General features: G+C 41.9%; 2 protein-coding genes across 2 annotated transcripts; both read right to left on the reverse strand.

The window, feature by feature from the left end:
• Positions 1–16,933: 16,933 nt before the first annotated feature.
• On the reverse strand, positions 16,934–39,256 carry LOC113939313 (myosin-1). Its single transcript, XM_035724543.1, has 38 exons — positions 39,053–39,256; positions 38,818–38,961; positions 38,544–38,700; positions 37,462–37,489; positions 36,582–36,696; positions 36,405–36,497; positions 36,207–36,270; positions 35,436–35,534; positions 35,240–35,343; positions 34,952–35,090; positions 34,653–34,771; positions 34,413–34,562; positions 34,127–34,297; positions 33,079–33,388; positions 32,912–32,982; positions 31,676–31,763; positions 31,478–31,595; positions 31,058–31,181; positions 30,833–30,969; positions 30,477–30,732; positions 28,126–28,368; positions 27,856–28,032; positions 26,877–27,022; positions 26,707–26,797; positions 26,231–26,620; positions 25,514–25,640; positions 24,001–24,119; positions 23,660–23,856; positions 22,006–22,189; positions 21,574–21,739; positions 21,360–21,484; positions 20,641–20,949; positions 20,350–20,553; positions 19,753–19,878; positions 19,501–19,671; positions 19,127–19,231; positions 18,909–19,004; positions 16,934–17,086 (listed from the first exon to the last, which is right to left on the reverse strand). Exons 1-38 carry the CDS (start codon positions 39,254–39,256, stop codon positions 16,934–16,936), a joined length of 5,820 nt encoding a protein of 1,939 aa, XP_035580436.1.
• A 4,477-nt stretch (positions 39,257–43,733) lies between these two features.
• LOC113939440 (myosin-2) lies at positions 43,734–69,556 on the reverse strand. The gene is made up of 40 exons (XM_035724572.1): positions 69,464–69,556; positions 69,171–69,213; positions 67,395–67,618; positions 67,160–67,303; positions 65,567–65,723; positions 64,443–64,470; positions 64,249–64,363; positions 64,072–64,164; positions 63,609–63,672; positions 63,390–63,488; positions 62,666–62,769; positions 62,074–62,212; positions 61,594–61,712; positions 61,357–61,506; positions 60,081–60,251; positions 59,670–59,979; positions 58,955–59,028; positions 58,031–58,118; positions 57,815–57,932; positions 56,639–56,762; positions 56,418–56,554; positions 54,779–55,034; positions 52,980–53,222; positions 52,712–52,888; positions 52,486–52,631; positions 52,310–52,400; positions 51,835–52,224; positions 50,856–50,982; positions 50,062–50,180; positions 49,724–49,920; positions 48,830–49,013; positions 48,587–48,752; positions 48,362–48,486; positions 47,881–48,189; positions 47,590–47,793; positions 46,911–47,036; positions 46,651–46,821; positions 46,463–46,567; positions 46,249–46,344; positions 43,734–44,020 (listed from the first exon to the last, which is right to left on the reverse strand). The coding sequence occupies exons 3-40, from the start codon at positions 67,596–67,598 to the stop codon at positions 43,868–43,870; spliced, it is 5,823 nt and encodes a 1,940-aa protein (XP_035580465.1). The 5' UTR covers positions 67,599–67,618; positions 69,171–69,213; positions 69,464–69,556; the 3' UTR covers positions 43,734–43,867.
• Between the last annotated feature and the right edge of the window lie 1,192 nt (positions 69,557–70,748).

The following is a 70,748-nucleotide window of genomic DNA, read 5'->3' on the forward strand; positions in this document are numbered from 1 at the left end:
AGACTGAGCTACACGGCTGTAGCTATTGAGGACCGTACCTAAAACTCAGAGCTTTGACCAGTTGCAGAGCCCGACTGATCATCAGATCTTGAAAGCTCTAAAACAGGGCATCAGTGTTCTGGTGGAGACTGGCATGGACCACTAGGAGTGGGTTAGAGAACCTTGCAGAGCTTGGACAGAAGAGCAGCAGTGCTGAATGAGGGAGAAGCATTTCCTTTACACCTGCTTCTCTAGGGACTGTCTGAATAGGAACTACAGGAAAGCAGCACTAAGCCTTCTTGTATTTGTGTGGTTCTTTATGATTTGGATGCTATATTTATGCAGTCTGGAGAAAAGCTTCTCTCTAGCACTTCCCCCCATTATCCTTGCAGATTTGGAAATGTTCTAGGCTTTGGTGATCTTGTACTTCATCTACTAAAAACATAATTTTGGTGAAAACCTGATATTCCCTTTACCTTGTACAGTTGAATGAATTAAATTAGGCTATACAAATAGTCTGTAGTATAAAATGCCTTTATAAGTCATAGATGTATTATAGATGACTATTGGGAGATTATGTATAATCACTTAATTCATGTATATATATAAATTACATATATGTACATATACATAAAATGCTTATAACAGTGTTACCAGGGGCTGCTGAAACAGACGTTTTGTAATTATAGGTAAAGTTCACAAAGGTACGCTGACACTTTTCCTGAATATACACTGGGTGTCAAAATGGTAGTAAGGGCTGCAAAGAAATGGTGGTTAAGAAATGTTAGCGAGCAAGATTATTATTATGTTTTTCTTTAAATTTTTTATTGTTATGTTAATCACCATACATTACATCATTAGTTTTTGATGTAGTGTTCCATGATTCATTGTTTGTGCATAACACCCAGTGCTCCACGCAGAACGTGCCCTCTTTAATACCCATCACCAGGCTGACCCATCCGCCCACCCCCCACCCCTCTAGAGCCCTCAGTGTGTTTTTCAGAGTCCATCGTCTCTCATGGTTCGTCTCCCCGTCCTATTTCCCCCCCTTCATTCTTCCCCTCCTGCTATCTTCTTCTTTTTTTTTCTTAACATATATTGCATTATTTGTTTCAGAGGTACAGATCTGTGATTCAACAGTCTGAGCAAGATTATTTTTATTGTTATGTCTTCTAAATTCTTTTTTTTTTAAAATTTTTTATTGTTATGTTAATCACCATATATTACATCATTAGTTTTTGGTGCAGTGTTCCATGATTCATTGTTTGTTCATAACACCCAGTGCTCCATGCAGAACGTGCCCTCCTCAATACCCATCACCAGGCTAACCCATCCCCCTACCCCCCTCCCCTCTAGAACCCTCAGTTTGTTTTTCAGAGTCCATCATCTCTCATGGTTCGTCTCCCCCTCTGACATACTCCCCTTTTCTTCCTCTCCTGTTATCTTCTTCTTTTTCTTTTTTCTTAAAATATGTTGCGTTATTTGTTTCAGAAGTACAGAACTGTGATTCAACAGTCTTGCACAATTCACAGCGCTCACCATAGCACATACCCTCCCCAATGTCTATCACCCAGCCACCCCATCCCTCCCACCCCCAACCACTTCAGTAACGCTCAGTTTCTTTCCTGAGATTAAGAATTCCTCATATCAGTGAGGTCATGTGATACATGTCTTTCTCTGATTGACTTATTTCACTCAGCATAACACCCTCCAGTTCCATCCACGTCGTTGCAAATGGCAAGATCTCATTCCTTTTGATGGCTGCATAATATTCCATTGTGTATATATACCACATCTTCTTTATCCATTCATCTGTCGATGGACATCTTGGCTCTTTCCACAGTTTGGCTATGGTGGACATTGCTGCTATAAACATTGGGGTACACGTACCCCTTCGGGTCCCTACATTTGTATCTTTGTGGTAAATACCCAGTAGTGCAATTGCTGGATCGAACGGTAGCTCTAATTTCAACTGTTTGAGGAACCTCCATACTGTTTTCCAGAGGGGTTGCACCAGCTTGCATTCCCACCAACAGTGTAGGAGGGTTCCCCTTTCTCCACATCCCCTCCAACATCTGTCGTTCCCTGACTTGTTAATTTTAGCCATTCTGATGGGTGTGAGGTGGTATCTCATTGAGATTTTGATTTGGATTTCCCTGATGCCGAGTGATGTTGAGCACTTTTTCATGTGCCTGTTGGCCATTTGGATGTCTTCTTTGGAAAAATGTCTGTTCATGTCTTTTGCCCATTTCTTGATTGGATTATTTGTTCTTTGGGTGTTGAGTTTGATAAGTTCTTTATAGATTTTGGATACTAGCCCTTTATCTGATATGTCATTTGCAAATATTTTCTCCCATTCTGTCGGTTGTCTTTTGGTTTTGTGGACTGTTTCTTTTGCTGTGCAAAAGCTTTTTATCTTGATGAAATCCCAATAGTTCATTTTTGCCCTGGCTTCCCGTGCCTTTGGCGATGTTTCTAGGAAGAAGTTGCTGCGGCTAAGGTCGAAAAGTTTGCTACCTGTGTTCTCCTTTAGGATTTTGATGGACTCCTGTCTCACGTTTAGGTCTTTCAACCATTTGGAGTCTATTTTTGTGTGTGGTGTAAGGAAATTGTCCAGTTTCATTCTTCTGCATGTGGCTGTCCAATTTTCCCAACACCATTAGTTGAAGAGACTGTCTCTTTTCCATTGGACATTCTTTCCTGCTTTGTCAAAGATAAATTGACCATAGAGTTGAGGGTCCATTTCTGGGCTCTCGATTCTGTTCCATTGATCGATGTGTCTGTTTTTGTGCCAGTACCATACTGTCTTGATGATGACAGCTTTGTAATAGAGCTGGAAGTCCGGAATTGTGATGCCGCCAGCTTTGCTTTTCTTTTTCAGTATTCCTCTGGCTATTCTGGGTCTCTTCTGGTTCCATACAAATTTTAGGATTATTTGTTCCATTTCTTTGAAAAAAGTGGATGGTATTTTGATGGGGATTGCATTGAATGTGTAGATTGCTCTAGGTAGCATTGACATCTTCACAATGTTGATTCTCCCAATCCATGAGCATGGAAAGTTTTTCCATTTCTTTGTGTCTTCTTCAATTTCTTTCATGAGTATTTTATAGTTTTCTGAGTACAGATCCTTTGCCTCTTTGGTTAGATTTATTCCTAGGTATCTAATGGTTTTGGGTGCAATTGTAAATGGGATCGACTCCTTGATTTGTCTCTCTTCTGTCTTGTTGTTGGTGTATAGGAATGCCACTGATTTCTGTGCATTGATTTTATATCCTGCTACTTTACTGAATTCCTCTATGAGTTCTAGCAGTTTTGGGGTGCAGTCTTTTGGGTTTTCCACATACAATATCATATCATCTGCAAAGAGTGAGAGTTTGACTTCCTCTTTGCCGATTTGGATGCCTTTGATTTCTTTTTGTTGTCTAATTGCTGTGGCTAGGACTTCTAATACTATGTTGAATAGCAGTGGTGAGAGTGGACATCCCTGCCGCATTCCTGACCTTAGGGGAAAAGCTCTCAGCCTTTCCCCATTGAGAATGATATTCGCTGTAGGTTTTTCATAGATGGCTTTTATGATATTGAGGTATGTACCCTCTATCCCTGTACTCTGGAGAGTTTTGATCAAGAAAGGATGCTGTACTTTGTCAAATGCTTTTTCTGCATCTATTGAGAAGATCATATGATTCTTGTTCTTTCTTTTGTTAATGTATTGTATCACGTTGATTGATTTGCGGATGTTGAACCAGCCTTGCAGCCCAGGGATAAATCCCACTTGGTCGTGGTGAATAATCCTTTTAATGTACTGTTGGATCCTATTGGCTAGTATTTTGGTGAAAATTTTTGCATCCATGTTCATCAAGGATATTGGTCTGTAATTCTCTTTTTTGATGGGGTCTTTGTCTGGTTTTGGGATCAAGGTAATGCTGGCCTCATAAAATGAGTTTGGAAGTTTCCCTTCCATTTCTATTTTTTGGAACAGTTTCAGGAGAATAGGTATTGATTCTTCTTGAAATGTCTGATAGAATTCCCCTGGGAAGCCATCTGGCCCTGGGCTTTTGTTTCTTGGGAGATTTTTGATGACTGTTTCAATTTCCTTAGTGGTTATAGGTCTGTTCAGGTTTTCTATTTCTTCCTGGTTCAATTTTGGTAGTTGATACATCTCTAGGAATGCACCCATTTCTTCCAGGTTATCTAATTTGCTGGCATAGAGTTGCTCATAATATGTTCTTATAATTGTTTGTATTTCTTTGGTGTTGGTTGTGATCTCTCCTCTTTCGTTCATGATTTTGTTGATTTGGGTCATTTCTCTTTTCTTTTTGATCAGTCTGGCCAGGGGTTTATCAATCTTGTTAATTCTTTCAAAGAACCAGCTCCTAGTTTCGTTGATCTGTTCTACTGTTCTTTTGGTTTCTAGTTCATTGATTTCTGCTCTGATCTTTATGATTTCTCTTCTCCTGCTGGGTTTAGGCTTTATTTGCTGTTCTTTCTCCAGCTCCTTTAGGTGTAGGGTTAGGTTGTGTATTTGAGACCTTTCTTGTTTCTTGAGAAAAGCTTGTATTGCTATATACTTTCCTCTCAGGACTGCCTTTGCTGTATCCCAAAGATTTTGAACAGTTGTGTTTTCATTTTCATTGGTTTCCATGAATTTTTTTAATTCTTCTTTAATTTCTTGGTTGACCCCTTCATTCTTTAGTAGGATGCTCTTTAGCCTCCATGTATTTGAGTTCTTTCCGACTTTCCTCTTGTGGTTGAGTTCTAGTTTCAAAGCATTGTGGGCTGAAAATATGCAGGGAATGATCCCAATCTTTTGGTACCGATTGAGACCTGATTTGTGACCTAGGATGTGATCAATTCTGGAGAATGTTCCATGGGCACTAGAGAAGAATGTATATTCTTTTGCTTTGGGATGGAATATTCTGAATATGTCTGTGAAGTCCATTTGGTCCAGTGTGTCATTTAAAGTCTTTATTTCCTTGTTGATCTTTTGCTTAGATGATCTGTCCATTTCAGTCAGAGGGGTGTTAAAGTCCCCCACTATTATTGTATTGTTGTCAATGTGTTTCTTTGCTTTTGTTATTAATTGCCTTATATAATTGGCTGCTCCCATGTTCGGGGCATAGATATTTACAATTGTTAGATCTTGTTGGATAGACCCTTTAAGTAGGATATAGTGTCCTTCCTCATCTCTTATTACAGTCTTTGTTTTAAAATCTAGTTTGTCTGATATAAGGATTGCCACCCCAGCTTTCTTTTGGTGTCCATTAGCATGGTAAATGGTTTTCCACCCCCTCACTTTCAATCTGGGGGTGTCTTTGGGTCTAAAATGAGTCTCTTGCAGACAGCATATAGATGGGTCTTGTTTTTTAATCCAATCTGATAGCCTGTGTCTTTTGATTGGGGCATTTAGCCCATTTACATTCAGGGTAACTATTGAAAGGTATGAATTTAGTGCCATTGTATTACCCGAAAGGTGACTGTTAACTGTCTGTTGTCTGTGTTTGTTTCTGCTTTTTGCTGCTTTTAGGTTCTCTCTTTGCTTAGAGGACCCCTCTCAATATTTCTTGGAGGGCTGGTTTCGTGTTTGCAAATTCCTTTAGTTTTTGTTTGTTCTGGAAGCTTTTTATCTCTCCTTCTATTTTCAATGATAGCCTAGCTGGATATAGTATTCTTGGCTGCATATTTTTCTCATTTAGTGCTCTGAAGATATCTTGCCAGTCCTTTCTGGCCTGCCAGGTCTCTGTGGATAGGTCTGTTGCCAATCTAATGTTTCTACCATTGTAGGTTACATATCTCTTCTCCCGAGCTGCTTTCAGGATTTTCTCTTTGTCTCTGAGACTCGTAAGTTTTACTATTAGATGTCGGGGTGTTGACCTATTATTATTGATTTTGAGAGGGGTTCTCTGTGCCTCCTGGATTTTAATGCCTGTTTCCTTCCTCACATTAGGGAAGTTCTCTGCTATAATTTGCTCCAATATACCTTCTACCCCTCTCTCTCTCTCTTCTTCTTCTGGGATCCCAATTATTCTAATGTTGTTTCGTCTTATCGTATCACTTATCTCTCGAATTCTGCCCTCGTGATCCTGTAGTTGTTTCTCTCTCTTTTTCTCAGCCTCTTTATTTTCCATCATTTGGTCTTCTATATCGCTGATTCTCTCTTCTGCCTCATTTATCCTAGCATTTAGTGCCCCCATTTTCGATTGCACCTCATCAATAGCCTTTTTGATTTCGACTTGGTTAGATTTTAGTTCTTTTATTTCTCCAGAAAGGGTTTCTCTAATAACTTCCACGCTTTTTTCAAGCCCAGCTAGTATCTTTAAAGTCATGATTCTGAACTCTAGGTCCGACATCGTACTAATGTCCGTATTGAGTAGGTCCCTGGCAGATGGTACTACCTCTTGTTCTTTTTGCTGAGGTGATTTCTTTCGTCTTGTCATTTTGTCCAGAGGAGAATAGATGAATGAGAGAACAAAATGCTAACAGGTTTACAACGTCCCCAGCAAATATACTGTATACAAATCAGAAAAGACCTGAAACCAGGGGAAAAGAAAGGGAAAGAAAGAAAAAAGAAAGAGAAAAAGAAAAAAAAAGATAAAAACAAAAACAAAACAATACAAAAAAGGCAGAATATGATCAAATATGATCAGGCTAGTGCATCGATCAGTGCCACACACTAGATTTTGGGTGTATTTTGGTCTGTTAGAAAAAAGTGCCTCCTAAAATTTTAAAGGAAGAAAGACATATATGTACAAAATAAGGGTTGATACAATGAAGGGATGGAAGATGACTGTAAAGATGAAAATTATAAAAGATTTTATAAAAGGACTTGGTAAGATAAGTTGTTTGAAAAAAGAAAGAAGATTTAAGAAAAAAAAAAAAGGAAAAAGGGAGAGAATGTGATCAGGCAGGAGACTAGAACAAAGCCATACACTAGTGATTTAGGGTATATTTTGATCTGTTAGAAGAAACTGTACCTCAAAATTTTAAAGAGAGAACAACTTATATATATATGCCAAAAATAAGGGTAACTACTATGAAGGGATAAAATATGACTCTAAAAATGAAAAATAAAAAATGTTTTTTTTTTTTTTTAAAAAGGGATTTATAAGATGTTGGTTGAAAAAGGGAAAAAGAAAAATAAAAAAAAAACAGTCAACAAAAATTAACTTTGATGAAATAATGAATCATGGTTAAAAAAAAAAAAAAAAAAGCCATGAATTTATGTGCAGTATTCCCCTAGCGCTGGAGTTCTCCTATTCTCCTTGATCGATCAACTTGGTCTTGGCTTGCTGGCTGTTGTGCTGATCTTCTGGGGGAGGGGCCTGTTGCTGTGGTTTCCAAATGTCTTTGCCGGAGGCGGAATTGCCCCGCCCTTGTGAGTCCGGGCTAAGGAAGCTGCTCCGGTTTGCTCTCAGGAGCTTTTGTTCCCTGCAAGCTCTCGGTACAGCTTTGGAGGACCAGGGCAGAAATGGTGGCCTCCCAGTCTTCACTCGGAGGAGCTGAGAACTCGGGGCCCCGCTCCTCAGTGCGCCCCCAGAGAAAAGCAGTCACTCCCGTGTCCCCGGTCTCCGGCCGCACTCCGTGCTCACCCGGCCTGTGACCGAGCGTTGCTATCTCTGGCACCCGACCCCGTGCGGAGTCTCCAAACCCAGCAGATCCCTGCAGTGCGTTCCCGCACCGCTCCTCCCCGGGAAGGAAGGGGAGTCTCCCCGGATCTGCTGCTTGTTGGGTCCCTGCTGGAGGAGCCGTGCCCCGACTGGGCCGCGGATCACAGTCTATGGCCACCCCGAGCTGAGAGCCCGCGCCTCGGCTCCGTCTCTGCAGCCGGCTTCCCCGCTCCGATACCTGGGAGCTCTGCCGCACTCAGGCACCCCCGGTCTTTCTGTGACCCCAAGGGTCCTGAGACCACACTGTCCCGGGAGGATTTCACCCCCCACTTAGCCACTGCAGCGACGTCCCTCCGCGGAGCCGGCTTCTAAAAGGTCCGATTTTGTGCTCCGCGGCTCTAGCACTTGCCAGAAGCGGCCGACGGAGGCCCCTCCCCCGCCGTCTATCCTCCCGAATATCGCCTCGGATTCACTTCTCCGCACGTCCTACCTTCCAGTAAGTGGTCGCTTCTTTGTTCAGAGAGTTGTTGCTACTCTCCTGTTCGATCTCCTGTTGAGTTCGTAGGTGTTCAGAATGGTTTGATCCCTATTCAGCTGAATTCCTGAGACCAGACGAAATCTAGGTCTCCTACTCCTCCGCCATCTTGCTCCGCCTCTCCTAAATTCTTTTTTAAGTAGGCTTCATGTTCAGCGTGGAGCCCACCATGGGGCTTGATCTCACAACCGTGAGAGTCGAGATCAAGAGTTGGACACTTAACTGACTGAGCCACCCAGGCACCCCTGTTGTGTTTTTATTAGATAAACTTTGTTCAAAAAAATATAGTTGGAACGCAGTTTGGAGTTGTTCATGTCCTAGCTTCTGTGGTGCCCAGCATAGCAACACAACCTCAATAAAATCCCTTGAGATGTGGCAAGTCAGATTGTTGTTGGTCTTTTTTTTTTAATTTCTCAGGGACAACAATGGGTCTTCACAAGTTGCATATTCATTTTAAGTCCGTTGCTTATTGCACTGCAGATTCTCATCCCAGTGTGTGGGTATATTCACTCACTAACTTTTCTAGTCTGTACATACTTATTAAATATCCCCTGTGTGTCAGCCACTGTGGTAGCTCCCCAAAACTGGCCAAGACAATACCCTAATGGCGATTTCAGTCAATGGGGGTGGACATACACAAACAGATAAACAAATCAGCATGTGATACACCAGATGATACTACATGCTTCGAAGAACAATGAAGCTGAGTAAGGGGGAGAGGGGGCATTGTAGCAAGGTGGGTGATCTCGGAAGACTTTCATAATAAGGTGACATTTGAGTAGAAGCTTGAGGGAAGTGTAGGAGCAAGCAATGTGGATACGTAGAAGAAGCGTATTTCAGAGAGTGGGAACAAAGAGTGTAAAGGTCCTGAGCCTGGAGTCCTCCTAAAGTGTTGACGAGCAGTAAAGAAGCCTGAAAGAGGAGCAAAATGGACAAGGGACAGAGTGGCAGGAGATGAGGTAGGGAGGGTCAGTTAATGTAGGGACTTGTGGGACAATGCAGGAACTTTGGTTTTTAATCTGAATGGGATGGAGAGCCAGAGGAGAATTTTAGGAAGGGGAGAAATGTAATCAGACTGAAGATTTAAAAGAACCATGGTGGGTTCCTGTGTTGAATATAGGTTGGAGGGCAGCAAGGGGAGGCCAAGCGGAGGCAGCAGGCCACTGCGACTGTGTAGATAGAATATTAAGGTGGCTTGGGCCATGTTCTAGTTGGTGTTGCTGATGTAGCATACTGCCCCAGACATAATGGCTTAAAACAACCATCTTATTATGCCCATGGGTTTTGAGAGTCAGGAATATAGATTCTGGAAGGGACATAGCAGTCTCTCTTCTGCAAAACCTGGGTCGTCTAAGAACAAAGCCTGGGGGGTGATTCAACAGCTAGGGGCAAGTATTATGTCTCATAATAAATGTCAGAGGAAAAAAGTATTGTTGAGAAGGGTAGCTAATAAATGAAGTGGTATCTGGAGGCAGATGGGTCAAGGGAAGGTTTGTTAAAAGAGGGGAGAGACTAAGCATATTTGTTTTGATGAGAAGGATTATGGAGAATTAAGACAAACTGATGACGCAAGAGAAGGAGGGGATTCCTGTGGGTGACAAGGCAAGAGGGGCTGGAGTCCAGAGGCCAAGTGGCAGGTTTGGACTCTGAAGGGGGAAAGGACACCTCCTAAATTAGGAAAGAAGACAGAGAGTGAGGGCAAGATGCAAGTTAGTTGATAGATTTGATGGTGAAAGATGAGAGAGTTCCTGTTCGCTTCTATTTTCTCAGTGAAGTATGAGGTGAAGTTATTGGTTGAGAGTGAGACCAGTGCAGGAGATGTAGCAGTTATACAGAGAGAAGGTGTGAAGGGTCCGTTTGGAGAGCGAGAGCCTTGGCCAGGCGTACTGAATTAAAGTCATATTGTTAAAGTGAGACCGGTTTAGCAGATCTGTTTTTCTCCAGCCAGTTAAGTTGCTTGGACGGGGACATAGAAAAGCCGAGTTGAACCAAGGTGAGACTTTGTCTGGCAAGAGAAATGTAGGGACAGGGCCAAAGGAGTGAAGAGTCTTTTCAAGTGAGTTATTATAATATTGGACCATGAAATTTAAGCTTGGACAAGGAAGAAAATGAGAGGACTTATCAGAACAATGAAAAAGTAGTGGTCAATGGAGAGGAGGTCTTGATGTCAAAGAGTTGCAGGGATGGAATGTCTAGAGCAGGTGAACTGGAAGAAGAGGAGGTATTGGATAGAGATTGGAATAAATCCCGCTTGGTGTGATGTGTCACTATTTTATATATGTGGTTGGATCTGATTTGCTAATATCTTGTTGGGAAGTTTTGCATCTATGTTCATAAGAAACATTAGTGTGTAGTTTTTCTTTTTCGTAATGTCTTTATCTGGTTTTGATATTAGGGTCATTCTGGCCCCATAGAGTGAGTTAGAAAATTTTCCCTCTGCTTTTTTCTTGAAGACATTGTGGAGAATTGCTGTTATTTTTCCTTAAATGTTTGGTAGCATTCACTAGTGAAATTATCTGGACCTGATGCTTTCGTTTTTGGAAGCTTATTAACTATTGATTTAACTTCTTTAATAGATGTAGGCCTATTCAGATTATCTGTTTCTCCTTGTATGCTTTGATTATTTGTGCAGAGACCGAATGGGGTTCTTGAGATTGCGATTTTTGTGAAAATCTTGATCATGGCAAGCTGTATGCTCAGCTACCTCAAACTACTTTCCAGGGGGTGATTTTCTACACATACAAGTATATAGTACATATAGTGGTATTCATTCATTTAATTGGTATTTGTTGGGTAGACATAAAAGAGTTTAAAAAAAGAAATCCCTGCTCTCTTGGAATTGACATTTTGATGGAAGGGGGTGGTGGAGACAATGAACTCATAAAAAAACATGGAAGATGTATTTCTTATTCTATGTGACGCGCTGTGGGAAGTATAAGTTAGAGTCACAAGGTAGTAATTACTGTAGGCAGGGGGCCACATTTGGTACGGCAAGCCCGACAGCCTTCTTTGAATAATGCAAAAGAATGACCTCTGCAGAAATCTGAATAAGGAACATTCTGTGCAGGGAAAACCGTGGGGAGGTGAGTGAGGGAAAAATAGGTCTGTATTTTGAGTGCCTACCAAGAGCCAGGTGTATTTGATTTACACTGCTTCATTTTGTCCTCATGCAAACCTAAAGGGTAGAAAATGTTAGTATTGCTGAATACTGAAAAGGAATTGAGTAACAGTCTGGTTAAATAAATTGCCCTGGATCACATGGCTGGTGTGTGTGGTAGAGCTGACACTCAGCTCAGGCAGGGCCACCTCAGCAGCCATCACCTAGCTCCTAGCTGTACAGTCTCCAGTGCCCCTTCCAACGCAGAGATTCTGTGTTTATCTAATGATGTGACTGACACGGTAAAAGCTATGCCAGAAGGAAACAGCTAACAGAATAATAAATGAGAGACCTCTCATCCAATGATTCACATTTTGTGAAAGCTGCCTTTTATGAGAGCAGCATGTAGTGTTACAGTGTCCTGTTGCTGGACACGCCATAATGCTTGCCCACCAGAAGCCAGCATATTGAAAACCAGGATGCCACAAACTACCCCCATGACACATAGAACTGTGTAAAGTACATGCTGCTAAAAAGACAGAGATATGTAGACGCTTACGTTTTCTGTGCTATAGAATATAGGTGGAACCTTGAAAATGTTTTTCAGAAATTCTGTCTTGGTAGCATATCAGTAATCTCTCCTTACTCACACGTAGCAGTTTTGCTCTCTCATGCCCTGCCCCTTCTACCTGTCTACACCTTTCCACTTGAATAGAGTGACTAGAGAAGCATCTGCTAGGTGTTATAATTAACCCAGAGGCACGTAGATTCCCGGGGAAGCAGGTCTACATGGGAAAAGACTAAGGAGACAGAATCATTCAGCTCTTTCTGGTTGTTCTATTTCATTCTTTAGGGCCTTCCTGATTCCTGGGGGTTGGTATGTGGTTGTTTGGCTCACTCTTATTTTCCCCTCGTGTTGTTATCTGACATTTCACCTCTTAGGTGTGAGAAGTCATGTGCTGTCACCACTACTCGGGCAACATTAATAGTTAATATTTGAGATTCTAATGTCCTATGTATTGATGAACTATATTAAAAATAAATCAGTGGACAAATTTAATTTTAACTTAAATCTTTGAAAATTCTTTTTCCTTCTTAGTTCCAGTTAGACAACAAGACACGCTTTTAGGATCTTTTTTCGAGTCAAGTTTTGGTATGGTGCTAAATTCCCTTTATTTCAGAAAAGAAGTAGCAATAAATTGCTGCCATCAGTGTTGACAGTTGGTATCTTCTACAGGATTGGAAGTAGAGGTAAGAAGAGAACATATTACATTCCGAGTGGCAGGATATCAATGAGAGGTAATTATTAAGAAGTAAGAGGCACTTGTGTAGGGGGAACAGGAGTAAATGTTCTAGTATTCCTATGCTGGTTGTTGGTGGATATTTTGCATTTCTGTAAAAGTCACTGTGTGTTTTGAAGGTTTTGAAAGTAAGAGAAAAGATTTACAAAATGATTTTTTTTCTTAAATACATGTTGTAGTTGGGGACAGTTCGGAAGTAAACTGTGAATAAATATAACTATTTCTTTAAACAAGTAAAATGGACCAAGCAATCTAAAGTCTGGGCTTTCCTTGAGTGCCAGGAGAGGTCAGACAGGACGCATTGACCAAGCAGGAGGCCTAAGTTGGGATAGAATACCGGAACAGAAGAGCTAAGACAGAGTGCAGGAATTGACGGGGAGAGACAGGGAAGCATGTAATTCCTGAGGAGGGGAGAGAAGACGGGATGCAAGAACCGAGTGGGAAAGATAAGGCAGGAAGGAATCATGGAACAGGAGAAGGTATAGGCAATTGCTCTAGAGAGGCTCTCCCTCCTACTAAGGAAGGTTGCTTGAGCCAGTGCCCTTGAAGGATGAGGAGGGTGGACTCACAAAGAGGAGGAAAGAGTATTATGGTCAGAGGCAGCAGGAGCAAGGAGAATATGACAGTGATATGAAAATACAGGAAAGGAACATGTAAGTCTACCTAGGTGTCCTAGAACATGTCAGAGTGGATGCTTTGACCCCTAAAGAAGGCATTAAAGCGAGCCATGTGTAAGCGGAGACGTGAGGAATGGGTAAACCTTTGCCAGGTGGGGAAGGGTTGGAGGGCACACAGGCAGCAAACTCAAAGGTATAGAAACATTCATCTATTTATACCTTTGGTGTTCATCATAGCTGCAGCTCTCCAGCCAGAGAAATATTTCTAAAAATCATAAACACATCACTGTCCAGCTTAAAATCACCCCCTCTGCTCTTAGCATAAAAACTAAAATTCTGAAGACGGCCCTTGCCTACGTTGCAGGCTCTCACCTTGTGATGCTTTCTTCCTCTCTCTGTGTGTCTTGGCCTCACTGACCTCCTTTCAGTTCCGGGAACCCACCGTGAGCCTTCTCATGTCAGGGACTTAGCACTGTTGCTGCCTCGGCTTCAAGGACTCTCATTTCTCATCTCTATGCTTAAGACTAGCTAAGGCCTATTCTTCCTCTAAATCTCAGCTTTAATTTCACTACTTTAAGAAAAAGACCTGGGCCCTCCAGAATAAGTCTGATTTCCCTGTTATATGTTCTCTTTACTTATCACTTACAAAACGGCAAGTAGTCTTTCTCCCTCATTAAAACGTAAGCTACATGAATATATATAGGTTTAGGGTCTCACTTGTTCATCCCTATATCCCTCCACTTGGCATCGTGCCTTGAATAGAGTGTACGCTCCATTATGACGTGGGCCCCATTGCACTGAACTCACAGAAACATCTGATGGTTAGGCAGAGGCAGATGAGCTGACGGAGGAGAAAGAGAGGCTGGGGAGCTGCTGCTATGATGAACACCAAAGCAGGTCAGAGTTTTGGAAACCAAGGGAAGAGAACATTTCCCCTAGAGAGAATGGTCAGATGTATAACATGCAGTTGGAAGGTCGAGTTGAATAAAGATTGAGAAGTGTCCTTTTGATTCAGCAATGAAGAAGTGACTGAGGATCACAGTGAGACCCATTTTGGCGGAGTAGAGGGAGCAGAAGCCACAGCCTGGAGCGAGCTGAGGAGTAGGTGGGAGGTGAGGAGATGGAGACAGTGTGTATATGCAACACCCGAGCAATTTTGTTGGAGAGGAAAGTGGAGAAGTGAGAAAGGAGCTGGAGGAAAGAAATAGGGTCAAGAGAGAGTTTTAAGAAAGGAAGTTTTAAGAAAGAATGGGAGATGCTGGGAATAAAGTGGGAGAAATGGAGAGTCCACTGTAAAACCATTCTAAGAAGAAGGGAGGGGATGAGATTTAGAGCCAGGCTGAGGAGGTGGCCCTGAAATTAAATTGGAAGAGCACCTCCACATTGGAAGGATGAATATGGCATGGCAGCCGGAATGGGACGGCATTTCCATCTGATGGCATCTAGTTTTTCTTTTAAGCAGGATGTGAAATCATCTTCTGGGGCCTAAGGCGGGGAATGGAGATTTGAGGAGAGCAGAGAATTTTAAATAGAGAGAAATAGAGGGAGTGAGCCAAGTTGACTGCGTAACTCCATCACCGAAGGCCCCGTGGGGTTCATGGTTGGAAATTAATAGTGGTACCATCTCCATGCAAATGTGGAGTGATGAATTGTTGGATTCATTCAGGTTTAGTTTCTTTCCATTCAAGGGTGACAAAGGATAGGAGATGGCAAAGGAGTTGGGGGTGTTGTTAAGAGAGTGGACAAAAAGATTATAAAATTTTTGCTTCCTTGGGAGAGAAATAGGGGCTGATGAATATGGAAGAAATAAAAGGTCAGAGTACTGGAGGTCCGGTATGGTTAAATAAGAACTGTTAGACTTGGGATGGTGCAATACGTGAAGTAGATCAGAAGGGAGTTGCTTGACTTGGTGAGTGAGTGTGAGGTTTGGGCATTTTCCAGAGTGAGGCCGTGGACAAGGTGGAAGGGAGGAGAAGGCATCGGAGGAGGGGAGTCTGTATTGGAGGCATCATCCATGCGGACGTTGACATCTCCCACGTATGTGGTACGGATTGGGTGGACAGGGAACAGGTGCCAGAATCATAATGAAGACAGCAGGGGGCATGGGGCATAGCAGAAGAGCGCGAATCTCAAAGAAGAGGAGCTTTCTACAAGAGGATAAGCAGCAGAACTTAAGTTCTGAAAGCCTTCGAGAGCAAGGGTCACCTCTCGAGAGCTTCCCAGGAAGCGCTGTGATCAGGGAGGGGTAGATTTCAATTTAAAGCGCAGGTCAAGATGTCGCGTTAGAATAAACTGTTGTCTCCAAGGATCCACAAAAGTTAAGTGGAGGCGCCTAACAACCCACAGGGATCCTCCCCAGCAGCCAAGGTCTTGGACGAGTGCAGCTGGATAATTTAACCCACCAGATAGTACAATTTAAAACATGTAGTCTTGTATTGTTCTTTTGAAATAGGTGTATGGTTCCTGTAAGATCTTTGTTACCTTGCTAGCTGACAAGAAACTTGTTATTTTACCTGTTCCCTGTCTATTAAAAATGAGGTAAGCGGGGGTGCCTGGGTGGCTCAGATGGTTAAGCGTCTGCCTTCGGCTCAGGTCATGAGCCCAGGGTCCTGGGATTGAGCCCCGCATCGGGCTCCCTGCTCAGCGGGAGCCTGCTTCTCCCTCTGCCTCTCTCTCTCTCTCTCTCTCTCTGTCTCTCATGAATAAGTAAATAAAATCTTAAAAAAAAAATGAGGTAAGCGGAAGGCCCAGGCTACCCTCAGCCATGATGCTCTGTGGTAGTGATACCAGTTATAATCATGACGGTGCTTTGCTGTAGTTCTGTAGAAAGGCACAGCATCGCAATCCAGAGACCAAATGATGAGAGCAGGGAACTGACGGGAAATCATTAGTTGGCCTCCCACTGCTGTCAGAAGCACTGGGAGAAAGCCTTGTAAGAGACACAGGACTTTCCAGAGAGAGCACAGGTACTTCAAATATATTCATTCTTAACTCCCTCCCGTTTGCTATTGTAATGTGACAGCAAGGGAGGACGCCCGGGAAAACCACTTAAACCTATTGCAGGGAGCAAAACACTAAAAATCTCTTATATTTAAAAAGGACTAGAAAATCCACAGAATGTATTTCCCTCTCAAGGGATCCTAATCCTGACTTAATAGTTCATGTATTTATAGCGGAGAGTTTGCTTTTGGAGTATTTTTGAGTGTCCAATCAAAATTTACAGTTTCATTTATCCTATGTAGGTAATTACTATTTTGATTTATTTTTATGCAATCTTGAGATCAAGAATTTCCTACCATCTTATGACGAAAATAAATTACTTCATTAACAGAAATTAGCTTTTTCTGATAACTAGCTGGTGTTTTGCCCAGTGACATTTATCATATTCTGTGTTCTGTAAGCCTAGCGCCCACCTCAAGGCTTCACCTGCTCCCCCCAGGGACAAGTGTGGCTGAGGGCATTTACTGTCGGGGATTTGCCTGGCTGTTCCCATCATGTTTTATTCTTGGTGACTAAATCCTGCTCTGTAAGATATAAGCCAAAATCTTTCTCTTTCTCTCTCTCTTCCTCCCTCCCTCCCTCCCTCTCTTCCTCCCTCCCTCCCTCCCTCTGCTTTCTTTCTTTCTTTCTTTTCCTGATGCAGAGAAAGATTAATTGACACAGTTGGGGGGTGGGAAAGAGACTCACAAGTTATTTGCGGATAAATTTTTTATCTGCAAAAAACCAAAGTAAGAAAACAGAGTGACAAAGAGGTTCACATTTTGTGCATTTCTTTGGTCACTTTTTAGCATTTGGTTGAATTACTCTTCACTTATGATTTTTGTGTGGACCTCCCGGCTCTTCACCCGCAGCTTGTTGACCTGGGACTCAGCAATGTCAGCCCGTTCCTCAGCCTCCTCCAGCTCGTGCTGAAGCTTGCGGAATTTGGAGAGGTTGATGTTGGATTGTTCCTCCTGAGAATGGAGATGCATTTAGGAGGGAAAAGAAGTCAGAATTTCTAGTTTCTTAGGTCATTTGGTCTCAAATTTCTTTTTACTTAAAAATGCTTCACTCTAGTAAACCTTAAAAAAAAAAAAACTAGAGAAACGCTCTTGAATTTTTTTTTTTTTGTATCAATTCCTCTCATGCTTCTTGAACTCATGGGTAACAAGGAGGGACAGGTGACATTTTTGCTACCAACATTCCTAAAAGTTCTTCTTTTTAACATATAAACATCTTAGAGCTACTACTAAATATGTCAGCTTTCCAACTTCTTTTTTTTCCCAGAGTTTGGCGAATGAACCAAACCTTCTTAAAAAAAAAAAAAACACACAACAAAAACCTTCTAAGAAAACCTATATTATATCAAGCTAATAACCTTGAATATAAATTATTGCCCCTTGAGTATTTGAGTATAAATTATCGCCAGTCAATACAATTTAGAAATGAAACAAAATTTGTTTCCAAGAATAGTCTTCAGTAGTCTCTGATGATGTTCGAACAGATAAGCAGTGAATCTGGGAAGGCCAGTTTGGGTTTAGTCTTTAGTAATTGTCCTTTTTTAAAAGGCTTGTTGACAACTATTCAAAATATGGCATTCAAATTTAGAAATTAATACAACTTAGAATTGCTAAATAATAGAGCGTGAATAAAACCTCAGATCTTCCTGTTACAGTTGAGGGAAGTAGGGGCTAGAGACACGTTAAGTCTCTCTCTCTCTCTCTCTCTCTCTGTCCCCCTTACCCCCGGCTTCCCATCCCAGACCTTAGAGGTCAGCAGAATAATGAAAACCACTAATGAACAGAGGAACTAATCTGTGATGAGTCGGTATATATATATCCATACTTAACATACTTAGAAAATTGGTATTTATTATTTCAAATAAATCATAGGCTGGGGAAATGAGATAAGGTAGAGTGCCAAGAATCTATTGGTCTGAACATGACCAAGACTGTCTGAGCTCCAGACTTAACTGTTTGTTTGTCACCTTCATTTATGTATATGATGGTATTTCAAACAGTGTTGCCAGAACAGAAATGCTGTTTCTTTATTGCCCTGTGAATCTGTTCCTCCCTTAGTTCCCCATTGTAGTCCTTGTTGCACCATCCAACTGGTTGCTCAAACCATGAACTTGATGAAGTACCTTTGATTTCATTTCTGTCACCTCCCCAGGGCAACCTATTAGCACATCCTATAGTTGCTCCCTCCAGAATGTATCTTCAATCTCTCTACTCTTCTCTATCTGCTCCACTACTGTCCGCAGGCAAGCCATGGGCCCGTTCAAAAAGTCTCCTAGAATGTTGCCCTGTATCTACCTGTGTTATTGGACAATCTGTTCTCTACAAAGTAACCAGAATATTCTTTTTAAAAAGTATAAACCAGGGCATGACTGAGCAGTTTAGAACCTCCTGTGGCTTTCTAGTGTCCCATTGTACTTAGAATGTGGTCCAGACTTTTTACCAAGGACTAGAAGACCATGTGATCTGCCTCCTCTCTTGCTCCTCAGCCCCCTCTCTACTGCTCTCTCTGTGATGCTTTCTTCTCCTTGAACCAGATTCTTGTCCACTCAAAAGCATTGTGTTCCTCTTCCCCTTCCCTGGAACAGTTTTCCCTGGCTCATCAAGTGGCTGGTTTCTTCTAATTCTTCAGAATGTTGTGGACCCATTTCCTTTGATCTTTCCTCATTGTACCCTCCTTTCCTTTCCTTTCATCCCTGTAACTAAGCTGGCTTGGCCCTGCCTAAGTCTGGGGCTGGTGGGGGGATTGCATGGTCGCTCCAAGGGCTTCAGAACTCACCGCTTCCTCAGCTTGTCTCTTGTAAGCTTTCACCTTCACTTGCAGTTTATCGACCAGATCTTGGAGTCTGAGCACATTCTTGCGGTCTTCCTCAGTCTGAAATAATATTTTGAAGAGTGAGTCTCTTGAAAGTACAAATACCATCAACATTTTGTTGTTCATTAGCTTTTTGAGCCCTTGCAGAGTAGGGTGGAAACCTAGACAGGCCTTTTCCTTACCTGGTAAGTGAGTTCCTTCACTCTCCTCTCATGTTTGCGTAGACTCTTGACAGTTTCAACGTTGTGCTTCTGTTCACTTTCAACTTCTCCTTCAAGTTCACGGACCTGCAAGAAGGTAGGTATTTTAAAAGATATTTACTGTGATCCATTCACTCAGTGGATTTCTGCTTCTTCGAATGACCTGCAGTGCTTCTTTTACTCTGCTTTATATGTAGTTTTGATGCCCTAGTCTAGTTGTGTCCTTTTAGCTCTTGGGCAGCAAGGAACATTTCTCATTTGTCTCTGTATGCCTGCAGTCATCCAACAGTACGAGGTACTCAAAACTGTGCACTGGATTGGAATGAGGTGGGAAATATGCTGATCTGAAGACCCACCCTGGCCTCCAGCTTCTGGATCTGCTTCTTCCCGCCCTTCAGGGCCAGCTGCTCAGCCTCGTCCAGACGGTGCTGCAGGTCCTTCACTGTCTGCTCCAGGTTCTTCTTCATGCGCTCCAGGTGGGCGCTGGTGTCCTGCTCCTTCTTCAGCTCCTCGGCCATCATGGCTGCCTGATGAGCAGTAAAACAAAACCAGTTGAGCTAGCACATCAGGATTCAAGTTTGACCAGGACCGTGTTGCCCTCTGCTCACATCAGTGATGGCCTTCTTGGCCTTCTCCTCTGCGTTGCGGGCTTCCTGGACAATTTCCTCCATCTCTCCCTGGATCTGGGAAATGTCTGTTTCCAACTTCTTCTTGGTGTTGATCAGGCTGGTGTTCTGGTTGAAATATCAAATTTAGAAATATTTAATACATGAGAGCAAAATTAAGATGCCAGATTTTTTTTATTATGTTAATCACCATACATTACATCATTAGTTTTTTTAAAATTTTTTATTGTTATGTTAATCACCATACATTACATCATTAGTTTTTGATGTAGTGTTCCATGATTCATTATTTGCGTATAACACCCAGTGCTCCATGCAAGATGCCAGATTTTTAATGAACTCACAAACTAGTTAATTAAGTAATTAGTATCCCTCCTTGTTCCATAAATTATCTGAGATGATAATATGTTTTTAATGTGACTGGATGTCACAGTATAGATATTGTTAACCCACAAATATTGAATGTTTTAAATTTTATCTTCCATAAAACACTATGAATGCATTTTTAGGTAATGCCAAGATATGAGCAGGAATTTCATTTTCATTCCTTTGTATTTTTCACTATTGTGTTATACTCACCTGGGTGTGCAGGAGCTGGACCCTCTCACTGGCATCCAGGAGCTCCTGTTCTGCGATTTTCCTGCTCCTCTCCGTCTGCTCCAGAGTGGCCCGCAGCTCCTCGATCTCAGCCTGCAGCAGGTTGGCTCTGCGCTCCACCATGGCCAGCTGCTCCTTCAGGTCCTCCTGGCCCCGGAGAGCGTCATCCAGGTGGATCTGGGTGTCCTGTGGAATGAACGATCATTGAGACACCTTGTTCTCAGGGCTGCAGTCACCCCAGCTACTTTGGGGCCGCCTTTTGAACCCACTTACTTTGAGGATGCCTTGGGTGTTCCTGTAGTTCCTCAGGGCCTCTGCGGCCATGCGGTTGGCATGGTTCAGCTGGATTTCCATCTCATTGAGGTCTCCCTCCATCTTCTTCTTGAGCCTGATGGCATCATTCCTGCTCCTGATCTCAGCATCCAGGGTGCTCTGCATCGACTCCACGATCCTGATGTGGTTTCTCTTCAGCTGGTCAATTTCCTCATCCTTCTCAGCAATTTTCCTGTCGACCTCAGACTTGACCTGGTTCAACTCCAGCTGGATGCGCAGGATCTTTCCCTCTTCATGTTCAAGAGAGGCCTTTAATGACAGCAAGGGGTGACATTAGCAGGGAATGGAAGTTTATAGTATTATAGAAATAGGAATTAGTTCTTGCTCTTGTGCTGCCATAACACATTTTTATTCCATTGTTCTGGGAATTTCTACAATGTGTTGTTGATTTTATATATTTCTGTCTCCCCAGCTAGATAGATAGTGCTCTTGAGGGCAGGGACCTTAACTTATTCATCTTTGTTTTTTTCAGTGTCTAGCACAGTTCCTGACGTACAGGTGTGTTAGTTGCACATATGGTCGATTCTCCATCCTCATACTAAGTACACAGTCAGAATTACTTTTCTTTTCTCTTAATTCAAGAATTTCCTCAATTCTTGCATGCAGTGGACTCTTAATTCCTCTTGTCATTGTTTTAGAATGTACAATAAAATGTTTACCTCTGCCTCCTCTAAAGCAGCCTGGATTTCAGATTTCTCTTGTTCCACTTGTTTCTTTATCTTTTCCAGTTCATGGATACGTTTCCCTCCTTCTGCAATCTGCTCAGTGAGATCAGAAATCTCCTCTGTTGGTGAGCAAAAATATAAAAATTTGTTCAGTAACGGAAAACATTTTTTCAAATCTTTTGTTAAAGAAAAGGTGAGATGTACTCACGTTGCAAATTCTTATTTTCCCGCTTCAAGGTTTCAAGTTGGTCTAAAGATTCCTCATAAGCATTCTTAATCTTGAACAGCTCTGTGCTAAGGGAGCGGGACTCCTTTTGGGAAGCTTCAAGTTCAGCATGAGTTTCTTCATACTTCTGTTTCCATTCTGCCAGGATCTGAGGGGCAAAGAATGGTCCAAATAAAGTTGATGGGATGGACACCGTCTGTCCTGGAATGTGTCAGAGTTAAGATGATCTGGGACTGACAAATCGTATGAATGAGAAGAGTAGAAACCACAGGCATTGTCCCCCTCCACTGCTTACCGTGGAGCAGGAAGCTACTGAGAACAGCCCTCAGGTAGTTTGAATACTGCACACTGAAGGTAGCAGGCTGGCTTTCATCCTGTGTTGAATACTGAGGCAGAGGCTACTACACAAGTTACCTTGTCGAAGTTCCTCTGCTTCTTGTCCAGGGCGGCACAGGCCGCGTTGGTTCTCTCCACATCAATCATGAGGTCCTCCACCTCATTCTGGAGCCGCTGCTTTGTCTTTTCAAGGGAAGCGCATTTGGCGTTCACGGCTTCTACGTGCTCCTCAGCATCCTGTAGACGTTGAGCCAGCTTCTTTCTAAAAAGTGAAATAAGGACAAGAGAAGTGAATGGCCATCAGCGGAACTGGATGCTTCAAAGTAGGTACAAAAGAGTGATTTCTACAGCCAGACTCCTAATACTTTGCTTTTCCAGCTTGTTTTTTTTTTTTTTTTCTTTTTAGAGATTTTATTTATTTGACAGAGAGAAAGCCAGAGAGAGGGAACACAAGCAGGGGCAGTGGGAGAGGGAGAAGCAGGCTTCCCGCCGAGCAGGGGCCCGATGTGGGGCTCCATCCCAGGACCTCCTGGGATCATGACCTGAGCCGAAGGCAGACGCTTAACGACTGAGCCACCCAGGTGCCCCTCCAGCTTGTTTTATAGGCCCAGTTCTATGTTAGCTCATTCCCACTCTCCGATTAACTAAATACTGAAAACAGTCTAAATTTCAACATTGCCATACTTCATTCTCGGGTTTTAAGGCCATCTGTGATCAGCCCAAGCCAACATTTACCCATCAAGTGGCTGGTTTACTCCTCCCCTATAGAATAATATCTGCCTTGAATTCCTGTTGTTCATGTCTTGTCTCTACTGAATTTTCATCTCCAGAGGGTAGAGTGTATATCTTGCTCATCTTTGTTTCTTGTAGGCTGTCACACATATTAAGTGATCAAATGTTGGATGAATTGAATTCAAATGAATGAATTCAACCCAAATCAAATATACTTGATTTTGGCTAATCATGTCCCTTATTTTTCCTGGCTTTTCAGTAATCATTTAATAAAAATAAACTTTTCCAAATCAATATCAGTTTTGCTTTGTGAGCTCCACTCAGAGGCTCTTCTAAGGATCCACCCATCACGATTCCAACCAAATGGTTGTACATGAGTCACAAGATAAACAACTAGATCTCTCCTGAAACTTCCTGTTGAATGAGTAGGTTTCTTCCTGTCCAGATTCTCCATCTTGAACTGTTGATTGCATTGAATATTTGGTCCTTTGTGAAAAGATGTGTTTCCTTTCTTATTGCAGAATTTATGTTTTCTTTTTAGTCTTTAACAATATATGTATTTGTTCCCCCACGAATAGCCATGTTTTTACATCTCAGAAGGAGGAGCTATGTTCTGAAGCCCAGTTATTTTTCCCTTACACACCTAACACCTTGGACTGACTTTCCCCTTAGTGGCTGAGAGGGAGGAGAGACACAAGGAAGTACAGTTAACACTTACTCTGTCTACACCTTTATAGATAGAAGGATGTTCAAAGTCCTCCTTTTTTAAAAGTAGTCCTTCAGCTTCCTCTTGCCTTACTTGCTTTCTTTTTCTGCCCTCTAGCTTAATTTCTTTTCCTGCACCGCCTAGAATGTCTTGCTTTGGCTTATGTTCATGCATGTTTTTTCCTTGGTTTTTCAAATTTGTTTTGGGAGCAGTGGACATTTTCCCATACGGTGCTTATGGCAGATGTGCTTTGTTAACAGAGATATTTCCACTTCAGCTAAATCTAGTACATACTTGGCCTCCTCCAGCTCCTCCGTGCGCTGGATGGCATCCGTCTCATATTTGGTCCTCCACTGGGCCACCTCGCTGTTGGCCTTGGACATTGCCCTCTGCAGCTCAGCCTTGCCCTCCTGCTCCTCCTCATACTGTTCCCGCAGCAGGTCACAGTCGTGGCGGGCTGATTGCAGGGCATGGGCCAGAGCACTCTTGGCCTGAGAACATAGAGATCAGAGACTTAATTTGATATCTTGAAAGTGACATTTAGTCCCTAGGCTCCTATAGGCCATCAGAAGAAAATCTGTAGAAGTAAGCGAAACGCAACCTCAAAAATAAGGACGGTGACAAGTAGGGCTTACCTTTATTTCCTCTTCAAGCTGCCTTTTCAGTTCCTCTATCTGTTGTGTGAATGCTTGTTTGCCTCTTGAGAGCTGAGAAACTAACGAGTCCTTTTCATCTAGCTGGCGTGAATATTCACCTGTTAAGACCAAGATGGAGAAAACTCAACCTCATTTTGGAAATCAGAGCTCTGGATTAAAAACTGGAGCAGGGAAAGGGAGCTGAGTTTGAAACATGTTGACATAAGTATGGATTACAACAAGCCACCAACCTTCAGTTCTGAATATGTAAAAATGAGAAGTATGGAAAGCTTGGAGGCTGATTACATACTTACGGACAACACAAAATATTTTGAAAGATATTTAAGATTATTTATCACAGTAGAAATTGGTCAAGAAGCATGTAACAAGAGATGTTAGTATTTTTTTATTATGTTATGTTAATCACCATACAATACATCATTAGTTTTTGATGTAGTGTTCCATGATTCATTGTGTATAACACCCAGTGCTCCATTCAGTACGTGCCCTCTTTAATACCCATCACCAGGCTAACCCATTCCCCCAACCCCCTCCCCTCTAGAACCCTCAGTTTGTTTCTCCATAGAGTCCATAGTCTAAGAGATGTTAGTATTTAATAAGAATCACAACTTTCTTTTGTTCCCATACCACTAAGTTATAGAAGGAACTTAGATTCTGAGTCTACAAGGAGCATTTTGATTCTTTGAGAATACAGGTTTTTTTTTTTCCATGAAGTATACTAACTACCTGTACAACAATAATAAAAGCCTGACTTTGAACTCTGTCCTAGAAAGAACAATATTTCAATGAATATGAAAGAGTAAAGTGGTTCTCCAGCACTTTGATCTGCCTATTACTTTAATGGTCCAGATGACCCATAAAATAATTTCCATCTTGTTGCCTCTCACTTGAGAGGTGGAACTTTGGTAAAAAGTTGGATGGATTGATTAGGGGACAGAGGAAATGCAGAGACTCTCCAAAAAATTCTACAAACATCACTTAAGGCTCCTGGGCTGGTTGTAGCACTGAATATTTCTCTGCATAACTGTGTTAGCTAGCAACATTTGGCCAGACTTCAGGAAGAAGAGTGGGGAGTAAGTATTCCTGGATGGTCACTTCATCACTGTCACAGTCTGTCATCTTTAAAATGTGGATTACATTACACAGACTGTTGAGGGTAATAAAGTAATAAATAACTTGTGCAAGCATTTTGAAAAGTGCAAATAAATACTGTGAAGCTACACTTTTAATTTGATAACTTGATGAAAGTCAAATGTGCTTTATTTAAAGTGTGTAAAAACAAAAGAACCTGGATCTCTTTAATGAAAGTCACAACTATAACAAAAAAGAAAGCACTCCATGCCAGTGGTCAGTGATATGTTCATAGTGGTGGTGACGGGTGCCTCTCAGGGGGTAATATATGTGATCTCAATAAGTCAGTGCAGAGTTTTTCAGCAAATTAAGCATCCAAGGGAAATTTGTCATTCCAGGTCAACACTGGTAAATGGCCCACCTGATTCTGTCTGTAGACGCGCTCTCTGAGTCGTCAGGTCGTTGATCAGCCGCTGCTGCTCCTCTTCCTTTGTCTTAAGTTCGCTCACCTGATCTTCTAGAGTGCGACACATCTTTTCAAGGTTCCCCTGCATTCAAAAAGTAGTAGAAGGCATCTCAAGCAAGCATTGGGCCACAGGAATTTTCCATAATCCGAGCATTCCATGGGGTTTGGGGCACTTACTTATTTTGAGAATACAATATCTTTACAAACAAAAACTCAGAGGCCTAAGATTATGAAGGAAAGAGTAAAAAATTACATAGTCCAAACATGCTACCAGTAAACTGCTTTGTGAATACAAGTCTTTACTCAATGGGATTCTCTTTGATAGGAGAATAATGATACTTGATTCAATTCTTGGCGATTTTTTTGAGAAGCAAATTGTATTTGTGCTTAAAGGGAAAAACAGAAGCCTCATCAAGGTGAGGTGTTTTTAAAATCCCAAAATATATAGTTGAATCATATTTCTTATTTGGAAGAGCTTAACTTTCCACTCTATATGTTCTTTGGGTGTGGCTCTTCTCACAACCAAGAGCCAGTGCTTCCCCCATCACACCTGAGTGCCTGTCTCCTGCTTGCACTGTCTGTAGTCTCCTCGTGCCAGTTACTAAGGATTCTTGAGCGGCTCACTCACACCTGTCTCATAGAAATCTCTTTAAGACTTTTCCATGATTGTACCTTGGCTTTGGAGACCGTCTCCATGTTGCTGGCGAGGTCATCGATCTCCATCTTCATCTCGCTCTTCTCCTTCTCCAGCTTCTGCTTGACCCTCTGCAGGTTGTCTATCTGCTCCCCGAGCTCGGCCACGCTGTCCGCGTGCTTCTTCCTCAGGGTGGCCGCCGTGGCTTCGTGCTGCAGGGTGGCCTCCTCCAGGTCCCTGCGCATTTTCTGGAACTCGGCCTCGCGCTTCTTGTTCATCTCGATCTGGGCGGAGGTGGCCCCGCCGGCTTCTTCCAGGCGCTCGCTGATCTCCTCCAGTTCCCGGGAGAGGTCAGAGCGCTGCTTCTCTGCTTTGGCCCGGGAGGCCCGCTCTGCCTCGATTTCCTCCTCCAGCTCCTCGATGCGGGCCTGGGGGTGATACATCAACGTGAATGCCAACTCATGGCAGATTTGATTCCTGAAATGAGTAGAGGAGGTGGGGGGGTCCAACTCACCTGTAATTCCTTGATCTTCTTCTGTAGCTGCATTGCGAGGGCCTGCTCATCTTCAATCTTGCTTTGCAGATTGCTCATTTCAAACTCTTTCCTGTTAGAGGAGCGTTTTATGTCAGTCACAGATATAAGAATAATAATTTCCCCATGGAAGTTTTCTCCTCATTGCTTACTTTTTGAGTTTCTCATCAAGTTGCTGCTTGTCATTTTCAACATCCATTGTGGATTCTTGAGCTAATTTTAGGTCTCCCTCTAGTTTCCTCTTTGCTCTTTCTAGATCCATTCGGATTTTCTTTTCTTGTTCCAAGGATCCTTCAAGCTAAAAGTTAATAATGCATGAATACAGTTCCTGGAGTGTTACCATCTTTTATTGTAGTTTGGACTTGTAAATGTTTAACTCCTATCGAATAAGCAGCTTATTTTGATTTTTCTGTGCATAAGACAAACTTGTCCCATCCATTCCATTCCCTTTTCTGTTTACCTAGTCCAAGGAGTCATCATTTAAAAGTTGAAACATACCTCATTACCATATGATTACAGTAAACTACTAAGGAGATGTCATGCCTTCTGAATCTCCCCACTGGAAGCCATTGTGATTAGTGCTTCACCATACCCATAGACACCATAGCAATGTTTCTAAACCATGACTTTTGCCAGTTCCTCCCTCACTCAGACATTTACAGTGGGTTCTCTATTCGATATCAGATCACATTTAAAGCTTAATTCATCTTCCACATTCTTTATTTGGAATCCCCTTTCTCCCTGCGAGAGAAAACCTTATGGATATTTACTACTTCTTTGCTCTTGCTGTGCTCCCCTCTTAGAGCACACTCTGTATTTCTTCCCATAGCCATTTGCTTTGTGATCCCAACCAAAACCCATTTTGTTTGTACAGCTTTTCTTGGTAAACAGAATAACCTTCCTTTCCCCTAACTCTTTTTACCTATATTGTCTGTTACCTACAACTTTTTTAATTGATTTTTTTGACTCCATGGGTGTCCATCTTAGACCTTGTAGCAGGGATGATGTCCTACACTACTTATTCATTGGAAGCTCTTGAAAAGTACTCATTACATCATTAGAATGTAAACTTAGGCTTACTTAGTTTGTTACTAAATAAAAAAAATATTTTTTACGTGATGTTAGGCTTACATCATCTACTTGTTGTTCAAGCTTGATTTTAGCTTTGGTCAGGGTGTTGACTTTGTCCTCTTCTGCCTGCAGATCATCCAGGGTCTGCTGGTGGGCCTCTTGGAGGGCCTTCTTCTCCTTGGTCAGCTTTGCGATGGTTTCGTCCAGGCCTGCCATCTCTTCTGTGAGGTTTTTCACCTTGAAAAATTAAAAAGAGAAATGATACCTGCTCTAAAGCAGCTTAGTAGGGTGGCAGAACCTCTATATGGTAGAACAGAATATGATTCCTACCTTGTTCTCCGTGGCATGCTTCTCCTTTTCAACCTTGGCCAGGGTCAGCTCAAGGTCATCAATGTCTTTCTTGAGCTCTGAACACTCGTCCTCCAGTTTTCTCTTCTTGGCCGTCAGCTCGGCGTTGATCTCCTCCTCATCCTCTGCTCTCTCGGTCACCTCCTTGATCTTGGCCTCCAGTTGGATTTTGGTTTTGATCAGCTGGTCACATCTTTCTTCTGCATCAGCCAAGCTATCTGCTTCCTGAAAAGAGATAATAGACACTTTTAGATTTTGGTTCTCTGGACATTTTCAGATTTTATTAATATTTTGAAACCAAACAAGTGAATTGTGTTTTAAACCCTTAGGTTAATTTTTATAAGCTTTCCATCATCTGAGAGATATTTACTGGGCACTTATTATGGCACTGCAGATTTTTTTAAAAAGGAATTTAAGTCAGGGTTCTTGGTGAAATTATGATACACTTCTCTTTGCTAATGATGAGGTTCAGGACACACTGTCCCTAACTATGGCCCTTGGCATATTGTGTACCATAAACTGAAGGAGTTTGAGAAAATGGCTGAAGTAGGAAGCCCACTCTGACCTCCTCTACTCACCCTTCTTCCCTGAAACAGGTCATTAAACTCCCATGTGAAAAGTACCCTCCCTGTCCTAGGAGGAAAGAAGACATTCTTATCACCAGAGATGGGAATTGGGAGCCAAGAAGGCTACATAAATAAACCTTGTTAAAATAACCTTTATCTTCTTTAGTTACTCCTTCACCATTTACTACCCTTAGCTCAAACCCCTTTGTCTTACCAATTCTTTACAGATCTGTCATTTGTCTAAAAGATATACAAGCTTCCTGCTCTGCTTACTTCTTTGGGTCGTCAGTCTCTTGTAAAGGCTCCTGTGTACATGTAAAAACCAATAAATATGCATGCTTCTCTCCTGTTGATCAATTTTTAAATTTTCAGACCCAGCCAGGGACCTTATTAAGAGCGTCCAGGGAAACTTTTTCCTCCCCTGCTTGATGTCACCTACATTTAATGTGTTGGTATATAATTTCAGATCAGTCACCTTTCTTTATTTAATATTTATTTCCAGAAAAACTTAATGTATGAGAAACAAAATGGTCAGGTATCGAGCGGTTTGCTCAGAGGGAGGGGTAATACCAGAAAAGTGACTTAAAGGGAAGATGTCCTACAGAGTAACTGGGAATTACAGGGAACACATGGAAGAAATAAGGGGAGCTGAACATGTTCAAAGGTGGTGCATAGAGAAGTAGCGAGCACGTTTCTCATGAGAAGGAATAGGGGTTGGAATAGAAACTCTGTGGGAGCAGGGACTGTGTCTCCTGCTTCAGGTTGTATCCCTAGTGCTTGGAATGTCCTCATGTATTTATTAAATGTGGAGAGTTGAGGGAATGATGCTGAAAAGAGATCATACTATTCTTGAAGGAGAGGAGTATGCTCAGACCAAACTTAGATACACCCTACAGTTATTCACTGGTTCTCCAAGGTGTGATGAACCTCTCCTTAATTTGAAAAACTCTGTTGTACGTGAAGTACAGGGAAAGGCATAATGCCAACCTAGGTAGGAACAGACAGCTCATCTTTCTTTACATTTTCTAGTTGAGTGTCCCAAGCCTAAATACCCACTGGACCAATGTCTATTTGCTTCTGAATTCAGAGGACTACAGGGTCACTTTCAGGGTTTAGGTTGTTGGTCTCAGTAGCAAACTCTCTTGTCATTTGAGTCACAAAAGTGGGTTAGACCGTGGTGTTTGATCAAATATTTCTTCCCAGTCTTCTGGATGTTTATTGGGACATCAGAACAAGAATATCAACCCCATCTCATGCTTTGCTTTTAAAAACTGACACTATCTGTAGAAAGTATTGCCATTATCCTTGCAATGACTATATTCTTTCAGATACTAGACAGTTTCCAAAGACAGAGTAGAGAGGAGAGATGCCCGTTGGTTTCATATTGGTTTCAAGTTGATGCATTTCCATCACAACGTCTCCTCCCTCTCCACTGTGAATATTTTCTTTTTCTCACTGGTCTTATGTGCTCTTTTCAGTTGGGAGAATCTTATGGAGCAAAGATCACCTCACTTTTTGCCAACATTTTTCTAGGAGAAACAATAGGGGGAAAGGGGAAGTGCTTTCATTTTTTCCTTTTCAGCAGCAAGGGATCCTACCACAGTGCTTGGTAGTAATGTTGTGTCTGGGATTGTGTAGAACTTCTAAGGAGTTGTGAATTAGGAAACACTGATAGTCCCTTAGGGAGGTGGAATTTAGACCTTCCTCTAGCAACTGCTGAACTGAAATGTTAGCATCTGATTGCATGAAATGGGCTCTGATACTCACAGCTTGGACCTGGAGCTGCAGGTCATTTTTCTCTTGCATGAGAGCAACCATTTTCTCTTCCAGCTCTTTCCTTTTGGCCTCAGCCTTGGCAAGGTTTTCTTTGGTCTTCTCAAACTCTTCCTTCATGTTGGCCATCTCCTTTTCTGTCTCTGCGCTCTTGAGGAGTGGCTTGATCTTGAAATACAGCTTCATCCAGGGCCAGTGCTTGACGTTCATGAATGCACGGATGTTGTACTGGATGCAGAAGATGGACTCTCTGTGATAAGAGCAGAAGTGGTCAAAGTCAGGTTCCAACAGGAAGCAGAGTTAGAAGAGCTTAGGCCAAGGAGGTCTCAGTAGAGTATCTCTATTAATACCTTCTCTCCACCATCTTCTGGTACTCCACTCTTGCCAAGAACCCTCTGCACCTGGCCTGGGTTCTAGTAATCAGCTGGGCCAACTTGTCATCTCGCATCTCCTCTAGGAGCCCCAGAAGACCAGCTTTGAAAAAGACCTGCGCATGGGAGGAGTTGCAGATCAGACACTATCCATAAACTTCAAGGGGACACAGATAGCATCAGGTAGGCTTTAGAAACCGTTACCTTGGTGTGACCAAATTTATACTGGGTGTGGTCAACATCGATGGACCCAAGAAGCTTCTCAGAAGCTTTCTTGCTGTCAATGAACTGTCCTTCGGGGATAGCACTTGCATTTAATACCTTGTATCTGTTTAGGCCAAACAAATAAGTGATAGAGCTGTTGTCACCAACAAGACTTCTTCTTGCCTTACTATAGAAACGACGTAGACTTTGGGTAGTCTAGCAAACATAAACAAAAAATCATATCCATGTCTTTATTCTCTGTATATCAAAGGTTGTCAAACTTTTGGTTTGTCAATACAGAGTCTGTCAAATGTGTTTCTCTTTTTTTCAATTATAATAGAAAATATAAAGGATTTTTCCATCGAAAAAATTAAAATGAATAAAAGAACCTCAAAACAATTGGCAGTGAGGGAGTCTGACCTCTGTTTGAAGTCTGCATAAAGGATCCTGCTTGGGAACCCCTTCCTGCAGATGCGGATCCCTTCCAGCACACCATTACACCGCAGCTGGTGCAGGACAAGTTCATGCTCCATGGCCCCTGAGAGGAAGAATACATGCCTTATATCATGGTCTAAAACAAACACCCTGGAGTTTGTTTAGATACCAGAAGTGTCTTACCTGGAGTCTTGGTTTCATTGGGGATGATACACCGTACAAAGTGGGGGTGAGTGCTCCTCAGGTTGGTCATCAGCTTATTCAGATTCTCCTGTGGAATTTATGACTATTTGGTTTTAAGAAGCACTGTTTTCATACATTCATATTTACAGACATAATCATCGTGACATCTGTGACATTGGCTCAGTTCTAATAGTATCTAATTGTAGGATCCAACAGTATCTAACTGAGATACTATCTGAATAGTATCCAGATTTGAAAATGAGATTTTATTTCTGGAATTTCCACATTCCCAAAACGTCCTTCTGTTCCTGTTTTTGTGCATTATAAACATGTTTTTCTATCAGTTGTGGAGGTGGTCACTGCTGCTGAATTTCCTAGTATGTGTTGTAGATTTAGTATGATATTCTAAATGTAGGGAAATATTCTACCTGGACTTTCAGGTCTAGATGTGTGATCTGGCTTTACAAATAATTCAGTGTCTTCTTCCAAATCTCTCTTTCTTTACCCGATTTTCAATTGTATCTGCTTCTCTATCACATTCCTATTCCTTATCCTAATTACAGAGCTGTGTCCTCCTACTCATTCCACAAAAAGTGGTCTTTTAGTGCCTCACTCTGGGAATTGGCAGAACACCAACAGCCATGTTACCAAGTGTGAGAAGTGTTTCAACTTGTGGAAATCCTGGTTTTTCAGAATAACTAAACCTTCCATTATTACAGATAGGATTATCCTAAGAAAAGTACATTTTCCTTCAAGAGCTATTTCTTATCACATCTGGTTTTTTATTTCCTTTGTTTAGAATCAGCCTCCAATTCCCAACAGTGATCTTCTGTCTTTGGCTTTCAAAACCCACTCACTTCAGTTCTGAGCGAGTATACATCATTTGGAGGCTCCCACAGGCTCCAGCAAATCTCATGTTTTGCTTAGTCCTATCCCAGCAGAACCTTTTAAATGTCAAATGACCTTATTTCCTGGCCCCCAAATTTAATTTTATCATCTGATGCTGACTTCTGCAATTCACTCTCATCCCTCCTGACACCTTGTCTCCTATATACTGAGGTGTCTCTTCCAAACAACCCCAAGCTCTCTAAGACTCTGTTCAACTACCACCCACTGACCTGTCTCTTTGAGTCACATTCAGTTCTGGAGTCCTTACAAGATTACTTCCCTTTCTCCACAAATACAGTAAAATTTAAGTTCCTGAATCTAATAAGATGGAGCAAAGGAAGTTCGTACCCTGAAGAGAGCAGACACGGTCTGGAAAGAAGAACCCTTCTTCTTGCCACCTTTCTTGCCACCGCCAGCCTCTAAGGGGGGCAGACAGAGCACAAGCAATCATTGCACAGGCTTTCTCAGTGTATGTTTGATACATTAAATAAAGGATAACTTCTTTTGGAATTTACCTGCTTCAGCAGCTGCTGCCCCAGAGAAGAGGTAAGCCAGAGTCTTCATTGCAGACTTCTGGTACAGCCCGACCACGGTCTCATTCAGGGGGTCCTTGTTCTTGTCCAGCCAGCCACCAATGTTGTAGTCCACGGTGCCGGCGTAGTGGACCAGAGAGAAGTGTGCCTCGGTCTTGCCTTTGGCAGGCTTGGGCTTCTGGAAGTTGGCTGACTTTCCAAGGTGCTGCTCATAGAGCTTGTTCTTGAAGGAGGTGTCTGTGGCCTTGGGGAACATGCACTCCTCTTCCAGGATAGAGAAGATGCCCATGGGCTGAAAGGATGTAAAGAAACAAATGCCTTTCAATTTTGTCTGCTTGTAGAAATAATATGTGACATCTTGATCCTATTTCAGTAAATTCATCCTTTAATTTCTTACAATTAATGAAAACTCATCCCTTGGGTCAGAAGTTGTTAAATTAGCAAATATTTATTGAGGGCCTGTTGAGATCCAGGTGCTTTGTCAGGCTCTGGGGTGGGTGGCTCCTGGAGTTTATGTCTTGCCCCATGGCTCCACAGCCGTATTTCTCCAAGTGTGACTTGCAAACTGGTTGCATCAGAAACACTTGGTGAAAATGAAGATTCCAAGGTTCCATCCCACACTTCCTAAAAAGTTTTCCCAGGAGGAAGATTAGGGAATTCTTCAATTTTCTTAAGTACTTGTGGTGAGACTCAAACTGAAGTTTGAGATCCTCTGCTTTAAAGTACTAGAAATTCGTATTTCAGTTGCCAGTAAGAATGAATCTAAGGATGACAAAGGGATAATGAGTAAAAAATACTCTTTATAGTACGCTCTTGTAAGGAAAGGTGGCTTTAAATATAAGGCCTTGTATTGCAAACTGTTGGGAAATGGAAAGTTCTGGACGCTAGAGAGAATATTCACTCTCCTTTTACCAGAATATCTCCCTCAGAGTTAGCAAAAGAAGGAGATTTCCTAATTTTATTTACGAGTAGAAGTCTTTTAAGATTTTTCTCAGTGGTATGATCTGTGACCTGAAAAAAGCAAGCGAACCTTCTCAATGAGCTCGATGCAGGCAGCCAGGTCCATCCCGAAGTCGATGAACTCCCACTCAATGCCCTCCTTCTTGTATTCCTCCTGCTCCAGCACGAACATGTGGTGGTTGAAGAACTGTTGCAGCTTCTCGTTGGTGAAGTTGATGCACAGCTGCTCCAAGCTGTTGAACTAGGTGTTGCAAATAGCAAGGAGTTTGAGTGAGTCTGGAAAATCCAGTGGGGATTCAGCAAAAGAGACACAAAGAGGAAGGGCCTTAAAAAGGCCACTTATTCAAACAACTCACATCAAAGATCTCAAAGCCGGCGATGTCCAAGACCCCGATGAAGTACTGTCTGGGCTGCTTGGTGTCCAGTTGCTGGTTGATGCGGGTGACCATCCACAGGAACATCTTCTCGTAGACGGCCTTGGCCAGAGCGCCCACTGCGTTGTACACCTTCGTGGACAGAGTAGTGATTGTTGATGCTACAGAAGACATGCTGTGAAGGCCTGGGATGGGTGTCATTCGTTGAGGTCATGCACTCACCTGCTGCACAGTCTGGCCTTTGGTGACGTACTCATTGCCGACCTTGACCCTGGGGTAGCAGAGGGCTTTGAGCAGGTCAGCAGAGTTCAGATTCTGGAGATAGGCCGCCTTGTCAGCAACTGCAGAGACATAATTCACGCACCTTGCATGACCTACTGTGGGCCCCACAATTCATCGGGGCAGAGTGATGAGTGAAACATTTTATAGAAAGTCTGTATGGGGGTGAATTTGCATACATTTATCAGAAGCTCAACTGTAAAGAAGACATGAATTTGGAATGAGCTTTTTGTCTGTATTACCTTCAGTGCCGTCTGGCTCGGCCTGCTCCTCCCGCTGTTTCTGCTTGAACTTCATGTTCCCATAATGCATCACAGCCCCCGTGAGCTTATAGATGGACACTCTTTCATCAGAGGTGAAGCCCAGGATTTCAATGGCACTCTACCAGGAAAGATGAGAGGACAAAAGGGCAGAAGACACTAATTTATTTAGGAGAATTTATACCATATCCTTAACCATGCCTATACAGGGGTGTTATTGTCATTCCCATACATAATGGATTTAAAAAACCAACTGTATGTGTAACTTACATCTGTGGCCATCAGCTCTTCTTGGTCATCAATGCTAGGGACGGTGATCTCCCCTTGACTGACGAAGGCATAGTCATATGGGTTGGTGGTGATCAGGAGCATTTCTGGGTACACAGAATTCAGGGTATATGTTTTACATTAGAAGTTGTTAATAAAATGATTAACTTCTACCTTATAAATTTAAGCTCCTTCTTACCAATTAGATCTGGCTTCTTGTTAGACATGATCTGATAGAAAATGTGGTAGCTCCTTTCTGCCTTCAGCTGGAAAGTAACTCTAGACTTCTCCAGAAGATCTGCAATGAAAAGAAGACACTGGTCAGGGGGAAAAATTATAAAGTTCCTGAAGTGATTTTGGAATTTGGGATGATTAACTAAAAAATCTCACTGGCCTGTTGAGATTTCAGCTGAATGTTGTGCCTCTACAACATAGGCTACATATTTTACCTCTACAAACACCATTACGGGTGCTCTTACCACCTCTAGAAAGAAACTAAAGCATGCCTGGCCCAAGACATAGACACTTCTCTTGCAGAAGATCCTTGACATTTGGGATATAATTGATTCTTGAGAACCCCTCCCTCCTCAGGGTCTTTTTTTGCTTTATAACAGAGAGAGCGCTAAGAGCAACATTTATCAAGTCTCAGGCTAGGAAGAAATCACCTATTCTCAACCTGAAGGCAACTCATTTACCCTAGTGGAGTGTTGTCTTAGAGAAAGTTGAAATCCATTCTGAGACTGGAATATCTCAGACAAGCCCCATGGCTTTTGGCGGTTCTTACAGAATCATTAGCTCATGACTGGGATAAAGCACACTGTGGGCTATGCATAAGACTGGCATTAACTATGGGCATGTTTGGCAACAGACTGGTGTTTCACAGGCTCTGGGCTCAGCAGGAGCTGCAAAATGTTCCTCCAGACCATCATTTGTCATTCTTGGATTCTGTTTAGGAGGTCCTGTTACTCACATGTTTCAATATCAGCAGAAGCCAGTTTTCCCGTGGTACCGAAGTGGATCCTGATGAATTTACCCTTGCAAGTAGAAATGATGATGTTATATACAAAACTTGAAGCACTCGAGAAAAATGAGATGGAAATGATAATTCAGACATGCTTTCTCTGGCACAGAAGGGCTGAGAAGATCCCTCTGTGACCAGGAGACTTACAAAGCGAGAGGAGTTGTCATTCCTCACAGTCTTGGCATTGCCAAAGGCCTCCAGTAGGGGGTTGGCACTGATGATTTGATCTTCAAGGGTCCCCTGCAAAGGCAAGAGCGGTCCTCACCTCTGGTGCTCCAGAATTTCTGAGAGCGCTGAGAGTCTTGAGTCTGACCCCAGACCTACCTGTATTTTGCCAGAAGTAATTTCCTCCTTCTTCTTGTCACCAGTGACTGCAATTGTTGCAAAGTACTGGATGACACGCTTGGTGTTCACAGTCTTCCCGGCACCAGATTCTCCACTGTTAAACAGAGATCAAACATACGTGAGGAATTAAGGTATGTGACAAATGAAAGTACTTCCATCATCAGCATTTACTACCTTATGCGTCCATCTTTATATGTCTGTCAGTTTCTCCTAGGTCTTTCTCTTTAGCCTACTATAGCTCATATTACTTCTGTTGTTTTGCACTGACAAGAAGTAGGGAAATTCATTCATTAATCACCTAACACATATTTCTGGAAAATGTGCCAGGCTCTGTTCCAAGTGCTGTGACCTGGACTTGAGAGGTCCAAAAGGCAGCCACCCAGTGACTATATGGGAAATGAAACCGTAAAAAACTCTATGATAAACAATACGTATGTTCTTCAGTTTCCTTAGACTAAAGACATGGCTTAAGTGAAGACTTTGAGGGACTAGACATTTCTCAAGTAGGCCATAAAGTTGGGCCACTGGGAACATTCCCAACAGCTCAACGTTCAGAAGGCTGTATATGTTGTTCACTGCCATGTAACGGGCCCTGGCCTTGCACAGAGAAAGAGTTTATAGCCCATACTCTTAGGAAAGTTCTGGGCAGCTTTTAAGACTGGACTAGTAAATTACAAAGTTTAGGACATTGTTATTTTATATTCTGATGCAGTCTGAACCCTACAACAAAGTACAAACAGTATCCAGTTCCAGGCTGACCAGCATTGCTTCAATATGGGAGCACTAACTAATTTCTTTTAGTTTGTCGTTTTCCCAGTGCAAATAAAATGCTAATACATCCCAGAATAGTAATACATACGTGATTAAGATGGATTGATTCTCCCGATCTAGAAGAAAAACAGCGGACACTCAGCATCATACCAGTTACACAAACAGAACTTTCTATAGGGAAACACCTGGGGCGTTGAGTATAAATACTGTGTCATTTTAAATGGAGTTTTTAAATATATTATTATAAAGTTATATATATTATTCTTAAACCTCTTAAGTTGAAGAGAAACATAAAATGTTGTTATATCTTAAATTCCTTAAGCCCTCACAGTAAGTGTGTCCTGGTTTAGTACTTTCCACAGCCAGACACATTCTCTAGTTGTCAGCTGTGAATTTCAGTAGCATACTCACTGCTAATTCATGCATACAACTAAAAAATGCAAAATATACGAAGGGTTTGGACTGTAGTTTAATAGGTTTAAATAGTGTTCATCAAGCCAAGGTTGAGATTTAGTTTCTAAATGAGTCAACTTGCCTCACAAAGCGGAGAAAAAAAAAAGTATCTTATGGCCACAGCCTGCAACCCTAACTCTGATCAGTCCTGCCAAAACTATGCCATCAGGTGAGGGAACTGCCTCAATCAGAACAAAAATCCTTTTAAGGGAGGAGAAAACAACAACTTTTGTTTCTGTGCATGTAGCCCCCAAATACCATTTTCATTCAAAGAGAGGCTTTCTTCTCTGAGATGGTCTCTGATGACTTTAAAGGTAACAGTACTCCTAAAAGCATCAAATTTGTAGTCAACAAGACACTTAAGCACAAAAGGATTGAATGTATATTTTTAATTTCCACTCAGTGTGATTCTGCTGTTACTTAATCTTAACTATTGTTACTTAAATCTATACCATAAATTATATATTTCCAAGGAGGAGACTGCAAGCAAGTTAAGTTTAAAGGGATAGCGGAGAGCCGAGGCTTGTCCTGGTAAAATCACGGAGGTGGGGTCTGGAGAGCTAGGTTTTAGTTCCAGCTTTGACGGCATGTCCCTCTGTGCTTCAGTTACCTCTTTTGGAGCTTGGATTAGATTATCTCCAAAGATCTGTTTAGCTTTAACACTCTGTGACTCTAGGTGGTCAAGTAATTTGTATGAGAAACACTTGAGCCACTCACCCGTCAGCATGAACTGATAGGCGTTGTCGGAGATGGAGAAGATGTGGGGCGGGGCTTCCTGGCGCTTCTTGCCTCGGTAGGCTGTCACCACCTCTGCATTGTACACTGGCAGCCATTTGTAGGGGTTGACTGTGACGCAGAAGAGGCCTGAGTAGGTCTACACCAAAAAGAAAAAGAAAAGAAATATAATCATCTCATGGGGACCTTAGTAATCTACTGTTTTTCAAAACTATTAATTAGCTGCATGAGCAGAAGGCCATGAGAATGAACTCACGTAGATCATCCAGGCCGCATAACGCTCTTTGAGGTTGTACAGAACAGCGGGCTCGTGCAGGTGGGTCATCATGGCCATGTCCTCGATCTTGTCATACTTGGGAGGGTTCATGGGGAAGACTTGATCATCTTTCACTGTCAGAGTCTGGTAAACAGGGAACATAACGGTTCATGTCAATTGAGAGATGGAACACAAGAATTGATAAAATGTGGCCGGCTCCAGGGACTGTACTTACCGCTCCAGCTTCGGTCTTCACCGTCACTTTCCCTCCTTCTCTGCTCTGGATGGTCCCTTTCACAAAGGATTCTTTGGGCTCCGCCACAAAGACAGATGTCTTGGCATCAAAGGGCCTATTCTGGGCCTCAATGCGCTCCTTTTCAGACTTTCGGAGGTACGGAGCTGCCTCCCCAAAAATGGCCATTTCCTGGTCTGAACTCATGGCTGCTGAACTCAGCCCAGTCGAAGACCCTGCCTGGAAGGGAAAGAAAAGATATTCTAGGAATTCAGATATTCTATGTCACATTTAGAAAAAGAAAACATTTTTGAGTCACTGAGCAGTTGAGCGCTTAGCCTTGTATTGAGTACGACCACCTACCTCCCTGGCTTGGCTGGAGATGAAATGTCAGTGTTGGTGTTCTGTGCCAATGCTGACAGGTACTTAATCGAGCATTTGCAGAGACTGTAGTTTCTGACTCACCTGCTGTAGGATATTGTAGCTACTTTCTCTATTTTATTTGGTATATATGTTAATTTCTATATGTGGCCTGTGATTGGCTTATACAGAACACAAGCTAAGATGGTGGCAGGGTGTCCCCTAGCTCTTTCATGGAGAGCTCTTATCTTCCAATTGGATTATAAGCACCTTGCAGGCAGGGAACACTTTTCTTTCAAGGCATCCTTCATACCTCTCAGGACACATGCTGGATACAAGGAAGGGCTCAAAGCCGGCTTTGTGAATTAAAAGTACAAAGATTTATGTTGTGAAAATTCCAGGAACTATTTTTGTACATAGTGAAAATCTTTTCATTATAGATTTGGATTCATTATAGATTTACAAAGGCTACCTGGTAAAGGAAAGCAGAAATGTAGGGAGATTTGCTTTACATTGTTTTGTTAAAAAATTATTCTATTTTACATTAGTTTCTCTTGTTTCCATAATTTTGAGAATTTGGCTTTTTTACTTGTCTTTAGTATTTCTCAAAGACTTATTATAAAATATTATTATCTGTTTTCTTGCTTTATTACTGAGATTCTCATAAAAATTTCACAGAACTTTCTTTTCAAGATCCATCCATCTCTTGCCACTTTAATATTCATTAACCCTGTCAATAATGATCAGAGGTAATTTGTTTTATAATAATAAAGATATTTTCTTCCAGAAAAACTCAAAGCACTTGTGTAAACTTTTCTACATTTTCCCAAACTGCAGTGATTTGGATAATACAAAATACTTGTCTTGCTGAAAATGCTCACAATCATTTTTCATAGCATTTAAAAATGTTTTTCCATTTTATACACTGTGAAACAACATGTGGATTTAAGCTTCTTTTCCAAGGCAAGGACTCCGTTCATTCAGACAGCATTTCAGCGTTTGTGTTTTTTTGTTTTTTTGTTTTTTTGTTTTTTACAGTATATGGTGCTGAGGAAAACCCGTATTATAGGAAATTTACATTTTCTCGATAAATGAATAATAACAACAAAATGTACTGCATGTTGTAGTTATTTAAAAGACAGACTGCAGTGCTGGAAATAGAAAAAAAATTGTGTATAAAACTCCTCAAAACTCTAAGAAAGCATTTAAAGGTATTGCAGAGGATATAAATTAATGAGAACGAGTTCCTAAAGCCCCTCTCAGAATTTTTCAAGGGAAGCATGATCGGCCATGAAATGAAAATGCTTTCATTTTATAACCCCCTGGGCACCCTCCAACCACTGTGGAAGATTTCTTGCACCCGGTGAAGAATGAGAAAAAAAAAATCAATATCTTACCTTAGAAATACAACTTGGAAGTGGGTCAGAACTGTAAGAAAAAGAGCGAATTTCTTCTGGTTAGACTCTAACCATTCCTAATAATAGCGTAATTCTTAAGTGAGAATCAGTAAATGACTGGGAACACTAAAACAGCTAATTCAAATTGCTACAGAGTAAGTTGGTGCCTCATTGGAAGAACTGCCAGGGGCAGTGGGAGCCAGGATGCGTGGCATGCATGCAGGCTGCCAGATAGCGCTACCGTCTTCAGACAGAGCCCTGTCCTCACACACACTTACCTTGAAGCTTTATGAGGAAAGACAAGTCATACCCATTCCAAGGGTACTTTTATAGGGTCAGATATGGAAAGCACGTAGCCTCCTCCTCTTTCTTAAAACATATTTGGCAAAACATGTTTTTGGCAATGAAGGCCTCCAAGCATAATTCCCCTCATATTAAAGATGTTTGGATATAATTAGAAGTATTTCCTCTCACATTTGGTTAAGTATATGAATCAATCTCCTATAAATAATTCGAGAGGTTGGCCATGTGAAAGCGATCTGGCTTCGGAATAATGTAAGGTGTTGTTTCAAAGTTCCGCAGTCCCTGCACTTTTGTTGCTGCTGCCGTGCAGTTTCGCGGAGTCGCCTGCCTGCATGTGAAACCTTTGCAACTGCCCTCACAATTGCACATACTAGACTGGGAAGGGAACTTGCTGCTCTTTACCAGGATGTTAGAAAAAGATTGTCCGTTCCTCCCCAGAAGGCACGAAGTTTTTTTGTTTTGTTTTGTTTCGGCTTTGTCGAGGGTGCTTGGAAATATGATTTTAAAAACTTGCTTCCTAACGAGCAGCCACACACAGTTGCTTTTGTTGACTCCGGTCAACTGCCCCTGATTCATTGTCAGATCAGACCACTCCCACCTCAGGCATGCTCCCCACTGCTTTGCGTCGCCAAGCTGAGATGTCCTGCTTCTCTCGCTTTGAAAAAATGCAAATTGCTTGTGAAATCCTGTTTCCTCTGTGAAACTCGGCATAGGAAAATATTAGAAAACAGGGCATTTCTCTGTCTAAATATGCAGCACCTAGGGCTTCTCCATCAGCTGCCCAAGGTATACATTTCACATTTTGCATACAAACGATACCTGAACATTGTTTTCTATTCTCATGTTTAATTTTTTAAAAAATGATTTTATTGTCTTTTGTCTTATGTCTCTTTATGTCAGCCTTGTCCGTCTGGGACGGAGACCAAATTTGCTTCATATCCCCCGTTTTGCAACAGTTCCTGTATTATTATACATACATTTCAATCGATTTAATGAAACAGATTGCCTTAGGAAAGCAGCTATCTGGAGATACTGGTTGTAATGGTCATGTGATATATTACTGACTGGAAGGGACCATCTAACCCATATTCCTCATTTGACTAAGAAAACAGCTGAGATCCAAAGAATAGAAGAGAGTGACCACAAATCACATAGCAGCCTAGACCCCGGGGCACCTGATTGGCAAGGCAGCCCAGTGTGCTTGCTGCTACCAGTCTTCTACCTGGAGTAGATTAAAGCCATCAGGAAGGGTCTTCCAGGAGACATGCGTCTGATGGGAGCCTTCCTAGCCAACCCTCAACCCGCTTTGTGATGACAGGTATAGCATTTTTGCTTCCTTACATATCCGTGTCGTTTTTTTTTTCCCCCACATACATTTTTTTTTTTTTTAGCAGGCATGTGAAAAATGTGGGCAGTGCTTCTCAGGAAGAGAGGACATTTTCATAATGTTCTCAGTAGGATTTGGGATAGGAATTTTAAGACCTCCTTTTGACCCGTGCTGGATAGGTTTTGCAGTAAGCTTGTTATAAGACATTGTTTTTTGCTTATTACTGCCAAATTATAAGGCACTTCAGCATTTATAGGTGATGTGGAACAAAGTGAAAGATGGGCCAAAGCAGGAAGAAGGGCGATCCCACACCCTTCCTTGGGCCAGTGGGACAATGGGAATCCTAATTACCTGCTAAGCTGCTTCCACGTGTCTTATTCTCCCACGGTGCAATTTAAACCCATATACTCTTGCTTTCCATTCATATGGATAGTTACCACTTAGCTTTTCCTTTATGCTGTCCAGGAAGGTTATACTTTGGGCTATGTGTCTCAACGGAATCCAGTTTAAAAAACCTTGATCATCTAGGAAAACTTCTCTGAGTAATTCAGATGGCTACTACTTCTGGGTTTTGCACCAAAGTCATGCTGCCGATGGTTATGTGTGTTGAATTTACACCCAAATTGTCTATTTTAGGACTCATATTTTATGGACACTTCTGATAATTTATTTTGGCCCTTCACATGATTATAAAGGCAGCCAGCAGGTCTGGAAACATAGGCTAATAAATAACTTATTGATATTACATTATAATATATAAAATAATATTCTCTTGGCCCCAGACTTGAGAGCCACCTTGTAGCTTTCATAGGGAGAAGGGTCACATCTCACTCATGTCATACCCGTTACCTGGTGTGCATTCTCTGAATATACAGTATATGGATATTCATGATGAAAGTCTTTATGGGCTATTAATAATACTTCGGATTTGTATTCTTGATGACATCAAGGAGAAGTAATGCTATAGTGTAATCTGAATCCCCTATTTGAGAATACAGCCAGTGCCATTCTTTGCATAGACCTGGAAAATTAGGTTCATGTCGGGGGGATCAGGAGCTTTCTAGGATCCTATTATGTCCCGGTATTAAGGAGAGGTTAGAAAGAAATAAAACATGTCTTCCAGATTTCTTCCAGAACAGACTTCCCTGATAGGCAACAGTTTTATAGTCTTAAAGTATTCCTGTAGACTTAAAATAAAAGTGAGTACTACTTCTTAGTGGCAGGTTGAGTGCAATTGTTTGATAGCCTTATGCTTATTCTAGCTTTGTCACTGCTTTAAGAAAGACCAGTCTAAGGATGTTGTTTGCAAAATACCCTATGCTCTTTATTTCCTTTGCAATAGGGTAGAATGGACAATAATTACAGAGGGAAATGACCAAAGGCTTCACATTTTGTGCCTCTCTTCAGTCATTCCATAGCATCCGGACATGCTCACTCTTCACTTATGACTTTTGTGTGAACCTCTCGGCTCTTCACCCGCAGCTTGTTGACCTGGGACTCAGCAATGTCAGCCCGTTCCTCGGCCTCCTCCAGCTCGTGCTGGAGCTTGCGGAATTTGGATAGATTTGTGTTGGATTGTTCCTCCTGAGAATAAAAAGGGAATTGTAAGGAACCCATCCTGTGCATCTTTCTAGGCTCTGTTGGCTTAAGGGAAGAAAGGACTTGGTATCTGTGGAGAACTCAGAATACCCAGCTGGGAACATGGTTGTCTTATCACCTCCTGGATTTTGGTTATCATTGAAGTGAACATTATGATTTATTTGGGGCTTGGTGTCCCACAAATAATTGCATACCTGTTTTTTCAACAAAAACCTATTAAGTAAAGCAAGAAAAAAATGTAATAGCAGAGATGGGAAGAGTACAGGGCGCCTGGATGACTCATTTGGTTAAATGTCTGCCTTCTGCTCAGGTCATGATCCCAGGCAAGTCCCACATTGGGCTCCCTGCTCAGTGGGGAGTCTGCTTCTCCCTCTACCCTTCCCCGCTGCTTGTGATCGCTCTCACTCTCTCAAATAGATAAAAAAAATTTTTTTAAAAAGGCAAGAGTACTCTTGAAATCTTCCTTCTTGTTCATGTTTGCTAGAAGATGACAGTGGGCTTAAATAGATATTCTATATCATATTAAGGATGAATTTCTTAAAGGTCTCTTTAAATTGAAATAAATGTTGAATTTTATATATCATTTTGGAACATTTCAAAATAATCATTTTTCTCCTGTTTTGGATGTAATGATTCTACTGACAAATTCCCTAATATTAAGTAATCCTTACATTGAAGGAATTAACCTGCTTAATCACTGATGGACAATCCCCTTAATAAAGGGTTTCAGCGACTTAGTTATTTATCTTTGCTGGAATTACACTCATGAGTAAAACTGCCTTTAGTTCCATCCTCCCTGCCCCCCCCCCCCATTCTCTCTGGGACACGTTTTGGTATGAGGGTTACATGAGCTTCTTAAAATGATTTGGAAAGCTTTCCATCTTTTCCCATGCTCTGGAATGGCTTACATAGCTCAGGGATTATCTGTTACTTGAAATTTTGAAAGACCTGTCTGGACCCGAGTCCTTTTTCAGAAGTGATTCTCAAATAAGTTATTTAGCCAACTTAGTAATTTATGACCCTCTATAAAAAAAATCATCAATCTCAAAGATTTCAACTTTGTTGACAGATTTATATTTTACATTAAAAGATAATTTCCCTGCTTGTATGGTTTGTCCCCTTTCTCCCTTCCTTCCCTTTCTTTCCTTTCCCTTCCCTTCCCTTCCTTTCCTTCCTTCCTTTCCTGATCTCTGTGCCCAATGTGGGGCTTGAACTCATGACCCTGAGCTCAAGAGTCGCATCCTTGGGGCCCCTGGGTGCCCTAGTCGGTTAAGTGTTTGACTCTTGGTTTTTGGCTCAGGTCATGATCTCAGGGTCATGGGATTGGGCTCCCACACTCAGCACGGAGTCTGCTGGAGATTCTTTCCCTCTCCCTCTCCCTCCCCCTCTGCTCCTTCCCCTGCTCATGCTCTCACTCTCTTTTACAAATAAATAAAATCTTAAAAAAAAAAAAAGTCGCATGCTCTTCTGACTGAGCCCGCCCGGCGGCCCCCCTTTCTCATTTCTAATGTGAGTTTGTATTTTCTTTCTCTTTTTCCTTGATTAAATTAGTTATAAGTGTTTTTATTTTATTAACTCCCCAGAAGTTATCAGATATTACTTAAAATTATCATAGTAGAAAATATTATACCTTAATTTATCAATTTCTACCTTTATCTTTAATAGTACTTCCTTCATTATTATTTTTAATTTCTTTATTGGACTGTCAATTTTTTAAAAATTTTGATTCATAAAGCAATGACTTGTCCTCCAAGGACAGCTTTGACTACACTCTAGGTTTGTAAAAGTAGCATCTTCCTTGAAATTTTGCTTGTAATTAATAATTATTCGGTAGTTTTTTTCTTTCCAATGTAACCCAAGAATTATTTAGGAAAGTTAGTTTTTTAACATTTAAGCATTTGGGAATTTGTGTTTATATTTCTAACCACTTTATAATTTTATCACACTATGGCTAGAGAATGTGGCCTTCATTATTTCTGCTTTGAAATTTTTTGAGGTTTCTTTGTGGATTAAAAATTTACTTTTAAAATCAAGCTATTAATATTACAAATAATAAGCAATAAGTACAAAAATACGCAAATGTTTTCAAGAAGTACAGTCTTCTAAGAAGCAAATGGCTTATTTACTACAAGGAGGGCTAAGTCTAATTATTTGTTCATTAGCTTTTCTTAACAAGGGACTTCTCTCTTCCCTTCCAACTTAAGGATACTTACAGCCTCCTCAGCTTGTCTCTTGTAAGATTTCACTTTGGCCTGAAGTTTATCTACCAAATCCTGAAGTCTGAGAATATTTTTCCGATCTTCCTCTGTCTGAAAGATAATGAAAACCACAGGGCCTTACTTCAAAAGCACTTGACTGTTGTTTCATTTATATGAGTGTTTCACGTATGTATGGGGAGCACTTGGCTGATAAAAACCATTGTTGTACCTGGTAAGTGAGTTCCTTCACTCTTCTCTCGTGTTTGCGCAGACCTTTCACAGCTTCCGCATTACGCTTTTGCTCACTTTCAACCTCTCCTTCCAGCTCACGCACCTGCAAATAAGTAGGCTCTTAAGAACTTTGAACTAATAAGACACTGGGAGGAAATGGAAGTAGACAGAGATTGAGAGACCCACCCTGGCCTCCAGCTTCTGGATCTGCTTCTTCCCACCCTTCAGGGCCAGCTGCTCAGCCTCGTCCAGACGGTGCTGCAGGTCCTTCACTGTCTGCTCCAGGTTCTTCTTCATGCGCTCCAGGTGGGCGCTGGTGTCCTGCTCCTTCTTCAGCTCCTCGGCCATCATGGCTGCCTGATGAGCAGTAAAACAAAACCAGTTAGGGGGCTGAGCTAACACATCAGGATTCAAGTTTGACCAGGACCGTGTTGCCCTCTGCTCACATCAGTGATGGCCTTCTTGGCCTTCTCCTCTGCATTGCGGGCTTCCTGGATAATGTCTTCCATCTCTCCCTGGATCTGGGAAATGTCTGTTTCCAACTTCTTCTTGGTGTTGATCAGGCTGGTATTCTGTTTAAAAATAAGTTACAATTTTTTTTATCGTGTTACCACAGTACTTATTGCTAGCTATTTTTAAAAATAATTTCAGATAAAAATTTACAAGTCAGCTGCCCTTCAATATTAGTTTGTTGTATAGTACATATATAGTACTATATAGTATATAGTAAATAAAATAAAAATGTTATAGAATATTCAGCATCTTCCAAGTACATAGTCCATAATTAGACCAAATAGCTGTATAATTTTGTAACTGCCATTTACCAGTGAGACCATTCATAGGGACAAAATTATAACAGATGTTCAAATATTCCATTTCTCCAAAATAAAGATGCTAATATTGATAACAAGGGTCAATAAAGATACAAACACAGGAGAATATGGGCAGCTTTAGAATATTTTAGGAAGTGAATCAATAATTTATGTAAAATAAAAAAGATCTCTCAGTATACAGTGAAAACTTGGTAGAAGTATAAAACCTGGCTGTTATATAAAACACTTAAGCTTGCATTGTTTGGAACACATAAGCATTTATTGAAGGTAAGTTCTTTGTGCCAAACCCCACCTGGGTGTGCAGGAGCTGGACCCTCTCACTGGCATCCAGGAGCTCCTGTTCTGCGATTTTCCTGCTCCTCTCCGTCTGCTCCAGAGTGGCCCGCAGCTCCTCGATCTCAGCCTGCAGCAGGTTGGCTCTGCGCTCCACCATGGCCAGCTGCTCCTTCAGGTCCTCCTGGCCCCGGAGAGCGTCATCCAGGTGGATCTGGGTGTCCTGTGGAATGAACAGTCATTGAGACACCTTGTTCTCAGGGCTGCAGTCACCCCAACCACTTTGGTGCCATTTTTTGAACCCACTTACTTTGAGGATGCCTTGGGTGTTCCTGTAGTTCCTCAGGGCCTCTGCGGCCATGCGGTTGGCATGGTTCAGCTGGATTTCCATCTCATTGAGGTCTCCCTCCATCTTCTTCTTGAGCCTGATGGCATCATTCCTGCTCCTGATCTCAGCATCCAGCATGGTCTGCATCGACTCCACCACTCTGATGTGGTTTCTCTTCAGCTGGTCAATTTCCTCATCCTTCTCAGCAATTTTCCTGTCGACCTCAGACTTGACCTGGTTCAACTCCAGCTGGATGCGCAGGATCTTTCCCTCTTCGTGTTCAAGAGATGCCTTTAATGACAGCAAGGGGTGACATTAGTGGGGAATGGAAGCATTGCGAAGTTTTTCTGCATACCTTTCCTTCCATTAATTTTGTGCTGTTTATTTTTTTCATTCGATCTATGTGGATGGGCCAAAATCTTTTCTGACCTGATTTGTTTATAATGCACAATTGGACCTCTACCTCTGCTTCCTCTAAAGCGGCCTGAAGTTCACACTTCTCTTGTTCCACTTGTTTCTTTATCTTCTCCAGTTCATGGATACGTTTCCCTCCTTCTGCAATCTGCTCCGTGAGGTCAGAAATCTCCTCTGTTGTTTGGGTAAAAGACAAGTAGAGATTTGATCAGACAGAGGAGCTAAGGGAACCATTCCCAAGGCATGAATATTATTGCAAGGGAAAGGGCCTCACGCTGCAAGTTTTTGTTCTCTCGTTTCAAAGTTTCCAGCTGATCCAAGGATTCCTCGTAGGCATTCTTCATCTTGAACAGCTCAGTGCCGAGAGAGCGGGCCTCCTTCTGAGAGGCCTCAAGCTCAGCATGGGTTTCCTCATACTTCTGTTTCCACTCTGCCAGGATCTGAAAAACCGAGAGGGGTTACCTGCTGTGAAGGACAGAGGAAGACAGTGGAGAGCAGAGGCTGCTGAATGAGTTACCTTGTCGAAGTTCCTCTGCTTCTTGTCCAGGGCGGCGCAGGCCGCGTTGGTTCTCTCCACGTCCAGCATGAGGTCCTCCACCTCATTCTGGAGCCGCTGCTTTGTCTTCTCAAGGGAAGCGCATTTGGCGTTCACGGCTTCTACGTGCTCCTCGGCCGCCTGCAGCCTCTGGGCCAGCTTCTTCCTTGAAGGTTATATATGTTTGTAGAGAGGAGTGAACCAGAACAAGAATTAGGAGCTATTGCCATGCTGAGAAGTATTGGAAACTTCATATGAAAAATATCCATTCATCCATTCAACAGACACTGATGAGCTCCTTTTATGAACCAGACACTGGATACACAGCAGTGAGCAAGGCAGAAAAAAGGGCCCTGACTCATGAAGCTTCCAAATGAGGACAAGAGAGAAATAATAGGCTGGTGAGAAAATGCATAATAACATATTGCAGATATAAATGCAATGGAAGAAAAGTGAAATAGAGTAAGGGGTGCGCAGCTATTCTAGATATTCAGGAAAGGCCTCTCCGAGGAGGTAGCATTTGCGTCAAATCAAAAAGTCAGAGTGAGCCGGAGGGAGATCTCAGGGAGAGTATTCCAGATGGAGGGACCAGCAAGTGCAGAGCCTTGAAGCAGCAATGAGCTTGTTGTGCCTGACAAACAGCAGTAAGGCTTAGCTATCTGGATAATTATTTGTTACTCATTTCCTTAAGTAGATTTCAGCATAGGAAGGCAGGTATCATGTTTGTTTTACTCATGTCTTATTCCCAGGGCCTGATAGTGCCTGGCCAAGAGGAGCTAATTAATGAACGTCTATAGGCTAATTCACTGAAGGTTGTTACCTTTCTGATTCAACATGCAACGTTTTCTGCACATTCTCTCATATCTGCACACGTACTTGGCCTCCTCTAGCTCCTCCGTGCGCTGGATGGCGTCCGTCTCGTATTTGGTCCTCCACTGGGCCACCTCGCTGTTGGCCTTGGACAGCGCCCTCTGCATCTCGGCCTTGGATTCCTGCTCCTCCTCATACTGTTCCCGCAGCAGGTCACAGTCGTGGCGGGAGGACTGCAGGGCGTGGGCCAGGGCATTCTTGGCCTGTGGAGATAGTTACACCTTCATTTTACTGCATATGTTTAATTACTGCGTTTCAAAACCCTTTGAAAGTTGGTGTAAATGGACTCCGGTTAGGGTTCGGTCATACAAAAAACAGTTGAGTCTGACAATATTATTATTTACCTTTATCTCTTCTTCCAGCTGCCTCTTTAATTCCTCAATCTGTTGTGTAAATGCTTGTTTGCCCCTTGATAGCTGAGACACCAGAGCTTCTTTCTCATCTAGCTGTCGTGAAAATTCACCTGAGAGATGAAAGAAATGGCACCATTTTTTAAAGTGAAGAAACAATTTTGCAAGCCCAAAGTAGAAATAAGTTTTAACCTTAACTCTCCTCCACTGAGTACTCAAAAGATTGAATTCTCTATTGCTGTCTTCAAGCTTAATGTCAAATTTCTGATTTTTATGGTAAAACTTACATATGAATCTGAATGAATAAATACAGCTGAAATCCTTTTTGTTCTCTCCATAACTAATTCTTTCTGGGTGTATGATAGTGTGCAAAACCTGGTTATGGGAGCCAGGGTACTGAATTCTACATTGGTCTTTTGAGGTTCATCGATCTTTTGAGAGACAGGGCTATCCATTCCCCTTTCAGGTATTTGGTTCATTTGACGTATAGAGACAGAAGCTCGGTCTGCAACAGGAGTCCTGGACCCAGCTAGAGTGACTCCTAATCCTAAGCATCCTTTCAGCATGGCCAACTACTCCAGGCTTTTCTGGAGCAGAGCTTGAGCCAGTCCTATCGAAGCCTTTATCTCCAACTTTGTCCCCAAGTGACCTTGCAAGGTAGTTGAAAGTCTGAGCTGTTCAGTAAATCACACGTGTTCTTAGCTGTGTTTATTAGGCTCTCACATTACCAAATCCGTTGTTTTCAACCACATCATCTCCATTCTTAGTGCCCACAAGAGGACAGTTACCAGATTCGGTCTGCAAGCGTCCTCTCTGGGTCGTCAGGTCATTGATCAGCCGCTGTTGTTCCTCCTCCTTTGATTTCAGCTCACTCACTTGGTCCTCCAGAGTGCGGCACATTTTCTCTAGATTTCCCTGTGTGAGAAAAAATAAAAGAAGGAAACAAAGATATTTTAATATAATTTTAAAAATAAATAAATATTAATAAATACTTTTGGCATAAAATCAAATTCTCTTATATGTAATTGTGATACATAAAAATTTTTTTCTTTATATTTTGATTGCTGTCCTCTGTTGAAAATACATGTTGGGATTTTTAAAGAGCTAACTGTGAAGTTCCGTGCCCTATTAATACAAAAAAAAAATTAAAGACGATGTTCTAAAATTTAAGATGTAAGTATTGTATGGTATATCTTTCTAAAAGCATGTTTATAGATATTTGATTGCCTTTCTGTACAGTGAAACTTGCCTTATTGGATAATTGAGAATATTGGAGACCTAGTTCTCCAACTGGAGCCTGAGAGAATGCAGGTGGCCTTTGTTCAAAAGCTGGTCCTGCGGTGCCTGGGTGGCTCAGTCCATTAAGCATCTGCCTTCAGCTCAGGTCATGATCTCAGGGTCCTGGGATTGAGTTCCACATTGGGTTCCCTGCTCAGCGGGAAGCCTGCTTCTCCCTCTCACTGTTCCCTCTGAGCTCTCCCTCTCTCTCTCTCTCTCTCAAATAAATAAATAAAATCTTAAAAAAAAAAAAAAGAAGCTGGTCTTGTCATTTGTTCATGGTGTGATGGGGCCAGTGCACTTAACTTCTTTGTATTTCAGTTTCTTCATATGTTAAGTGGAAATAATACAAATGCTAGTATCTTTCTTATCTCCTTAGATTATTGTAAAAAAAACAAATGACATAATGTGTGTAAAGTACCCTGTGCAAATTATGATGTGTACATAAGGGATCATTGTCACTAATAACAATTTTCCAGGCTCTGGTACCTTGGCTTTAGAGACTGTTTCTACATTACTGGTGAGGTCATCGATCTCCATCTTCATCTCGCTCTTCTCCTTCTCCAGCTTCTGCTTGACCCTCTGCAGATTGTCTATCTGCTCCCCGAGCTCGGCCACGCTGTCCGCGTGCTTCTTCCTCAGGGTGGCCGCTGTGGCTTCGTGCTGCAGGGTGGCCTCCTCCAGGTCCCTGCGCATTTTCTGGAACTCGGCCTCGCGCTTCTTGTTCATCTCGATCTGGGCGGAGGTGGCCCCGCCGGCTTCTTCCAGGCGCTCGCTGATCTCCTCCAGTTCCCGGGAGAGGTCAGAGCGCTGCTTCTCTGCTTTTGCCCTGGAGGCCCTCTCTGCCTCAATTTCCTCCTCCAGCTCCTCAATGCGGGCCTGGGGGTGGTGAAAAGCACACACTTAGCTTCTCTGTGTCATAACTATGCCTCTCTGAGCCAGACTGATAGAAATCTGAACGTACTTGCAGCTCTTTGATCTTCTTCTGCAGCTGAATGCCAAGTGCTTGCTCGTCTTCAATCTTGCTTTGCAGATTACTCATTTCAAACTCTTTCCTTTTTGGAAAGTAGCAAAAAATAACAATTGAGTATATATCCACGCATTAGAAAGCAAGGTCATAAGTTAATCTTTCACACTTACTTTTTGAGCTTTTCATCAAGTTGTTGTTTTTCATTTTCAATGTCCATTATGGATTCTTGGGCCAACTTGAGGTCACCTTCAAGTTTCCTCTTAGCCCTTTCTAGGTCCATGCGAAGTTTCTTTTCTTGCTCCAAGGACCCTTCAAGCTAAATATAAATAATTTAGTCTAAAGGAATGCTTAGCTTCCTCTTGAAGAAAAGAATTTCTTTGATAATCCTGGACTTACATCATCCACTTGCTGCTCTAGCTTGATTTTAGCCTTGGTCAGGGTGTTGACTTTGTCCTCTTCTGCCTGTAGGTCATCCAGGGTCTGCTGGTGGGCCTCTTGGAGGGCCTTTTTCTCCTTGGTCAGCTTTGCGATGGTTTCATCCAGGCCTGCCATCTCTTCTGTGAGGTTTTTCACCTTGAAAAATTAGAAAGAAATGATACCTGCTCTAAAGCAGCTTAGTAGGGTGGCAGAACCTCTATATGGTAGAACAGAATATGATTCCTACCTTGTTCTCTGTGGCATGCTTCTCCTTTTCAACCTTGGCCAGGGTCAGCTCAAGGTCGTCAATGTCTTTCTTGAGCTCTGAACACTCATCCTCCAGTTTCCTCTTCTTGGCCGTCAGCTCGGCGTTGATCTCCTCCTCATCCTCTGCTCTCTCGGTCACCTCCTTGATCTTGGCCTCCAGTTGGATTTTGGTTTTGATCAGCTGGTCACATCTTTCCTCTGCATCAGCCAAGCCTTCAGCTTCCTTGAGTTGGAAAAAAAATCAAAATTGGAAAGAAAGAATGAAATATTTAAAAATGATAACAATGTCAATCTCTGCTGTTGGTTCTTTGGATTTAGATATTATGAACCACCTCCTGTGTGCAATCCAGGATACGTTGTGGGAAAACCAAATGTCCTGTTCCTTCAGAATAGTATATTTCTAGTAGATTAGAAAGCCTACCCCCCAAAAGCTATCATGAAATCAGAAAGCAGTTTGTGACGGAAGAGATCAGAGAAGTTCTATTAGAGGTAGTTTCCTGAATAAAGTGACATTTAAGCTACACCTTGAGAGGTGGGCAGGATTACATTTTGTAAAAATCAAGTCACTGGGGGAAATGGGGCAGGATGAGAGAAGGCATTCCAGTGGGGAATTCAGGATGCAGCTGCTAATGAACTGCTTCTCTTTGTAGTACTGGAGGATGATTGTGGTTATGATGTTTTTCGACATTCAAGTTGAGGCATAAAGTAATCAAGAAATTCCTGGCAACCTGCTATGTTTCCAATTAAGAGGGTTGGGAGTGGACAAGATATGAGCAAGAAACTGATAAATACATTCATCAGTGAGCCTCCATGCTAGCCTTTGAATACATAAAAGTGTAAAATGTGCTGTGTGTGCTCATGCAGTGAATATAGTGCTGTAGGACAGATTCTAAGTAATTCTCCAGGGACAACAGAAGAGCATACTGGATAGATTTGAAGGGGCTGGGTCAGCAGCACCCACCATGACTCCACTACTTACAGCTCTTTTTCCTTCTGTAATCTAGAAGAAAGAGTTATTACACTGCCCAAACTTGACAGAAGAAACTAATTTTAATCAACAGGAGAAATATATGATTTTGTGATGAGTAGATGATACCAGACCAATTCGGTTCACTCCAAATGAAAGACAGTCTTATAAATTACATTTCACAGTTGATGGAGGCAGTTCTCAAATGACTGGTGCAGGAGTGAGCAGTGAGCGGGCTGGCTGGAGGGGAGAGCTGGGGGCAGGCAGAGCATCCAGGGTGCCAAGGCAGCGGTCTGGGTGCCATGGGGCACTGACTGTGCACATGGATTGGAAAGAGTGAATCTGAATTTTGGAGGTCAGTAACAAACAACAATTCTGTAAAATGTGATGGAGAGCACTGACATCTGTCAGCTGTACATATCATGATTTAAAACTGGACATCGAGAAGTTTAAGGAAGTTTTGGAGATTAAAAAAAAATAAATCTCTTCATGCTATCCTCCCCTTAATATTTCATTTGGGATAGTTTTATGTGAAAATCACTTTCAAAGACTGACTTCAAAGGGAAGTCATAAGTCCTGCAGTTTGATGAAATAGTGGAGAACGGGTGACAGTGGTCGGTTCTACCTTATTGCCCCAGTCCTGGTTTGGGCGATGAAGGGATATATGGACTATGCTAGAACCATCAGAGTGCTTTGACCTTCTCCTTCCAGTGAGTGTCCCCACACTGACTACCCAGCTCACTGCCGCTAGTGGCCAGAGTTCCAGCACTTGCATCCTGATGAGCAGCACCCACCATGACTCCACTACTTACAGCCTGAACTTGGAGCTGCAGGTCATTTTTCTCTTTCAAGAGAGTAACCATTTTTTCCTCCAGTTCCTTCCTTTTTGCCTCTGACTTGGCGAGCTCGTCTTTGGTTTTCTGAAACTCTTCCTTCATGGTGGCCATCTCCTTCTCAGTCTCTGCGCTCTTGAGGAGAGGCTTGATCTTGAAGAAGAGTTTCATCCAGGGCCAGTGCTTGACGTTCATGAAGGCACGGATGTTGTACTGGATGCAGAAGATGGACTCCCTGAAATTTAATTGATGCAAATTTGATATTGTGTGGATGAAGAAATGAGATGAAATCTTGGCAATGAGAGCTGGAGGTTCTGCCCCCACTGTGTACCTCTCCTACCTTCAAAAGCACAGATGGAAGAAATTCCATTTTGGGATGATGGTCAAGGACTTGTTAATCACTCATTTCTCTACATGAGTGCCTCTCAAACTTTTGGTGTGCATAAGAGTCATGAAGGACTTGTTAAAATGCTTGTTCCTGAACCTTACCCCAGAGATTCCATCAGATCTGAGATGTGGTCTAAAATGTGCATTTGTAACAAGTTTGCAAGAGACGCTGATGATGTAGGTCTAAGGACCACCCTTTGAGAACTACTGCTGTACATAAGTGCTTCTCAAGCTTTCCTTCTGGAACACCACTAAGAGCAGTGGTAAAAATCACTTTCAAGACCCATGAGGGATGAGGGCACCAAACAAAGGGATTCATTAAAGACAGAATTTCTGTAAAAATCTCTCGTTTTACATTTTATGTGTTGTGTGAATTTTGCATTCTAATCTGTAATATTATCACATTTAAAAAATTAATTTATTTAAAAAATTAATTACCCTCCTGTATAGGCAACTGACTGCCCTAATATCTATATAGTGGGTTATGACCAAACTTACTATTTTTAATAAAATAGAATACAATAGAAAATATTAACATAACTATAGGTGATAGAAATAAAATTTGTTTGATGTAAATTACATACATACTTACACACACACACACACACACACACACACACGAGTGTGTATATGCTTATATAAAATGCATTTCTCACCAGGGGTCCTATTCACATGCCTTCTGCCATTTGAGACACCTGGATCTTTAGACTAGAGCTCTGTCCCTGCATCAAATCAGATCACCAGAAAGCTACATACCTTGGTGACACTGTATTAACTTTCTGAAAAAATCTTTCACAGATAAATGCCCTTAATATTTTACATCATAATAGTTTGATAATAGAAATGATCATATGCAAGAAGTTGTTTCTGCATCTTGTATAAAATCACTGTTGAAAATACTGTCTGCTGTTCAGTTCAGTGTATCTAATTTAATGACCTACCCACTAAATTCACACTGGTATATTTTTATACTCGTATATTTTCTCTTGTGAGATAAGAACTGCCCATGCTTTATGCTTACTCTCTCTCTCTCTTTAACCTGAACACTCAAAATATGTTTCATGGTGATGATCCCTACCTTTAGTTTTCTGGTATATGTATATCCCCACATCAGTATAGGACTCTTTATTCTTGCTTATGTTTGTGGCCTTATCATATCTGGATCTTAAGCCAACTCAAATGTGTTTCTGAAGCAGAAAGATGGGAATAAATAAAAAATTTATGTTTATACCTTCTCTCTACCATCTTCTGGTACTCCACTCTTGCCAAGAACCCTCTGCACCTGGCCTGGGTTCTAGTAATCAGCTGGGCCAACTTGTCATCTCGCATCTCCTCTAGGAGCCCCAGAAGACCAGCTTTGAAAAAGACCTGTGCATGGGAGGAGTTGCGGATCAGACACTATACATAAACTTCAAAGGGACACAGTATCAGGTACGCTTTAGAAACCATTACCTTGGTGTGACCAAATTTATACTGGGTGTGGTCAATGTCGATGGATGCAAGGAGCTTCTCAGAAGCCTTCTTGCTGTCAATGAACTGTCCTTCGGGGATAGCACTTGCATTTAATACCTTGTATCTGTTTAAGTAAATATAGTTTTTGTTTTTTAATTCGTTTATGATGACACTAATAGATAAACATTAAATGACCTATTTAGAAATCAGAGCTTTAAAGAAAAGTATCCTTCTTTGTTTGCAGGAAGGACTTTGTATACATGGATGGTCAGGTCATCAACAGTTTTCATTCCATTCCACCCTCCTGCACAGTTGCAGACTTTCCTTTCTGCCTCATCAGACCTTATTCTCAGGAAAGCATCCCATGATCTTGTTCATGTTAAGATGTAGATGACCAATAAAATGTGACATGTTTTCCTGGCTAGATTCATTTGCTTTTTATGATCCTGAGTCCCAGAAAGCAAATTTTTAGTGAGGAATCTGGTAGGAAGGTTCAGTTCAGGTAGGAGGAACTGTTCTGATCACCCAAATTCACGCGTAATTGTACTTTGGGTTTTGCACACTGAAGTTCTCTGCCCATTCTACCAGACCCAGCCTTAGAGAGGCCAGCTCCCTGGAGCTGCCGCCAGCCCTTTGTCCCTTTGCCTCCTATTTGATTCCCAAGATGGACTTATCTAGGGAGGAGAAAGAGTTGCTGAGGAGCTGGTATGACAGGGTTCTGGAAACCAGTGAGTGAGGGCGGGAGACAAAGGAAGTGATAGAAAATGACTCACTGGGAGCTCTGTACCTGCCTGGGAGAGTTCCTAACCTAGCCACCAACACCCATGTGACTTTGGGCAGGTAGCTTAATCTCTTGAGCCTCAGTTTATTCATCTATAAGAGGAGGTATTGCTAGTACTTACATATTACACATGAAAAAATGGTAGTTCTCCTAATCACTGAAGTCAATGTGTATATCTATGGGCTAAGCCAGGAGCTCAGTAAAGCCCGTGAAAAGTCTGGAGTACAAAATAGGTGGTATATCTATATTTTAAAGGTGTTTTTGAGGCTTATGATTTTTCACTCTTTGTGGCAAATTAAACATGAATAGAGGCATTTTTTTCACTAAATTGTTTTGCTTGCAATAAATATATTTATAGTAAACTTCAAGATGTACCATAATTCAGAGAGTCTGACCTCTGTTTGAAATCTGCATAAAGGATCCTGCTTGGGAACCCCTTCCTGCAGATGCGGATCCCTTCTAGCACACCGTTACACCGCAGCTGGTGCAGGACAAGTTCATGCTCCATGGCCCCTAAAAGTATATATTTGGATTACACTGCAGAATTGTTGCTGTTTTTTCAAAAGAGGTATAGCAGTCATGCTTTGTACCTTCACTCTAGAGCTTCTTACCGGGAGTTTTTGTTTCATTGGGGATGATACAGCGCACAAAATGAGGATGGGTACTCCTGAGGTTGGTCATCAGTTTGTTCAAATTCTCCTGTAAAGTCAGGAAAAAGCCCATTATCTCCGACTTTAGCCATAGTTGTGGGCATTTGGTGATGTCTATGAACTCAATGTTTATGGCTGAGTTGAATGACCAGTGTGGACCATTTCCATGTAAGGTAATACCTTGCTATCCTTCTCCAGAGAGGCAGGTTTCTCCTCATTACTTCTTTCTCCACTTGAGTTGGCAGGAGTTACACATGAGAAGCAGCCTGACACAGGTCCTACTTCCTCCCTGGTGCATGGCCTCCCACATACACTCACAAGGCTATTGCCTTCTTATACAAGATGGCCACACTTTCTTCTACCCAACGCCATGGTTCTCCAATGAGGACATGCAAGCCTGCACCACACTGGAGCTTTTTCTCATGAACATAGCTCCCCTTTCCAACCCAATTAACTCTCAGGGCATCAATGTCATCTAAAGGGGAATAATCTTACCAGCTATAATTGGGGACTGACTGGATTAAGGACAAAGATACCATATTAAGTTCCTTATAGGATAGCTGCTAGATTTTCATTAGCTTTACCGTTAATTTAATCTGAGTACTGTGTCATTCATTGCTTAGTTTTATGACAAGACTAGACTATGAATGGTAGAATATTTAGTTTTATAAAATTTCCTGTAAAATATTTGGCATTATGTGGCTCGACATGAAAGATGAGCTAATAATTTCTGAGTAACTTAAATGTTTTCTCTCTAAAACTAGATGAACAGATATCATTAATCATTGTCAGTCTTTTCCTCAATGACTTGTGGAAAGAACTCTGTGCTTTAAAAAACAAATTCCTAAAGTAAGTGGGGAGTGTCAAAAACAGTTTCTTCCTTACTCTGAAAAGGGCAGACACAGTCTGGAAAGAAGAACCCTTCTTCTTGCCACCTTTCTTGGGACCACCACTCGCCTCTGGAGAGCAAATAAGAAAAGGTGTCATTCAAGTATAGTTTTGAACTGACAAAGCTATTTCTTGCTTATTTATTGCCAGTTTCTGCACGCATCTGATGGAGCAGTTTTTGGACACTACTGGCCTCTCTGTTGGAGCCAAATGACTCTTACCTGTCAACTAAGCTTGTATCCACTTTTCTGTGATTTTTTTTCTCCATTAGAAGATGAAGTGAAGGGCATTCACTTCACTGTGTAAAAATGGATCCTTAAAGTTAGGACATCTGGGGACAAAATAACTTCAAAAATCATCAGTAGAAACTAGTCTAGATAGGCAGAAGTTTGTCACTCCATTGCCTTAAATATCCCCAGCTACTCAATATCCAGCAGATGTGGAGGAAAGAATAGGAGAGAATCATAGAAGCTGAGGCCTTTCATTGGTTGAGGTCATAACAGTTCCTCTTTGACCCTTTGCAGTAAGGCAGGTCTCTGTCAGTGCCAGAGTGAGACACAAATGTATAATTGCAATGCAGCCTACTTAGTCAAAACTTGGAAAAACAATGGATCTGGCCCTGCAATCCTTCTGGCAGGGTTATGAGATCAGCCTCCATCTAACAGCGCTTTTTGGAATATCTAGAGAAAGTGTTAGATTTTTTGAGTGTTACCTCCTTCGGCAGTTTGTCCCCCAGCAAAGAGGAGAGCCAGAGTCTTCATTGCAGACTTCTGGTACAGCCCAACCACGGTCTCGTTCAAGGGGTCCTTGTTCTTGTCCAGCCAGCCACCAATGTTGTAGTCCACGGTGCCGGCGTAGTGGATCAGAGAGAAGTGCGCCTCAGCCTTGCCTTTGACAACCTTGGGCTTCTGGAAGTTGGCCGACTTTCCAAGATGCTGTTCATATAGCTTGTTCTTGAAGGAGGTGTCTGTGGCCTTGGGGAACATGCACTCCTCTTCCAGGATAGAGAAGATGCCCATGGGCTGGATTAAAGCAAAACAAAATGCGTATAGGGTAAATATGAGCCGTAGGATGAGCCACAGAGTTTACGAGAAGATGTTACTGAGTGAACAGATCAGGAGACCTTCTCGATGAGCTCGATGCAGGCAGCCAGGTCCATCCCGAAGTCGATGAAGGTCCACTCGATGCCCTCCTTCTTGTACTCCTCCTGCTCCAGCACGAACATGTGGTGGTTGAAGAACTGTTGCAGCTTCTCGTTGGTGAAGTTGATGCACAGCTGCTCCAGGCTGTTGAACTAAATAAATACATGTGTTCACTTTTCTCTTGAGCAAATTGAGCATTTGTAAATGTAGGACTTCTTAATTTAAAAATATATGTTGAATAGCCTTTAGATTACAGATATCAAAATCATGGGGCGGGGAACACTATGAAATCTACTGTTTTCTCTGCTGCCATTTTATTACAGAATCCTAGATCGTATTAATGCTCTTTCCCTGCACTGGCTTAAGCTTACTCAGGGATTTTTCTGAGTTCCTACTTCATCATTTCATGTTTATTCCATTATCTTTTTCATTTTCCATGGACTCAATTAAGAGCTAATGGGCAACCCATTAGGAGCTGGCTGGGAGGAGTCTCTGTAGTATGGAAATCACCAGTGTCAGCTTTGTAACTGGACAATAATTGACACTATTGTTCTTCTTCAATGTGAAATGAAAACAAAATCAAGATACCAAATATCATATACAGTGTGATAACACACTTGTGTTAAAAACAAAAGCCAAACTCCAAAATGTTAACATTAGCTTGATATAAATAGTGGAATTAACAGGGAACTCTTTCCCTTGATTTTGCGTATTTCCTGCAATGTCCAAGTTTTGCTTTTATAATTAGAAAGAAAAAGATGAACTTCTTAAAAGCTATAAGCAAGAAAACTGTATTTCATCAAGTAGGGATTTTTATCTTATCCCATTAATGAGAATAAATGCTGACTTTATAAGTTACTAATCTTTGCTCTTCTTGTCTAAGTGTTTTTGAATGACTTCCCCACCATATATTCAGAATATGTTGTGTTTCACAGGATTACTTTGATATTTTTATGTTAACTTCATTTGGTGCTGTGGGATTTTTAGAGGCCCCCCCCGCCCGGACACAAAGCTAGCTCTTAACTCCCTTCGGGTCCCGTACGTAGCAAGTCAGAGTGCTCATCAAGTACATGATTTCTCATAGAGGGGGGACTGCCGCTGCGATAAATGAGTAGTAGTTACTCTCTCATTCTCTTTTAAGTTTCAGCATAACTTTTTGGGAGTAGTGAGAGAAGGTTATAATATTCATAGATTTCTTCTTATTGATGTTCTGTTGCCTTACTGTAAAATCCCCTTACCAACCAGCTACCAACTCACATCAAAGATCTCAAAGCCGGCGATGTCCAAGACCCCGATGAAGTACTGTCTGGGCTGCTTGGTGTCCAGCTGCTGGTTGATGCGGGTGACCATCCACAGGAACATCTTCTCATAGATGGCTTTGGCCAGAGCTCCCACAGCGTTGGTCACCTTGAAAAACAAAAATATATCTCTTGAGGTTATCAGAGTACTGTAAAAATGCTTGATTCCTGCCAGTGAATTGAATTATGCACCTACCTGCTCTACAGTCTGGCCTTTGGTGACGTACTCATTGCCGACCTTGACCCTGGGGTAGCAGAGGGCTTTGAGCAGGTCAGCGGAGTTCAGATTCTGGAGATAGGCCGCCTTGTCAGCAACTGAAAAGAAGAAAGGATAAAACAAAGTTATTATGGCCCAGAGCAACCCATTTTCTCAAAAAACATTTTTTTAAGCTATAGACATTTTGTGCAGTGTTTTCAGAATATCTCTTTTGAGCATTCTTGCCCCCTTTTTTCCCCATTAAGTTCAAGATTTTCATTATGGATAGTGTGCCCTAAAGAACTTCATAGATGATAGGAAACATCTATCTAATATAATGCTTCACATAGTATATTATCTGGGCATACTTTAAAACTCAATTCTTAAAAATGACTTTGTCGTCCTAGAAAAACTCAAGGATAACAAGTTAAGAATGTGATTTTCAAACAAACAAAAAATCAGGGATGACTTCGTTGGTACCTTCGGTGCCATCTGGCTCAGCCTGCTCCTCCCGCTGCTTCTGCTTGAACTTCAAGTTCCCATAATGCATCACAGCCCCTGTGAGCTTGTAGATGGAGACTTTCTCTTCATTAGTGAAGCCCAAAATATCAATAGCACTCTGCCAATATAACCAAGAGGATAACTGTTACGTTATGATCCATACATTTACTATTCATCATTCACATTCTGATTCCTGATACGTTGGTCAAACTGAGGAAACTATCCTTGCTGATGGGGGTGCAAGGAACTCTTTAGAGGCCAGCACTGAGCATTAGAACTATAGCTACAGACCCCCTAAGATTGAAAAAGTAAACTTAAGATAGAGAATAAGATAGTAAACTTAAGGAACTTGTTATTTTGAGAAGCAGTATGGATCTCATTCGTGTAGATTACAAAAAAAAAAGTGGTTTAGATAAATTCAGATATGATAGACCTTCTTTTTTGGCTGACTGTAGGTGGCACACCTGTGCTCATCTTTGAACCCTCTCTTGCTATTTCTACTAGAAACTGAATATTTATCTGGAGGGACCATTGTTCTAACCCAAAATCATCATTCTTGTGTTGCACTTACATCTGTTGCCATCAGCTCTTCTTGATCATCAATGCTAGCCACACTGATCTCCCCTTGACTGACAAATGGGTAGTCATATGGGTTGGTGGTGATCAGAAGCATTTCTAAGTACATGAAACAGAGAAATGGTAGGCAGAATTATCCCCTTCATTAAAACAAGAGATGGCTAGACAAATTCTAAGACACTTTATGAAGCCAAAGAAGATTATCACATACTGGGAAAAGTTATATTTACAAGAATGATCAGTACAGTGCTATTTAAAATCCAGGATTGGAAACAACCTAAATATTCTTTAAAAAGTATGGTTAAATAAATTATGCTTATCTCTAGAATATAACACGATGCAACCGTTAGAAATAATAATGTGGAGCTACAGTTGGTGACATGGAAAAAAACCACGATACATTATTGCTCAGTGAAAAAAGTACATCACGGAGGAACATTGAAGTATGATTCCAGTTATCATATGTATAAGTACAGAAAATGAGTAGAATGATATTCACCCAAGTGTTCACAGTGGTTATTTCATAGTGATAGGATTTGAAGCTGTTATCTTCAGTTTTCATTTTTGATTTCTATAATAAGCACACATAAACTTACGAAGCTGCTTTCGAAATCAAGGTGATAAACCTGACAAAATTCAGTCATGGAATACTGGGGCTGGACCATGCACGGGGAGGTGCTGGTGCAATCGTTCTGCAAAGGGATTATGACATTTCTTACCAATTAGTTCTGGTTTCTTGTTCGATGTGATCTGATAAAAAATATGATAGCTCCTTTCCGCCTTAAGCTGGAAAGTAACTCTGGACTTCTCTAGCAGATCTGGTAGGAAAAAATGAACAGAGCAATGCAAAAATTCACGTGGGTTGCAGATTTTACTTTGGGTTGACTTTATAAGTTATAGGAAACAGAAATGACTATAAATGAGATCCAAGCACTCACATGTTTCAATATCAGCAGAAGCCAGCTTCCCTGTGGTGCCAAAGTGGATTCTGATGAATTTACCCTTGAAAGGAAAACTAATATTACTACTTTGTTTTCAAATCATATCAAATCTTTGAGAAACTCAAAATACTTGGACTGCCTAATGGGTTGATATTAAATAAATCCAGAGACTATTTGTATGAGGCAGAAAAGGTGTATCTCCTGTTTTTTTAGGTAAAAGAATTTTATCTTTGATTTTCATATTACAAATAATTGTAGGTAATGACAAATGAGAAATAACTCAGATATAGGGTCACATATCTTTTTAGATGGGACTTGGATCCATATTATTACATGCTCAGAGGGAAAGGAGAGAGCCTGATGTAGTATAATGTGAACGAAAAGATTCAGAGAGTATATTCACAAACAACCCATACACCTTGACCAGTGAACAGTGTCTGTACCAGTGTCTGCAACTTACAAAGCGAGAGGAGTTGTCATTCCTCACGGTCTTGGCGTTGCCAAAGGCCTCCAGTAGGGGGTTGGCGCTGATGATTTGATCTTCAAGGGTCCCCTGCAAAGGCAAGAGCGGTCCTCACCTCTGGTGCTCCAGAATTTCTGAGAGCGCTGAGAGTCTTGAGTCTGGCCCCAGACCCACCTGCATTTTGCCAGAGGTAACTTCCTCCTTCTTCTTGTCCCCAGTGACTGCAATTGTTGCAAAGTACTGGATGACACGCTTGGTGTTCACAGTCTTCCCGGCACCAGATTCTCCGCTGTCAAATAAAAACAAGTGAGATGAGGTTCCAGATGTGGCAACTGTCACAGTCATAAGAAAGCATAAAATTTACTTACGTGATCAGGATTGACTGATTCTCTCGGTCTACAAAAGAGAAATCATAAACATTTAATACTGGGTGGTTTTTTTTTTTTTTTTTTGTATATTTGTAAATAGTAAAGTAAAATGGGATGAACTTAGTATTTTTCAGACTGGACTTTGCAATCTCTAGGGCTTCATGGGCCCTCGGCCACCAGTCTTTTCCAGTGCCCCTTCCATGTCCCCCACTACCTCCCCACACCCCACCCCTGACTTCAGCACACTTGCATCCATTTAAACAGAACACTGGAACAAAGCAGCAGATCTTTTCTTTGTAATATTCTGTCACTAGGGACATATCAAAGTGGACTTGAGCCTTTGGTCGGGTTTAGATGACAATTCCAGTAGTGAATAGTGAATATTTATTGTAGGTGTAAGAAGTCATGAAAAATAGGTATTTTAGCATGTGGGATGGGGTAAATATAGTACAGGTGGTAGCTTTGGAAGTAATCACGGCTTTAGTCATAGTTTGGGGAAAAGGCTGGTTTTACTGTTTTACTCTCTCTGAAGATGAATTCTCTAAGTCCTTTCCCCAACTAGCTTAGACCTGGGCTGGCTGAGGCAGTATTCTAGGAAGAAGATTCGTGGTATAGCTGTTTTCATACCAAATACACCTTAAAATCTGGAGCGTGTTGAGGTTGGCTCAGGGCAAAGGGCAATAGCATTTTTGCCCTCCCTAATATAGAGAGGGCATTCGTTGGTCATAGTTTCTGATGTTGAGGATAAGACCACAGGGGCAGATTTTACTCTTCTGGTTTTTGGCTCTTGGCAATGGAAGCACAGTTTGTATGTGTGATTGCATGTGTGTATACACAAACAGTGTTTATAATTTTTGCTCAAGCTTTTTTAGTTTCTGAGTCATTCAAAAGTAAATTCTCTAACTATGGTCAACCCCTGTTGACTTTTAAAAGTTGAAGAGACCATGAGCAATTGTGTGATGGTAAGGATTGCAAGTCATCTTTTAAACCCCCTCCTTCCTGGACCGCCTCCCTCGCCAGTACACCAGCCTAACGGAAGGGCTCAAAGAGCGTGTTGAGACAGTTAGGGTCTCTTTCTCCTATGGCTCCAAAAAGATTACGCACACACAAAGCATTTAACTCACCCGTCAGCATGAACTGATAGGCATTGTCGGAGATGGAGAAGATGTGGGGCGGGGCCTCCTGACGCTTCTTGCCTCGGTAGGCGCCCACCACCTCGGGGTTGTACACCGGCAGCCACTTGTAGGGGTTCACGGTGACACAGAAGAGGCCCGAGTAGGTCTACGCAAGGGAATAAGAAAGAGCTTTCCCTGTTAGGTGTGCAATTCACTTGTTAAATGAATTCTGACTCAAAGGAGCACTTTAAGGAAGTACCCTACATTTCTTGAAGGCATCGGCATGAAAATTAGTTGGAACGTTCAACAGTGAGAGAGCAAAATCCTTGAGGGAAGGGCTCATAATTTTGACTTTTTATTCCTCTTGGGACTTATCACAATGATTTTCACATAGTAGGAGCTCCAAAGGTTTTTTTTTTTTTTTTTTAATGTGTAGTGTGAGACATTTTTACTGTGTTTTAGGAGATATGCCTGTATTTCCTTTGCAGCATGAAGATCGTTCAAATGCATGAAAATAGAAGTTTGGACACAACTGAAGTGCGCAACGGTATGAAGTGGTTTGGTGAACTGTGGTAAATCTTAAGATAGTATGATGCAGGCATGTAATAAGGTAAACCTGGAAGGATCCAGCAATCCTGGGACAACATTTGTAGACTACTATTAAGCTATAAAGACACAGAACACAAAATGGTGTAAATACATTATGATTAAACAGGGAGCTTTTCAACACAGGCACCGACCAGTCAGAATGGATGCTGACCCTAATCACCGGAGACACCGGTGTGGGTATTGTCCGGCTGAGCATCAGCACTGGCTGAACTACACAAAAATGTCAATGTGATGTAATCAGTTCAATTCTAAGATGTTCACTGGGTGTGTATTATGTGCCAGACCCCTGCAGGGCACCTAGAATGAAGTGTGAATGAGATGTGTTCCTTGGGAAGCTCCTGGCTTACAGTCTACACACGAGGCAGACATGTGAATGCATGGTGGTGGACAACCAAGGTCAGTGCTGTGGATGGGGCAGAGACCATAGGACAGGGCATCCCACTCTGCCTGGGGAAGATGGGAGGTTTCCTCGAGGGGGTGGCATTCATATAGAGGGGACCATAACACACAGATACAAATTGCTGTCGTTTTAGAAGACTGAAAATGAGTAAAATTTGGTCTTTAAAACATTATCTTTTTGTGTTAAAGTGTAAATGTATCATTTACCTCTGGATGATTCTACAACTGGAAAGGGGTGGGTGGGTAGAAATGTAGGCACGTGGCTGAGATATAAACAGTAGCTGCTCCAGTGTTTGCTCAGGAGACGTGTGGCAAACCCAGTCTACGTGGACAATGACCTTCCCCGGCTTTGGATGGGAAGACAAAGGATGAAGTACTGGCTGTTGGGTTGTGCCTTACAACAGCAATAGTGAACCTTGCAATTTGTTAACTAACTAATGTACTAGCTAGTTAACACATGTGCTGACTAATTACACCACTAGTGAAAGCGAAATGGGTCACTGCTTTTGACCCATTTATACTACAGGGGAAGCAACGGGCTGGCAGGTCCAGGGTGATGGCGATAAAAAGCACTTGGGTGGGGGAGGCACTCACGTAGATCATCCAGGCCGCATAACGCTCTTTGAGGTTGTACAGAACAGCGGGCTCGTGCAGGTGGGTCATCATGGCCATGTCCTCGATCTTGTCATACTTGGGAGGGTTCATGGGGAAGACTTGATCATCTTTCACTGTCAGAGTCTGGTAAACAGGGAACATAACGGTTCATGTCAATTGAGAGATGGAACACAAGAATTGATAAAATGTGGCCGGCTCCAGGGACTGTACTTACCGCTCCAGCTTCGGTCTTCACCGTCACTTTCCCTCCTTCTCTGCTCTGGATGGTCCCTTTCACAAAGGATTCTTTGGGCTCCGCCACAAAGACAGATGTCTTGGCATCAAAGGGCCTATTCTGGGCCTCAATGCGCTCCTTTTCAGACTTTCGGAGGTACGGAGCTGCCTCCCCAAAAATGGCCATTTCCTGGTCTGAACTCATGGCTGCTGAACTCAGAGGTCCTAAAGGAGATGAGGCATTTCACATTAGAGATGTGGACTGGCATGTGTATCAGTATATCTCTATATATTGGTGGTGATAGTTCATGGAAACTCCACTATTTGGAAATATCACCAGGCAGGCCCCCTGTGCACCATGCTGTAATTACTGAAACAAACAATCCCAAGATCTCAGATGCATCAAGGGTCACTGTGTAACCAACACTGTACTCAGGGCTTAACATGCACTATTTTCTTTCAACCTCCAAGACTAGCATTCTAATCAGGGAGCTGGATGTAGTCTCCGCGTGCTGTGGAGGAGCTGGTGACCCTTGATCTTTTCGAGCTACAGTGCCTCCCTCATAGAAGAGGGATTACAATATCTGCCTTTCTTAATTCACAGCCTGTGAGATACTGGACAGATACTTTGGGAACAAAGTTACATGGTGACTGAGAAAGCAGTTTGAAATAGTACAGGCTCTTATCTCGATGGAAAATGCTATTTATTGTAATGGAAGAAAAGTCCATTTCTTGTCGTATACTGCAAGAGAACTTCATTTCCTCCTTTAGATATTCAGTCAGAAGTGCTCAAGGTCAGGCGTTTTGGGGATGATAATTTTGTTTACCTCTTTTTCTCAAGTTGTGTGCTTACTAGTGTTTGCCTGACATAATATCTTTGCATATTATTATATCTTAGGGTTGGCATATTATCATCCAGTTAATTGGTTAACCTAATTGAGGACAAAAGCCATAGCAAACGTTATCCTCATTTTATTATTTTAAATTTATTTCATCGATGTTCAGTCGACATGCAGTGTTATATTATCCTCATTCTTCTGCATTGAAGGGCTCCCTTTGCCCTTCCAAATTTCTTGCTGGAAAATGCGGGCTTGGGCTGCCCTATGCTCTGTTATCTGCAGGTTGCCAGCGGCATTGGTAGAATGAAAGGTTTGGCAAAGAACGCTACTCAGTCATTATGGGATTCAGTTACTTGAAAGTCATTTTGATCAGCTACCCACCAGTGTCTCCCTCCAGAAACACGGTGTGTAGTAGTTGGGCAGATTAATACCTATATGTGTGTAACAAAAGGTTCACAGCATCTTAATTTCATGCAACGCTCAGCATTGGGCAAGGTAACTTTTTACAAGTTTTAAAGGAGCTTAAGGAAGATTTTTCCTAGGTACCTTCTTTCTTACTTGTTAGATATCATGTTTACTTAATGAATTCTAATAGCAGGATACATTTTTATCAAATTTGAGGTTTTTAGCAAGCGAATCCTATTGCAGATCTCTTTTCCCTATAGAATGATACTCTGTTAACAAACTAGCAATTCCATTAGCAGTTTTCTTGTTAAGATGCCCCCCCGCCCCCCCACCAACACTTGCATCCCAAATGAGTGTGTGTGCATTGTTCTGAAAAGCAAGACTTCCTTCCCTCTCTCTCCAGTACCTTTCCTGAAGTACAGTTATTAAGGTATTTACTGAGACCAGCACTTTCTTAAAGGTTGCTAAGTGACACAGATCCATCCCAGAGGCTCTCACCTTCTCCCCCAGGGACTGGTTAGTCCAACACTTACCTTGTTAGCAAGTGAGAAGATGTAGTCTGGAAACAAGGCAGTTCTATAAAAGAGAAGGGAAAAGCATTTCATTAGTTAACCAAAAGCACCGCCCCCCCCCCCCCCCCCCCCCGCAACACACACACAAAATCCAATTTGTGGCATTACTGGCTATTGTAAACAGAAGGCTACAAAAGTCATGGTTGTAAAAACGTGCAGTATCCAAAGGAGCAGTACCCGAGCTAGCTCTGCGGCCGACGCAGGACAGCGTGGCCAGTGTCCCTCTTAAAAGCCCGTTGCCTGTTCCCACTTACCTTGGAGCTTTTTAAAGCAGGACGAGTCAGCTTCATTCCAAGGGCTCTTTTATATGGATATAGCTATGGAAACAATGCAGCTGCCTGTGCTTTCTCAAGTCAAAAGGAATTGTTTGGCAGAAAAAATCTTGGCAGTCTTGCGTCCCTGCATAATTCTCATTCATATTAAGAATGGTTGGATATAATTAGAAATATTTTTCTTATTGAGTATGTGAATAAATCTCCTATGGATAATTTGAGAAGATGATCTGAAAGGAAGGTTCAGGCTGGTGGATAAAGGCAGCGGAGAGGCAGCCAGAATTCCTGGCTTCTCTCATAAATTTTTCCTGGCCTAGCTGGGCATGCCATTCAGGTTTGCCTTGCGTCACCTTTCATATTTCACATATTCAACGATAGAAATAAAACACAAACGTTTGTTTTGATTTTGCGAGGGTTAATTTTCACCTGTTGATCTTTTCTCCCGAGCCCTGCAAAATTAAGTACCGTGTCTTCGACAGTTTAAAAGGAAGGAAGGTCCTCTACTTGTTCCAATATTCTTGTAGCTTTGGGGGAATATCCTGACTCTTTCATGATTTTGCTTTTTGCCCAAACTGGTCCTACATACAGGACATTGTCTCCCGCCTGCCCAGTCGTGTGGCTTGCCTGCAGTGAAGAAGGTTGAAGATTTTCTAGTAGTGAAAAGCGCTTTTGGGGACTACTTCCCAACATTTTCCATGTCAGCACCACCAGAAAGTAATGACATATTAGTGTAGTTACACTAGAATAATTTGGACGTGATTTGGCTCTATCTGTAAAGGGCTTGGTAAGAACATTTCTTTATACTTCTTATATTTCTTTACATTTCTTCATGTGATATAAGGAGGAAATACATAGGATTAAGGAAAATATTAAATACTGAGTGCGTCTAAACAAGATATTTCTTAAACTTTTAAGGAGAAATTTCAGCTAGATTCCATGAACAGAACTTGTTTATATGTGGGGCGCCTGGGTGGCTCAGTCGTTGGGCATCTGCCTTCGGCTCAGGTCATGATCCCAGGGTCCTGGGATTGAGTTCCCACATCGGGCTCCCTGCTCAGCGGGAAGCCTGCTTCTCCCTCTCCCACTCCCCCTGCTTGTGTTCCTGCTCTCCCTGTGTCTCTCTGTCAAATAAACAAATAAGATCTTAAAAAAAAAAGAACTTGTTTATATGTGACTTTATGCTTGAAATTATGACACTTATGTCCTGATCAAAACTTCGAAGATGATGGCACACATTTGCGTTCTTGATAATTACCATCGTAGGGAA

The sequence above is a fragment of the Zalophus californianus genome, chromosome 16 (assembly GCF_009762305.2).
Source record: "Zalophus californianus isolate mZalCal1 chromosome 16, mZalCal1.pri.v2, whole genome shotgun sequence".
Lineage (NCBI taxonomy): Eukaryota > Metazoa > Chordata > Mammalia > Carnivora > Otariidae > Zalophus > Zalophus californianus.

Excerpts from the sequence above, each read along its gene's own strand:
- LOC113939313 (XM_035724543.1), bottom strand. The coding sequence starts at position 39,256 with ATGAGTTCAGACCAGGAAATGGCCATTTTTGGGGAGGCAGCTCCGTAC. Across the intron at positions 38,701-38,817 it reads ATGCGGCCTGGATGATCTAC|ACCTACTCAGGCCTCTTCTG; the intron begins GTGAGTTCATTC and ends TTTTTGGTGTAG. Across the intron at positions 19,232-19,500 it reads TCCAGAAGCTGGAGGCCAGG|GTCCGTGAACTTGAAGGAGA; the intron begins GTGGGTCTTCAG and ends ACCTTCTTGCAG.
- LOC113939440 (XM_035724572.1), bottom strand. The coding sequence starts at position 67,598 with ATGAGTTCAGACCAGGAAATGGCCATTTTTGGGGAGGCAGCTCCGTAC. Across the intron at positions 56,555-56,638 it reads ATAAATTTGGTCACACCAAG|GTCTTTTTCAAAGCTGGTCT; the intron begins GTAATGGTTTCT and ends TCCCATGCACAG. Across the intron at positions 47,794-47,880 it reads ACACCCAAGGCATCCTCAAA|GACACCCAGATCCACCTGGA; the intron begins GTAAGTGGGTTC and ends TTCATTCCACAG.